The sequence below is a fragment of the Vipera ursinii genome, assembly GCF_947247035.1.
Source record: "Vipera ursinii genome assembly, chromosome: 1".
Taxonomy (NCBI): Eukaryota; Metazoa; Chordata; class Lepidosauria; order Squamata; family Viperidae; genus Vipera; species Vipera ursinii.
Genome location: NC_139512.1, coordinates 235,255,808 through 235,327,896, shown reverse-complemented (window position 1 = coordinate 235,327,896; position 72,089 = coordinate 235,255,808). Strand labels below are relative to the sequence as shown.

The following is a 72,089-nucleotide window of genomic DNA, read 5'->3' as shown; positions in this document are numbered from 1 at the left end:
ATTTTACTGGTCATCTACAAAGCATCTAGACCAGGGGTCTCCAACCTTGGCAACTTTAAGACATGTGGACTTCAACTCCCAGAATTCTTCTGCCAGCTTGGCTGGCTGAGGAATTCTGGGAGTTGAAGTCCACAAGTCTTAAAGTTGCCAAGGTTGTGGACCTCTGATCTAGAGTTTTGCTGCCCATGTCTGAATGATCATACTGGGAACCAATATCTTGTAATGGTCTGTGATAATAACCTTGAATAAAAGGAAGAAGAGGAGGAAGAGCCACATTCAAGCTAATAGATAAAAGAAATCTCATTTCAAAGCAAGAATGGAATTTGAGATGGTGTCTCAGGCTTGGCCTTCCCTACTTCTCTATAGGATAAAGGCAAAGGTTGAAAAACACATTGAGAGCTGCAAGAATCTCTTACTGTAACTCTGTAATAAACATTTTGGTATTCATGACTTTGGTATTCAAATCTGGTCTGAAGAGCTGACATAACTGCAGTATACTGTATTGTCTCTCCAGAATTAAGCGCCAATGCACAGATTAATAGCAAGAGCCTCACAAGCGCTTATATATTCCAGAAACTGCTGAATGTTTGGAATGCTTATATGTTAAGTTATAATGGCACCATAACCCTCTCACGTGCTTTCATTTTTAAAAAAAGATTAACACCTTCCACAGTTTAGTGTTTTGTAAATTTCAGCCCATTTCTTCATTTCTGCAATCATGAAAATGGATGACAGTTTTGGATGAAAATAATGATTCCATCAATTTAGAAAAATAGTTGTCAGTTTTTGTAATATTGATTTATTTATTCCCCCTCCCCCAGTTAACTGAGTTTGATGAGATTAGATAGGATTTCAGGATTGGAGTCTTATTCTTTAATAAACAGAATTAAAAGCACTAGATTTCCATGAAATTTGTCCCTTAGTTTGCTCTGCCCTCTTCAAGTCTCTCTTGTGTTTTGTTCTTACATTGTATGCAGTTGGTTATCTTAGAGCAGGGCTTTTCAACCTTTTCACCCATTGTACCACTTTTAGGATATGGCAACATCCGAGTACCACCAGTCGCCTAGCAAGGTGTCAAAAACTTGATGACCAATAAAAAAGGAAAAAAGTGATAAAGTACAGGTATTCCTCGACTTAGAACAGTTCGGCTAGTGACTGTTCAAAGTTACAATGGCACTGAAAAAAGTGCCCCCCAAGCCACAGCCAAGCAAGATGCCTGCCCGCCCGGTGGTGGTCTTCCTCCTGTCTGAGGTTTTCATTGGTATGAGCATTTCTGTTGAGGATTGGCATAATAGAGTTGGAAGGGACCTTTGAGGTCTTCTAGTCCAACCCCCTGCTCAGGCTTGTGCAGTGCTGCCATTCCCCTCCCCCGCTACCACTTTTCTAGGATGGTCGCGTGCCACCTGCCAGGTACCAATGTACCACAGGTGGTACCCATACCACTAAGGCCTGTCTTAGAGGCTGCTATATCAGAGAGGTTGCCTAGATCTTTCTGTATGATGATTGTGCATTATTCTTTCAGTGAAAAATCCAATGAATTTAAACAATTTCTGCTTTGTTTGTCTAAACCCTCATTGAAAGAAAAATCTTCATCAGGCTCCAGGCCAAGCTGGGAATAATCAAAATGGAGACTGCTTTAGAAAGAAGGTTGCAGTTTATTGAAGAGGAAAGCCACACAGAAGATGGCTCTGGGAAAGCTGTAGCTGGGAGTGGTGGGTTTTTATACCTTCTGGGGCTTTTGAGGTTGTTTCCTGTTCCTGTTTGAGGCTTTGTATTTCCTGTGTCATGTACTTTGACCTGAGTCTGAGTGTGCTCTTTTGGTGTTGGTGGGTAAATACTATTATGTCCCCAAAGGTCATGTCTTTTACAGTTTGGGTAGGGTATGTAGATTTTAGGGATCTTTGTCTTCCTAATTTCTTCAGTTTGTAGCTGGAAAGCTCAAACCTGTCTGAAAGTATTGAATTTGCATTTCTAAAAGCTGGCCTCTGCTGAGTTTTCTGTTTGGGGGAATGGGGCTGGGGCTGGGTTTCTGTCTTTTTTTTAAGATCTTCTCCATTATTCCTTTGGGGAAATATATTCTGCCATTTTAATATTCCCCAAAATATTTCTTTCTCTGGACTCTTCCCACACCTTCTGATTGAGGTGTGTTACAAAGTCCTTATCAGGGGCTAACAGTTTCTTACTCTTTGGATAAAAGAATTAAAATTGACCATCGTACAGTGCAAGGGTATCAGAAAGAGATGTCAGAAACCATTTTTAACATTTTGTATAAGGTGCTTTTTCTAAATTCATGAGGAGAAAAACACGTATCAGAATCCTGAAATTACCAAGAAGAAGCTGGATGGCTCTTTATATGGAAACTATCCCAGTGTCTTCCTCAGCATCTCTAAGTAAGCCTGGAAAACCCCTTGTTGGAGATCACGAAGAGATGAACAGGATCATAACAAAGGTACTTCAATGAACTCATGCTTGGACTTAATACAAAACAGCTTCCTTGCGGTTTTTTTCTCCCCCACTTTTCAAGTATAGTATTTATTTATTATTATAACTGCTGTCAGAAGAATATTCTTTGATTTTGATGACTTGCCTTCCAACCTTACTCAAGTGTTTTGGACACGGAAGGAAAGCCACTGCCTCGTACGGTGGTCCAACCCAGACTATAAGTTGCTGCTCTTGCTGCTGCTGTTCCCTCAGTGTTCATTTTCCTCTCCTCCACCTTCTGGTTTTTATGCTGTACTTATTGGGAAATATATTTGTAAGTAGGGATGGAGCTCTCTTTTGATCTGGGAAAAACGTAAATGCTTTGTAAATGTTTATTCTTATTTCAAAATCTTCCATTAAAAGTCAGGGAAGAGCGACCTCTTCTCCCTATTCCTACTTAGATCACTTAAAACTAAGTCTCAAAAGCCGTTTTGTGTTGCTATCAAGTTGTCAGGCCTTGGTTGATTGTTGGTTTTTTTTAGTTTTATTTAATGAATGACAATATTTATATACAATTACTGGTAAATGGTGTATGTAGCAGATGACTGTGCCAAATATACTTAAAATAAGGTCCAGGGTACCACATATCTGCTGGAGAACTAGTTGTCTTGACTTGTATGGCTGGGACTGTACAATATCCTAGGCTAAATAGCAGTGGAGGTTTCTGTGAACCTTTGTATTGTGCAAACCCAGCCAATAGCTCTGTGCAGGACAAATCTGGACAATTAGGTTAATAAATTACAGTTATATAAACTTTTAATTAATGCACTGTGGAAGAATGGAAACTACTTGATCCGGTTAGGAAGTTCTCATTGGTGGAAAGGAAGAAAGCTGTTTCTGTCTTCCCTACAACACATTAATTCACTGATTCACTAACCACAGTTTAGCCCTCTGCCTTATGTCAATTAGGGATGCGCACAGAAGCAAGCAGCCAAAATCTGCTTTAAAGGGATGAGGGGATCTTCTATAGCAGATGGATAAAGTCACAAATAAATGGGAAGGGAAAGAAAGATCAGCAAATATTCCCCTCTCTTCACCTGGTAGAACCTCTTCTGAGTAAAATGCTGCTAATGCTGGGAGCCAAGTCCAGGTGCTAACTTGTAGTTCAAGTTAAAATAGGATTTATACACTATGCTTCATATATATTAAACCACATATCATGGTAGGACCCAGACAAGCCTGCCTTCCTTCCTTCTTTCCTTTCCTATATTCTGCCATTATTTATTTTTATAAATAACTCAAGGTGGCTAACATGTCTAATACTATTCCCTCCTCCTATTGTCCTTGCAATAATAATCCCATGATTTGGGTTGGACTGAGTGTGTGACCGGTCCAAGGTCACTCACTAGCTTTCATGGATAAGGTGGGACCTCAACTCATGGTCTATTGCTCTCTAGCCTAGTGCCTTAGCCACTAGAAGAGGGGTCTTCAAACTTGGCCCTTTTATGACTTGTGGACTTCAACTCCCAGAATTCCTGGCTGAGGAATTCTGGGAGTTGAAGTCACAAATCATAAAAGGGCCAAGTTTGAAGACCCCTGCACTAGACCAAACTGAAGCCAACAAGTGTGCTGCCCTACTCTGGGATTAAATATGGTGGAATTGTTGGTTCAAAAGGATATATTTTACTTCCGGTGGCTCCGCGGCGCCGGAGACAGCCTTCCCGGGCTGCCCGCAGCTCAGCTGTGGGATTTTTCGCCCGAAACAGCGCCGATCAGCTGTTCGGGCGAATTTGAAGCCCCCTCCTCGGGAGAAGAGGAGGGGGTGAGCCCCCAGGTGGGGGTTGAGTTCTCCGGGGCCGCCTGAGCTTGGAGCTTGGGCGGCTGAAGGATTGAACTCCCCCGTAGCCTGGGCTGCTCCCAGCTGGCTAGCGTCTCTGCTCCTGACTTTATGGAGCAGAGCCAGGCGTCTGCGACCATCCCTGCTTGAAGGAGAGACTATGAAAGGAAAAGAGCAGGCAGAGCAGTACAAGAGGGAAAGATGAAGAGATGAAGAAGATTATTTTATTTTACTCTCAAGCTTGATGGACTTTGCTTAAAACTTAAAGTGAAAGTGCGTCACAATTGTAAGTAAAAGATGGCGGCTAAACCTCCCCCTAGAACTTTTCGGAGTGCTGGAAATTCTCCGGTGCAACAACAATCATTACTGCAGGCGTTGCATTCTCCTGATGTATTGACTTCGAAGGATCTTGAAAAACATACCCAGTTAATTCTGGAGTCAATGGGTGCTAAATTTGCACAGATGGAGGAGAAATTGGAGAAATTGGAGCAGAGAATGGAAGAAAGGATGGAACAGAAACTTAGAGAGATGAAGGTAGACATTTTGTCCTCAGTGCATAAAGTTGCTAAATGTGTGGAGGTGCTGGATGACCAAGTGCAAGACTTGACTCAAAAGAATGCTATATTAGAAGCAAAAGTTTTGGAAATTGAAGATTTAAAAGACAAAATGGATAGTGAACAGAGTCTGGCCCAATTTTACCAGATGCAGTTTGCTGTGAGAATTAGAGGCCTAAAAGAGAATATTAAGGAAGATTTAAAGCAGCTGGTTTCTGAGGCTTTTGAGGGGGTATTGAATCATCCAGCATCTGAAATAAAACAAGGTATGGACAAAGTGTTTCGTGTGAATTCGTGGATTGCTAAACAGAGAAAGTTGCCTAGAGATGTGGTGGTTTATTTTGTAAAAAGGGAAGTTAGAGATGAAGTTATACAAGCTGCCTATGATACCAAAGTTGTGATTGCTGGTCAAGAAGTTTTGGTTCTAAAAGAAATTCCTCCAAAGATTTTAAAGAGAAGGAAGGATTTTATTTTTCTTGTGCAAGAGCTCAAGCAAAGGGATATAAGGTTCAGATGGGAGATCCCAGCTGGGCTGAGCTTCATGTATGATGGCAAAAGGTACTGTTTGGGTAATGTGAAGCAAGCGCATGACTTTTACAATAATGTTCTAAATGTAACCCCATCAACACTTCTGGAAGCTGCAGAGGGATCTGGAGAAGGAGAACATCAAGAGGATGAAGATGGACTGATAGACGAGAAGGGTACAGGAGGAGTTCAAGCTGCAACTCTTTTGGATGATATTAGAGAACAGAGGGTGACGCGTGCTGCCTTAAAACGCTCAAAAAAGACAAAAAAATAAGACCAGCAGAAATCTATGGAACTTCCACAATATACTTATAGTCAAGTGGTAGTTGGGTTTTTAAAAGTTTTGGGATGATATGTATGGTAACAGAATCTTTAATTTGGAATTAATGGACAATTTATTACAGAGGAAGAGGAAGAAAGTTTTGTGGGTTAATGCGGGTTAATTTGTGTAAGAACTATCTATTATAGTCTATTTTGGCTAGAGAGGTTAATAGGGATAGGTGTTTGTGATGTGTAAATGAGAATATGTTTAGGTAATAGGGAAATGTGGAAGAACATAGATGGGAATGATGCTAGTTTTCTTTTATTTTAGTTTTTTATATATATTTAGTATTGTTAAGGATTGGTTTACTTTATATAAGCTAGAGAGTGATGGATTTTAGAGTTTATAATTGTTAGTATATGATTGTTTATGATTGCTTTTTAGATATATACCTTGTATTTTGCTCTGGGAAGTCGGAGGGGGGGGGAGGGGGGGAGGAGGGGAAGTAGAGGGGGGGAGGCAGGGGAGGGAGGAGGGAGAGGGGGAGGGGGGGGAGATAGGGGGGAGGTAGGGAGGGGAGGAGGGAGGGGGAAGGGGGGTTTCTTAAAGGAAAATTGTATTTTTTAAAACTTTTCAATAAAAAAAAAAAAAGGATATATTTTACCCACAACATACTTTTAGAGAATTATTAAGCTGCAGAACCCTACAAAAAATTCTCAAGGCTAGGACTTCTAAAGAGGAAACAGAAGAGACAACTTGTTATTTGTACAAATGAGAGAAGATGTATTAGCTGTTTCTGTCATTATGCATATAGGAAATTACTAAAATTATTTTATATAGCTTTAGGACAATAACTTTTCTGAAAGGCAGTTTCCTAATAACATTTATAAACTTGGCTAAATGTAGATTTCCTCCTCTCCTAATTTGAACATTTAGCATTTCTAAAATTAGAGTTTATATAGAGAATGCAATGCAAACAAAACAATTTCTGCGTTGCTTAAAATAAAGGGTCATTTGAACTGTTCTAGTTCAAAGCCAATGTTCCTGGTTAATAAAGACTTGCTATGTCAGTGCCAGCACTTTTAAATAGCCCTTTTTGGTGTAGAAAATTTGGGGGTGGACTGAGTTTGTTTTCTTTAGATCAAGTACATTTTAGGGAAGGCTATTTCCTGACAATCGATTTTAAAAACAAAACACTGAATGATTAAATCCATTCATAAAGCCTCCTTATTTAAAACTTCCTCTTTGTGGTAGCTTAAACTAATGCTGAAATACATTTGATTGCATTGAGCAAAGACTCTGTCTGCTAAGCCCTAAATAAATTGTATCTGGAAATGTTTGTGTTCAATGAAATAGGATAGTGGAGTATAGTAAAGATGGGTATTAAAAGAATGCTTTAGTATGAGTTCAACTGGTTGTCGTTTTCCAGATTAATTCAAAGCCTAAAATGAAGTTAGCCCATTGAGTCCCCTGTAATTGTAGGTCACCAACTTTCAGTCTTTCTCCTTTTCTGGTTTATGTTTTTAACACCTTGAAAAAAAGGCACTCAGTAGAAGAACTTTTTGCAGCATCCTGGGAAGAAGGGACTAGTTTTGACTTTCACGGTATCATGGAGCTGTTAAGGAACAGGAAAACATGGGTACTTTTCTCCAGCTTCGCAGCTTTCTCAAGGTTTGCTGATTTGTGAATAAAACCTCTAAAGTACAATAAAAAGCCTAATTTTCGAAACATGGTACTAACTAGATTTGATTTTCTCTGATCTAGAATGCCAGGGGGAGTTTCCATTGCAGCATCCAGAATTTCTAGCCAGGGGCGCTACTGAGTAAACTGATCAAATCTGGACTACAAAAATTTATACAACCATTAGATGGCAGCAGACAATTCTAAGATTTTGTTGACATTTAGTGGTCATCCAGGTTTTTGCAGTCCAGTTTTAGCAGCCATATTATAGAGGGAAAATGTCTATAGATTATGGATTCTAATTACCCAACTTACATGAGAAAAACATTATTTGCAGTTGCTCTTGTTCAACAGTTGGAAGTCAGAAACCCATCAGCTGATGTTGGCCTTTGAAGTAGGCCAAACCAGGAAGAGACTTTACAGGTGTGTATGGAATTCTGCTTTACAGATAAAAGCTATAGCACCCTTCTTCAGCTGGTGATTAAAACAATTTTTTTTCAACTTTGTCCAGTGCACAATGCTAGCACTCCCTGTGGCATGAATGCTTATGGTCATGACTCAGCTTCTGGTCTGCCACTTTGGTGTTGTTGTATATGTTGTAAATATGGTGGACTGTATAGGTTAGAAGCAATTGCTTGATAACTGCTACTAGTTTGGTTATGAATCTTTTTTCTAATTCATGAGTACAGTGATCAACAATGTTATAAAGTCTTCTGAATGCTCATTCATTTTCACACTTTCCTTCAAAATATGCAGTAACATTTTTATTATCTATTGCTATTCTCTCTCTCTCTCTCTCTCTCTCTCTCTCTCTCTCTCTCTCTCTCTCTCTCTCTCTCTCTGTGTGTGTGTGTGTGTGTGTGTGTGTGTGTGTGTGTGTATAAATTTACCAAAATACTTTATGGTTAATAGATTCAGATCTTACTTGGCTACTTCAAAAAGTTGTTAGAAACAATGCATTAAGTAACTTTCATCAATGCATTTATCACTATGTTTTTCTGCCCTAACAGACATGTTATAAATGCATGTTTAAAATATCTTAGTACTTTCAATGCAATGAAATAACTAATAGTCTGATTGTGTAAGCCAGATGATCAAACTGTTCAAAAGGGAAAGATATACTGATTAATTTGTGTCTAGAAATAATGTTTTCTTTTGTCTAGATATACATCTATAATTGAATGTAATTGTCTGGTCCACTGTGAACTAATAGGTGTTTCAAAGAATTGCCTTTATCAGTCTGAGAAATGCACCCCTTATTAAAAATATACAACCTATGTGAAATCAAAATATTTCTTTACCTCAGATGCACCAGAATGGCATGCACTGTAGACTGGCAATGTAGTAAGGAAATGAAATGTTTTAGTCTCAAGTTTTTTTGTTTGTTTATATGAAATCAAAGCTTGAATAATATTGGAAGTGCTTTTCATGCTAAATCCTCCATCATATAACAGCAATTGTCTTGTCAAATTTTGTCAGTCAGTCAATGTTAACAAATTTTTAGATGTTACAGTTTGAGTACTTCGTGAGTGAAGCTCTAAAACAGTCAATTATTTTTTCTGTTGGTTTCAGGTTTGCAAGATAAAAATCTGATGCAGCAATCAAAAATATTTGGAGTTGTATTCTCTGACCTGTAGCTTCTAAATGTGTTAAACCAGGGGTCTTCAAACTTGGCCCTTTTATGACGTGGACTTCAACTCCCAGAATTCCTCAGCCAAGCACACTGGTTGAGGAATTCTTGGAGTTGAAGTCCACAAGTCATAAAAGCGCCAAGTTTGAAGACCCCTGTGTTAGACTGTAATTTCCATCATTCCTTAGCCTATGTGAGCAGAGATTCGGTCCAATCTGGGAACTTGTAATTCAACACATCTTGAGATCTTAAGGCTGGAGAAGAATGAGTCATTTTAATGACTCAGGAAAAAGTAGTCTTCTGTTGATGGAAAAATATTACGTAAAAGACGTAGATAAGTTCATGATATCAAGTTTCCGACATCTAATGTTATTGCTTGACACATGAAATATCTATGTATGTTGTTGTTAGTTGCGAAGTCGTGTCCGACCCATCGTGACCCCATGGACAATGTTCCTCCAGGCCTTTCTGTCCTCTACCATCTTCTGGAGTTCATTTAAGCTCATGCCTACTGCTTCAGTGACTCCATCCAGCCACCTCATTCTCTGTCATCCCCTTCTTCTCTTGCCTTCAATCTTTCCCAGCATTAGGCTCTTCTCCAGTGAGTCCTTCCTTCTCATTAGGTGGCCAAAGTATTTGAGTTTCAACTTCAGGATCTGGCCTTCTAAAGAGCAGTCAGGGTTGATCTCCTCTAGGACTGACCGGTTTGATCGCCTTGCAGTCCAAGGGATTTGCACGAGTCTTCTCCAGCACCATAGTTCAAAGGCTTCAATTCTTTGGTGCTCAGCCTTTCTTATGGTCCAACTTTCACAGCCATACATTGCAACTGGAAAGACCATAGTCTTGACTATACACACTTTTGTTGGCATGGTGATGTCTCTGCTTTTTAGTGTGCTGTCTAGATTTGCCATTGCTTTCCTCCCCAGGAGCAAGCATCTTTTAATTTCTTGGCTACAGTCCCCATTTGCGGTGATCTTGGAGCCCAGGAAAATAAAATCTGTCACTACCTCCATTTCTTCCCCATCTATTTGCCAGGAATTGAGAGGGCCAGATGCCATGATCTTGGTTTTCTTAATGTTAAATTTCAAGCCAACTTTTGCACACTCCTTCTTCACCCGCAACGAGGCTCTTTAGTTCCTCTTCACTTTCTGCCATCTGCATATCATAGGTTGTTGATATTTCTCCTGGCAATCTTAATTCCAATTTTTGATTCATCTAGCCCTGCCTTTCTCATGATGTGCTCTGCATATGAATTAAATAGGCAGGGCGACAATATACAGCCTTGCCGGACTCCTTTCCCAATTTTGAACCAATCAGTAGTTCCGTGTCCAGTTCTCACTGTTGCTTCTTGACACGCATATAGGTTTCTCAAAAGACAAATAAGATGGTTTGGTACTCCCATCTCTTTAAGAACTTGCCACAGTTAGTTGTGACCCACATTTTGTTGTGATATTTGCTGGCAAGGGGGAGATTGAGTGTAGCACTTTTACTGCATTGTCTTGTAAGACTTTGAATAGCTCAGCTGGAATACTGTCACCTCAACTAGCTTTGTTGTTGCTCAGCTTTCCTAAGGCCCACTTCACTTCACATTCTAGGATGTCTGGCATGAGGTCAGTGACCACCTCATCGTGGTTATCAGGGACGTTAAGCTCATTCTTGTATAGTTCTTCTGTGTAATTTTTCCACCTCTTCTTAATCTCTTCTGCCTCTGTTAGGTCCCTGCCATTTTGGTCCTTTATCATGCCCATTTTTGCATGAAACGTTCCCTTCATCTCTCCAATTTTCTTGAAGAGATCTCTGGTCCTCCCTATTCTATTGTTTTCTTCTATTTCTTTGCACTGTTCATTTAAGAAGGCATTCTTATCTCTTCTAGCTATTCTATGGAATTCTGCATTCAATTGGGTGTATCTTTCTTTTTCTCCCTTGCCTTTCGCTTCCCTCCTTTCCTCAGCTATTTGCAAAGCTTCCTCAGACAGCCATTTTGCTTTCTTGCATTTCTTTTTCTTTGGGATGGTTTTAGTTGCTACCTCTTGTACAATGTTGCGAACCTCCGTCCATAGTTCTTCAGGCACTCTGCCTATCAGATCTAATTCCTTAAATCTATTTGTCACCTCTACTGTATATTCATCAGGGATATGATTTAGTTCATACCTGAGTGGCCTAGTGCTTTCCCCTACTATCTTCAGTTTAAGCCTAAATTTTGCAATGAGAAGCTCATGGTCTGAGCCACAGTCAGCTCCTGGTCTTCTTTTTTACTGACTGTATAGAGCTTCTCCATCTTTGGCTGCAGAGCACATAGTCAATCTGATTTGTGTGTTGACCATCTGGTGATGTCCATGTGTAGAGCTGTCTCTTGGGTTATTGGAAAACAGTGTTGCTATGACCATCGTATTCTCTTGACAAAATTCTATCAGCCTGTGCCCTGCTTCATTTTGTACTCCAAGGCCAAACTTGCCTGTTATTCTGGTTATCTGTTGGCTTCCTACTTTAGCATTTCAATCCCCCATGATGATAAGGACATCATTTTTTGGTGTTAGTTCTATAAGGTGCTGTAGGGCTTTATAGAACCGGTCAATTTCATCCTCTTCAGCTTTGGTGGTTGGGGCATAGACTTGTACTACTGTGATATTGAAGGGTTTGCCTTGGATTCAAACTGAGATCATTCTGTTATTTTGGGGATTGTATCCCAGTATTACAGGGACGCGGTGGCTCAGTGGGTTGGGACGCTGAGCTTGTCGATCAGAAGGTCGGCAGTTTGGCAGGTCGAATCCCGAGTGCCGCATAACAGAGTGAGCGCCTGTTACTCGTCCCAGCTTCTGCCAACCTAGCAGTTCGAAAGCACGTAAAAATGCAAGTAGAAAAATAGGGACCACTACGGTGGGAAGGTAACAGCGTTCCGTGCGCCTTTCGCATCTAGCACGCATGTGTGGGGGAACCTTTAACTTTTTATCCCAGTATTGCTTTTCCTACTTTTATTGACTATGAAGGCTACTCCATTTCTTCTGAGGGATTCTTGCCCGCAGTAGTATACCTGATGGTCATCTGAATTAAATTCACCCATTCCCGTCCATTTTAGTTCGCTGATACCTAAGATGTCAATGTTTAGTCTTGTCATCTCTTGTTTGACCACGTCCAGCTTTCCTTGATTCATGGATCTTACATTCCAGGTTCCAATGGAGAAAAAATCTTTACAGCATCGGACTTTCCTTTCACCACCAGACACATCCACAGCTGAGCGTCCTTTCGGCTTTGGCCCAGTCGCTTCATTCTTTCTGGTGCTAGGCCTCTGCTCTTCCCCAGTAGTATATTGGATGCCTTCTGACCTGAGGGGTTCAAGTTCCAGCGTCATATCTTTTTTCCTTTTGGTACTGTCCATGGGTTTTTCATGGCAAAGATACTAGAGTAGGTTGTCATTTCCTTCTCCAGTGGATCAGTTTTGTCAGAACTCTCTGCTATGACCTGTCCATCTTGAGTGGCCCTGCACAGCATAGCTTCATTGAATTATGCAAGGCCTTTCACCACGATAAGGCAGTAATCCATAAAGGGGATCTATGTATATCAAAGTGAAATAAAAAAGCAGTGTGGTGGCCTGGTGGTAAAGATGCTCACCTCCCACTTGGAAGGTTGAGAGTTCAATCCTAAGTAGCAGCAGATGTTTCTCTCCAAGAGTAGGGGGGGGGAAATCACCCATCTGCTGCTAACTCTGCATGGCATCAGGAAAGGCACTTGGCCAGTAAATGCTCAGCTCCATGCAGTTGCCCTTACTCTACCTCAAATTAAGGGATTACAGGTTCGTGACAAGGGAGTTCATCAAAGTGAAATAAAACACAGAGACACACTGGGAATTATAGATTATATAGCCAGTTTGTTCTAGGGATTAAGACACCAGGGTAGAAAGCAGAGGACTGAGAGTCCTAGTCCTGCCTTAGCCATGAAAGCCAGGTGGGTGACTTTGGGCCAGTCACTCTCTTTCAATCCAGCTGACTTCACAGGGTTGTGGGGAAAAGAGGAGGAAGAGGAAGTTTATGTCGGATATGCTTGTCACCTTAAATTATTTGTAAAAATAATAAAGATGGGATACACACACACACTCATATATACACACACACAAGCAAACTAAGAAGAAAATAAATTATTCCGGTTTTATGCAGAATTCTGAACTAATTAAATCTATTCTTTTTTTTTCATTCAGTGAAAGAAAAATGAAGGCCAGCTTCCAGAATTAAAAGTTATTTCTTAAATATTTTCTTCAACACAGAGGTCCCCATCCCCCAAGCCACTACCAGGTTGTGGCCTGTTCAGAATCGGGCTGCAGAAGCAGTGGCTGAGCACTGTCGAGCCACACAGCTCCACTTGGACACACAGTTCCATTTGTGTGAGCGGTGTGCATGTGTGCCCTTCGCTTTTGCAAATGGAACTGTGCTCATGCTCGGCTGCCGCTCATATGGAATCATCTCTCCCCCTTGCCAGTCTGCAAAACCAGAGACTGCTGCTTTAACACCATTACATCTTATGTAACATAGTGATACAAAGTATCTATTTCACTCTGAATCCTATTAGAATTCAAGAAAACTCTAGAATGTTGGCCTTTACAACAATACCTCTGATTCACAGCTGGGTTCACATTGTATCCTAAGCCAAGCTTGTGTGAAATGGGAACCAGTTTGGTCTAGTGGTTAAACATTAGGCTAGAACAGGGGTCGGCAACCTGAAAAAGCAAAAGAGCCACTGGGAACTGGTTCCATCACACATAAAAAAAAGTGGGAGCTGCGCGCGTGCATCCACGCACGCGCATGCGCATAAAAAATGTTTTGCGCATGCACAAAACATTTTGTGTTTTGCGCATGGGTGTGCGTGGATACATGCGCACGGTTCCACTTTTTTTTATGTGGATGCACCTGCACGCTAGCAGCGATGGGTCTCCGTGGTGACGGGCGCTGGGTTGCGGCACTGCCTTCAGCCCGGGTGCCTCCGGAGCCACCCCCGGGACCTCCAAACTACCGCCCGAACACCTGTTTGGAGACCTGCTGGTGCTGCACCAGCAGGTCTCCAAACGGGTGTTCGGGCGGCAGTTTGGAGGTCCCGAGGGTGGCTCCGGCAGCTTTCTAAACCGGCACCAGCAGGTCTCCAAACTGCACCTCCACTCGAACACCAGCAGGTCTCCAAACGGGTGTTCGGGCGGAGGTGTGTGCGCACCTCTGCCCGAACACCCGTTTGGAGACCTGCTGGTGCCGGTTTAGAAAGCTGCTGCGGGCCGCGGCAGCTTTCCAAACTGGCACCAGCAGGTCTCCAAACGGGTACCGCCGCTGCCCGTTCCGAGAGGTGCACGCGCAGCTCTCCAAACCTTTGGAGTGGTGCGCGCGCACCTCCTCCCATTCGGAGTGGTGCGCGTGCACCTCCGCCTGTTCCGAGAGGTGCACGCACAGCTCTCCAAACCTTTGGAGTGGTGCGCGCGCACCTCCTCCCGTTCGGAGTGGTGCATGTGCACCGGGCGACTGGGAGCCGCAGGAGACGGCTCAAAGAGCCGCATGCGGCTCCGGAGCCGCGGGTTGCCGACCCGTGGGCTAGAAGCTGGAAGACTATGAATTCTAGTGCCACCTTAAGCACAAAGCCAGCTGGGTGACTTTGGTCCAGTCACTTTCTCTCAGCATTAAGAAGCAGACAATAGCAAACCCAAAATGTCACCAAGAAAACTGCAGGGACTTGTCCGGGAAGTCATCAATAGGCAAGACTGACGTGAAGGCACATAAGATATGGGATCCTGTTCTGCTCCGTTGAGTTACAGGGATTAGAAAAGAAGAGGCAGATGTGTAAACCCTGAACCACTAAAAATTAGACCAACCAATTGGGAAAATGTGGCCATCCTAGAGCAAGTCCAAAAATGCCAGGGAATTTCTAGAAGCCTGGCATTCTGACAAATCAGCCATCAACAGACACGCAGACATTAACATCTGTAGACTCTGCAAAAGAGACTTATCACCCAGCCCAAAAAGGAACAAAAAGATCAAAGCACCTCTCCACCAGCAATCAGCAACCAGGTCAGCATAGATTAACTCCAAGGTCAACATCAGACTAACAATCAAGTAAACTGCCAAATATATATCCCAATCAAGAAACCGCCAAAGAAGCCAACAGCAAACAGACCAACTAAAGAATCTCTAAGACTACGCCCACCAACAGTGAAAGAGCAAGTCACTAGACTAAAATATAAACTGACAGCAAACTTCACTCCTTACTAGCACTGATGATGTTACCTAGCTTGGGTAATGAAACCTCTGCAAGAAAACAAGCAAGCTCAGAGAGCACCATAGAGCCCTCATGTCCTACTCTTTTGAGGAAGATCCAAAGCAAACATGATGGAGCTACCAACTAAGAGCATAATGGTAGAGATGATTGCTGTTTCCTTCAATATAAGAAGTGTTGTAAATGTCAGTTATGAGTTGTTGGGTAACATGATGCTATATACGCATTGCTCGAGACATCCTTGTAGTCATCCGATTTACTACTATAGGGAATGAAATATTGAATTTGGCAGTCATTTAATCAGACCAGCACAACTCTTCTTAAGAAGTTCAACATCAGCTGATATATATTGCATTATACCAGTAGTTAAATTTCTTTTAGTATAAACAGAGAATTAGTTTCTGGGCATATTCAATATTGTATACAAAATATCACCATATCTATAGTTAAAGACTCTATAAACTGTTCAGAACACATGCATTTTCTCTTATCTTCCTGTATAATTCTGTCTAAATAGAAATCATCTATGAATATTAATACAATTTAACATTGAGATATATTGTAAACGATACTGACAAATCTACCTCTTGGAAAGGAACACTGGAACTTGAAAACTGTTCAATGACATTTTAATAACTGAAGTATTCTAGAAAGCATAAATGTTATGGAAGACAATCCTTTTTCATTACAGGCCTCCATGCTATATTCTACAAGATACTATGATTTTAGGCTCAGAGTAGAAAATAATTGATAATTTAATAAAATAATAATATAATAATTTATGGATATATGTATATTAACATGCATATTAAATGTTTTGAAAGGAAGAAAGTGAAGCATGTATATTTGAAGATTTCTATAAACACATTTCACAAGTATCTAAAATTGGATTCTTTCCCTGTGTTAGATTTGGATTTCCCATAATTGCTGTGTGTAGACAGACTTCAGTTTCTGCAGATAGCATAGATTTGCCATGCTAATTGAAAGCTTATAGCAGGTGAAGTTCAGCCCAAATGAAGACACTACTGTGTACTAGGGAAAACTAGTTCAGTTATTTGAAACTTCGTCATCCATACCTGAATATGTATCTGTATTAGAAATATTATACACGTTTGTATTGCTGAAAATTCAAAACAAAGCAACAGGATGACATTTTGCATTGTTTCTTACAAAACAAAAATAGTCTAAAAATGGGTCATCCAAGAGAATTCCTCTACCATAAAGAACATCTCTACCAATTATCTAAGACTCTGTATAACATCATAAGCCAAAAAGTCTAGATAACAAATGGGTACTTTGGCCTGTGGCATGCATCTTAGAATTATTGTATAATCTTAGCCTGGAGTGACTATCTTTATGTTTACAGAAATCAGAATTTGAAAACAAGGCTTGCCAAAAATATCAAATTCCAATGTCCAATAAATCCCACTTTATCAAATTGACATAGCTGCCCATCTCACCAAAGGTGACTATGGATGGTGCATAATACTTTGACTAATTTGTAGTTTACTTGCTTGCTTGCTTTTTTTAGCTCCAATCCCATCCTCATAGATTTAATTTCATGAGTTCCAGCTCAACGTATTTCAAATAAGGCTTAGCAAAAGGTGGTTCAGTTCAATAAAGATTTGTGTGAGTCACCCTTTCCAACTTTCTTCCTGAAGCTAATTTTATTCTCTCACCTTTAAGTAAGTTAAGCAGTGTTCTTGCTTTCTGAGCCCTCTTTCAACTGCTAGAGGGGCTGGTAGAGGTTTCTGCATGATTCCAGCCTATGTGCAAGCAAATTGTTTCATGTGGAGTAAGTAAATACAATATAAGTTATCACTGTGCAGAAGCCATCTTCTTAGAGCAGGGGTGTCAAACTCGCAACGTCACGTGACATGTGATGTATCCTGACTTTTTTTCCATTGCCAGCAATGGGGTGGGCGTGGTTTCAGCATGACGCATCCTGCCCGCAGGCCAGCAGTTTGACACCCCTGTCTTAGAGAGTGAGAATACAATAGGAACAGGAAAATGCATCACAGGAACAATAACGATGAATCATAGAGTAGCAATGTGATACGGGAAACAAATACAATAGAGATGAATGATAGAGCTGCATATAAGGTAAACATAACACCTGCAACACAAATCAGCTCCACATCTCAATGACCCAACTGTGTGATGTCCATGATGTCTGCTTCACACATTCCTAATCATTTTTGCTGAAAAAAGGAGTCACATTAGTGCTAAAAGCACTATAGTCATTTGGGATAGTGAGATGGGCGGCATATAAATTTAATAAATAAAATATCTGGAATGCTGATGACAACTAAATGGCAGTCGCAAATTACTCAGAATTCTCCTTGCAACGAATGTAGTTTTTCCCAGGATTTTTGCAGCCTATGATGGTATAACCCTAATAAAAGGTATTAAGGTAAAGGTAAAGGTTCCCTCACACATGCGTGCTAGTCGTTTCCAACTCTAGGGGCCGGTGCTCATCTCCGTTTCAAAGCCGAAGAGCCAGTGTTTGTCCGAGGATGTCTCTGTGGTCATGTGCCTGGCATGACTAGACGCCAAAGGGGCATGGAACGCTGTTACCTTCCCACCGTAGTGGTCCCTATTTTTCTACTTGCATTTTTACATGCTTTCGAACTGCTAGGTTGGCAGAAGCTGGGATGAGTAACAGGCGCTCACTCTGCTACGGGGCACTCGGGATACGACCCGCCAAACTGCCGATCTTCTGATCGACAAGCTCAGCATCCTAACCCACTGAGCCACCACGTTCCTAATAAAAGGTATTAGAGAAGTGAAAATATAACTGGGTATGGATGGAAACATTGCTTTTCATCAACATGACTGAATCCTACACAGGAGTAAGTTACTATCTTTTCAATTGAGTTTCAATCCAACTTCTAGGCCAATTGTGGTCTGCTCATTTGGCTGAGTAAATTTTATGAATCCAGCCATCGTGGTTTGATTTATTATACTATTTAAATAAATCCAGCTGCTTATTTAATAAGACATGGTTTTTTGAGAATGTTGTGTGAATAATATATAGCACAGCTAGTGCAATTACAGTCATATTTCCATGGAACCAGTTTGATGCAGTGATTAAGCTGCTGAATTAGAAACCAGGACACTGAGTTCTAGTCCTGCCTTAAGTCTGAAAGCCAGATGGGTGACTTTGAGCCAGACTCTCTGTCTCAACCTAACCCAGCTCACAGGGTTGTTGTGGGGAAACAGGAGGGAGGAACAATTAAGTATACTTCATAGGTGAAGTGGCTCGCGGGGGCAAGGATCACGCGGAGACAGCAGGCTAGGGTTACAGGTTTATTGAGGTACACCGGGCGAAACTTCTGCCGGTTTGGGTTCTTTATATAGCCAGCTGGAATTTGTTTCCTCCAATCAGCGGCTTGGCTTCTCCCGCCGGGGCGCTGGGCCAATCAGCTGAGTCGGCTTCTTGACAGCTAGAGTCCTCGTGGTGCGCTGTCAGCTTTTGCGCTTGCGCTGTAGCCGGCGGCAATTTGACAGCTGTCAAATTGCCGCGTTTCCCTGTCAGCCGTATTTACCTCATGTAACCAACTCATTAACAATAACCAGTAACATTAACGTTAACATTAAACATTTGACATTATTATATATATCAATAGGTTGTACAAAAATAAACACGGGATGTCAATCTACTAAATAAGTATTCCTGTGTTAATTGATGCTCCAGAACTGAAATTATTGGGTGTCAGGTGGCATATTTGACAGATAAATAAACATGCTCCTTTTAACAGTGGACTAACCAGACGTTCTAAAACAAAGAGGAAAATTAAAATATAGGAAAGATAAAACACCAATGAATTATTTTGATATAACAGGACGTCTATTGCCACAACCGGTTCATCAAAAGTGTTTGACAGATCGGCTTTGAAAATCCACTGTGTTACTTGGGTTGAATTATCCTTATTTGCCTCCTTCTCTTCGTCTTCCCTGTCCCCTTCACCGTCCTCGCAACCTTCGCTCCCCAGGCTGTTTCACCAAGCCCGGGAAAAGGAAACCGCGTGCCGGCGCAAAAGGCGCCTCTCCGCGCAGCGATAGCAAGCAACCTCCATCTTTGCAACGGGCAGCTATTTAGCCTCAGCCCCGTTGAAACAAGCACTTCAGTCAGCCATTTTAGCGAGGGGCGAATGCCCACCTGGAAGGGAGCAGCGGCCATTGGAGTTGAGGGCAGCTTTGCTTCGCAGCCATTGAAAGCTCAAAAGACGGCTGTTTTCTTAAGGGCAAAGGTCGGTGAGAGGAGCTGACCGAGGCGTTTTTTTGTTGTTTCTCGCTCTCGAAAGCGATGCGCCTGTCAGAGGAGCCAGCGTTACTTCCTCGCTGCCCATTTCGCGCACACTCTTTTAAAAGCGTTGGGAGCCGCTGAAGAAGTCCAGTTACCTGTGAGTAAATCTGGCTTTTACCAAAGTAGTGAGTGAATGAACGAGAGTGGTTTCCCTCCCTTTTCGTAACTCCCGTCTAATGCTTCTTCTTTTTTTCGGGGTGTTTGTGTGTGTGTGCGTGCGCGCTTTTCGCAGGTTGTTTAAATGCGACTCTCGGAGGATGAGAAGGTTGTATTAACAGGGATTGGTTCCTGGCCGATCAGGGTTCAAAAAAAGAGACATACCCAATTCGGGGAGGTTGGGGAGAGAGAATTAAGAGGCTTCATATTTGCTTCTGGGACACTGTGTGCCTTTTTCTAGCTCCTACCTGCGGTTGCTTACTGCTTAGGGAGAAGCAGGACTCTGGATCTTGTGGCATCTTGGGAGGCCGGTGTGTGGTGTAGTTGGTTCACATAGTGTGGTGGGATGGAGGGTTTGTTGTCACTGTGTGTTGGGGGGAGAGAGCACGGGGGGGGGGGGAGGCTCAGCTAATCTCAATGTACACATGTTGTACTTTGACAATAAAGGTTTATCTATCTATCTATCTATCATCTATCTATCTATCTATCTATCTATCTATCTATCTATCTATCTATCTATCTGTAGCAGAGTTCTCAGATCAAGCGTGGTTTTGTTTCTTAGCAAGCTAATTTCTGGTAGGTGTTTACCTTCGACTGTTTCTGCAAGTTAGCTAGTCATCAAAAGGATGTACTGGTACTTGTGCTCCCTGCCTTGATGGCATATGATTTTGTAGGCAATACAGTTTTGATGAGCTGTTGGTCATTTAATTGCTCAGCAGAAGCTGGCTATCAGTGCTAAAATCAATTTTCATTGGCACAATTCAGTTGGGAGGAGATTTTCATTCCGAGATATGTGATGGTTTCTTAGTAATGTGATTTCTCTGGACATCTTACTGGTCAGCTGCTGCACAAGAAACAGAGGTAGCACACTTGATGCCTTTTTATTATGGCTGATTGCACCGTCATTCAGACGTTCAGACTGGATTTGGCATTTTTAATCCACTCATCGAATCCTTCCCAAAGACCTGGGATGGACAGAGGTTGTTGTGATGGTATGGTGGCTGGATGTAAGCTGTTCCAAGTAAAGCTGCCTTTGTCAATTAACTAATGGAGATTTTGTCAATGCTTGATGGCGTTCAAATGGTGCTCCAGATGTTTTGGGATTGCACCCAAGGCCCTATCATTGTTAATACTTTTGCAATAAGAAGTTTCAACTTCTATTTCCAGATCTTATTATTATTACTTAAACTTATATGCTGCCTCTCAATGACTTTAAGTGGCTAACAAATGTACAATAAAATCAATGAAACATAAACAATAAAGATAAAAGATAGCAAATGCAGTGAAGTTCTCATTCTCATTCTCTCTTGCCAAAGCACTGAGTAAAGAGCCAGGTTTTCACACCTCTTCTAAGAAATGATGTTCCTTACAGACAGTACTAAATAATACCAATATTGTTAAAAATGTTAGTTTGCTAGACTTCTTAATGAAATGCCAAAAAAGCAAGTTCAAAATATTAAAGAAATGTGAGGTAAATAATTGACTGGTTTAGTCAATTTGACTGAGTGCAAACAGAGTAAGACATAGTTGCTCTTTGCTTTCTCTTGAGAATTAGCTGTTCAAAATAGGAATTACCTTTAAAAAACAAATCTGTATGTCTCCCCCTATCTCAAATGAACACACTCCCAATGGTGATTCTCATCTGTATTCTTCAGGTTCTGTCCTGTGTCACAATTTGGTACAAGAAGGCTTCGATTTTTGTATCCATGATTAGCTCTCCAATAGATGTAAAGATGCTTTGTAAAGATACACACTTAGAATTTTCAATAAAAGACTGACAGATATGATCAATGGCATTGATGGAAGCCATACTGAACTGCTGAAAAGAGTTTTCTAAGCTAGAAGGTAGGGCTCATGCCCTAGAAAGTTGTGAAAATTGATTAAGGTTTTTTCACCAATTAATGCATCTCATGCTATTTGAATTGTATAAATCTAGATAAAAAGTAAGGTATTGATTAGCTTCACATATGACGCTAAGCCAGGATTTTGAAATTATAGTTCAGTATAAACCATAATATCATGGATTATTTGTACTACTAAACCATAGTAGTGGGTTTATACCGAATACTAAATTGCAGACCACAGTGTGGGCTTACTTCAGCTTGTAAACTCAACCCTAGGATTGTACACTTTTCTTGATAAATGTAAACATTTGTGAAACACTTCCTGTTTCAACCAGGAGGCCAGGCGTACAGATTATTCATAGATCGTTGACATAATAAAACACAAAAGAATGATGGAGTACACACCATGCTTTAATGCTTTTAATAGGAATAGTAATTAGGATACTGGTGAAGTAGTTTATTAGAATCATTGACTAAAGGCCTCTTAGTCTAACTGAAAAATCAACTAATGTAATTTTTTAAAAATAAAATAATAACAGGTATCTGCTAAATAGTTTTTAGGATTATATATGCCTCAAATATGTGCAGCTTGTGCATACTTCAAAATTCTCAGAAGACATACTTCAAATTTTGTATGAGAATAGCACTTCTAAGCTATTAACGAAGACCATGAGCCTGGAAAAGAGTGTTAAAAAATGTTACACTGTGATTATTAACTAAGGAAATTCATTGAAACTCAAGAGCATAAGACTGGACTTTGACACTCACTTCTTAAGAAAATATCTGGAAATAGATTTCTTGCACTCTCTGCAGAAATGTTAGAATAGTTTAACTCTGATAAGACTTGCTTACACACACACACAAACACATACATGTGTGTGTGTGTCTATGTCTGTGTGTATATATATATATACATACATACTATATATATACATATATATATACATATATATATACATATATATATATATATATATATATATATATATATATATATATATATATAATTAGATTTGTCTAATGTTTGGGGCCTAGCAAGGTAATCTAAATAGTTAACAAGCATTTAACACACACACACACACACACACATATATATGTGTGTATATATATATATATATATATATATATATAATATATATATATATATATTATATAATATATAATATATAATATAATAATAATATATAATAATATAATATAATATATATATATATATATTATATGGATCTAATATATATATATATATATATTATATATATGGATATATATATTATATATATATGGATCTTTGGTCATTCGGGTTTTTCCCCGCGTAGAGTTGAAGGTGTAGGAGCAACGTTTCGACGGAATCCCATCCGTCATCCTCAGGCTGGTGGCTTCAGCTTCCTTCTTCTGGGAGAAGCATGTGGTAGTGGCTGTTTGTTCCTCTTTTTTAAACTGCCAGAGGGGGTGTGTTCTGTGGGTGGCGGTGTGCTCTGATTGGGTGGGGGATTAAGTGTGTTCTGAATGGGTGGGAGTGTGTTTTGAATGGTGGGTGTGTTCTGATTGGGTGGGGGTGTGTTTTGAGTGGATGGGCTGATCTCAGCTGCCAGCCTTAGACCTGAGCTGGTGAGTTGTGCTGCTTTTGTTCAGCTTCGTTTTTGTGGTGGTGCTATGTTTGTGGTGGTGCTATGTGTGAGACCAGCCCATCCACTCAAAACAGTTTTTAATAAAATCAAGCTTTTGTTGGCCAAACTGCCAACGTCATCAGGATAAAAGTGCTGGAGCACTTTCATTGGTGTTTTTGTGCTCCACTCATGGAATGCATCACCGGTCTGTTCATTTCTGTCGGCCGTATTTTCTTGAGCTGCCATGCACAAGAGCAATCACCCCATGACTCACAAAGTTAGTTGTATTAGAACCCTTTTTAAGCGAGTGGATACGCACTGCAGCACGCACAAGGTGAAAAAGGATGAAATGTGCCATCTTTACCGTGCCTGCAGAAGCAATGGCGAGGGTTAAGGCGATCGCCCATGACGATTGTTTAAAGAAGCCTGGTATTCCGACCACCTCTCAATCAACCGTCATATAGACCTTCCCCTGCATACCAAGCCCTTAGGATTTGGGAAAAGGAATGGCACGGACAATGTGAACACAGACAACGTGAACACTTACAGGGCACATTGCCAAACCAGGATCAGGATTGCTTAACTACACAATGACCCCACACCACAGAACATGAGAGAGAGGAAGAGCAACCATTAAGAACCTTCGGTATGAGAACACGTGCAATGACAAGAGCAATGACTATGACTGATAGAATGGATAGTGATCCCCCTCGGACAGCAAACACTCAGAGACAATCGCAGCCTACAAAAACAAGTGCGCGGCAGCTCAAGAAAATACGGCCGACAGAAACGAACAGACCGGTGACGCGTTCCATGAGTGGAGTGCAAAAACGCCAATGATATAAATGTAGTTTCACCGCTCTGACGATGAAAGCTAAGTGTTTTGCATATTAAACCGTTTGTTTATTTTTCTATCCTGGTGGTCGATTCTTTTCTTTCTAACATGCACACACCTGGGATTCGTATTTTTAGTCTTATTAAGGATATGGATATGGATGTGTGTGTGTGTGTCTCCTTACACACACACACACACACACACACACACACACAAACACACAAAATGAATAGTAGTTCCAAGGAATAATTACATTCTTTTAACCAGAAAAACATTTAACAGCATGAAGCCAGTTATTGTTGTTCATGGTGGAGCTGGTCGCATCTTTAAAGAGCGGGAAGATGGAAGTCGTTCTGGAGTCATCAGAGCAGCACTGAAAGGCTACAGTATCCTTAAACAAGGAGGAACTGCATTAGATGCTGTTGAAGAAGCCGTGGTATTAATGGAAGATGATCCACATTTTAATGCAGGTAACTTTTTAATTTTCCAAACTGAAATTCTTACTACTCAGGTCTTTGTAGGAGACATCTTTTTTCTTTCTTTTACTCTGTTTTTGTATACCCTTAATAACAGCTTCAATTATGGGAATCAAAAAGTTGAGATTTTCTTTCACATCCCTTCATTTCCTTACCTGCTAATTTCTTGCTAGGATGAATGATGTTCAAGGATATATCCTCCAATTGGTTTTAAAGGAAATTTAAACAAAAGATATTTTCAATATCTAATTAAATGAATGCTTAAAAATCTACAAATCCTAAAACATTATTTTGTGTTAAACAAAATTGCTATTCAGGATTGTGCCAAGTATGTTTGGCATTTGGTGTTTTAAATTTCAAGCTGTAAAACATTAATGGGAGTGAAATTTTGGTCATAGATATAGTTTTATTAGTATTACTTTTACTAAGTGTAGTTTTTTATTAGTATTACTTTTATTGACATTACTGCTTATATTATTGACAAAGCATATATTCCAATTTCCTGAGGGTTTGTTTTTTAAGAAACAAGCTTTGCAGTAGATATTCTGCTATGTGATGGATGAGATATATATCATGAGCAGAAAATGTACAGAAGTTTTATATATACTGTTAGGATTAGCACTAATTACTCCTGCAAGGATTTTAATACTGCAAAAGCTGTCATTTAAAGAGTATTGAACAACAAATGAATTAAAATAGTGTAAAATTCTGTGCGCCTTTGGCGTTTCTGTGTGCCTTTGGCGTTTCTGTGCGCCTTTGGCGTCTAGTCATGCCGACCACATGACCATGGAGATGTCCTTGGACAAGCGCTGGCTCTTCGGCTTTGAAACAGAGATGAGCACCGGCCCCTAGAGTCAGAAATGACTAGCACGCATGTGCGGGTGAACCTTTACCTTTACCTAAAATTGTTTAGCTTCATGTTGGTATATTAATATCTTTTCTACTTGTTTCCTAGGTTGTGGCTCTGTGTTAAATGAGAAGGGTGAAGTAGAAATGGATGCTATTATCATGGATGGGAAAAATCTAGCCTCAGGAGCAGTATCAGCTGTGAAATGTATTTCTAACCCAATAAAGCTTGCTCGTCTTGTAATGGAAAAGGTATGCCAAGGGTGATCTTCAGCAAAATCAGTTTCCCTTTGTGGTTTGATTGAAGTACTATGGTGCTTTGTGACCTCTGGCCTTGTGTAAAGATATAATAGGAAGAGATGCTGCAATCCAGGTGATAACTACGTTTTTTAATGGTTTCATATAAACAGAAAGCTGGTATATAACTTGGCCAGTAAACGGGATTCTCTGACCTGCCAAATGTTGCTAAATGCTAGAATTGGTACTACCATCCAGCAGAGTCAAACAGTTCATGATGTTTAGTATTAAGGTTCAGACACATCTGGTAGATCACAAGCTCCCCATTCTTGGGCTAGACTCAGATGTTTCTCTTTTGTGTGTTCTGCTTGCAAAAAGCTTGTTCGCTCTTGGAATATTAAACACGATACCCCTGTATTCTGTAGTGCCATAGTCCATCCTTCCTCCTTGTTACCATGTTGTGCATAGAAGAAATTTTATAGCTTGTTGGAAGAAATTGTAATCACTCTAAGAGGCCATGAACCTAAAGGCAGGCAGACTATTTTTATTTAGGGTTGGTAATGATATGCAAGTGCTCAGTGGCTAATAAAGAGCATAATAATCTCCTATAATCTTAAATGGATTTTTCAGGGGTTTAAATGCACTTACAAGGGCTTTCCCTAATTTGAAGTGATCCAGGTGTGTTCATCTGCAGTTGCCAAAATGCCTTTTCAGAGGTTATTGCTTTTGCCTATATCATCTCATAAATTTAAGATTAGACTTTCCTTTACTAATTTTATTGGTTTATCTTCTATAAAAATGCTGACCAGCAATTAAAGTTTAGATTTTCTTATCTTCAAATAAGCAATTAAAGGGTATATCCAGACAAAAGTGAACAAAATAGGATAAATTACAGCAGCTTTAAATTATAGTCTGTCACTTCCCAGGAATATGCTCGAGCAGCTGAACTATACCAAATTCTTAGCCAATGATTTCCCAGACTATCCTGAGAACAGTGTTTTCCTGCGTGAAATTTTATGTTCAATGTAGCTGAGTTTGCCTCTGAACCTACGTAAAATATTTGGAGTTTCACTTTTCTATTCACATGTATCTTAGCCTCTGATATATTAAACATCTTTTTAACTATAACGTACAAGAAAGTGCTTGAACTCCTATGGTCTTTTTCTTAATATATTCCAGAATATTCCAGCACCTTTCTACTAGGCTTTAAGCTTTCTAGCATTTTATGCTATGCTTTGTACTAATTGTGCTAGACAATGCATATACTTTTAGCATGCTCCTTTTTCCTTAATGAATTCATTCTCCAAGGGTTAGTGTTTGTGAAGTTAAAACTGTACAATCTATGCACAAAGGAGAAGTGTTGGTCGATTTGGAGGTGCTCCAAGTTTGCAAAAAAAATAAAGATATTACAGGGAGAATATATATTTTAAAAGGGGAGTTCAAAAGCAGTCTGGTTAAAAAAACAATTGAATGCTGTGTGCTGTTGATACATTCTGTGTCCCACATATAAAACGATATTACTATCATGTGTTAATGTGGGGAGATTTATTTTATCTTAGTAAAGATTTTAAGCTTTCTAACTTGTGAAAAATTGAAGTGTGGCATTCCTTTTGAAAATGTCAAATGGTAATCATGTTATTAAAATCTTTGTTACAAAAGCTGCTTGGTTCTTTTAGAGTGTTGTTCTGCTGTACTGTATACGCTTCTAAAATGATCAAGGCTTTGTATCCTATCATGGCACCATATTAGCTCCCTCTACTGACACAAGAAAAGGGACGCGATGGCTCAATGGGTTAGGACGCTGAGCTTGTTGATCAGAAGGTCGGCAGTTTGGCGGGTCGAATCCCAAGTGCCGCGTAACAGAGTGAGCGCCTGTTACTTGTCCCAGCTTCTGCCAACCTAGCAGTTCGAAAGCACGTAAAAATGCAAGTAGAAAAATAGGGACCACTACGGTGGGAAGGTAACAGCGTTCTGTGCACCTTTGGCGTCTAGTCATGCCAGCCACATGACCATGGAGCCGTCCTCGGACAAATGCTGGCTCTTCGGCTTTGAAACGGAGATGAGCACCGGCCCCTAGAGTTGGAAACGACTAGCACACATGTGCGGGGGAACCTTTACCTTTACCTTTACTGACACAAGAATGTTACTGACAAGTAACATTCTTGAGGCTACCATGTTAAGCAATCCTTTGAGATCCCATTCATTAAGTCAGGCAGTTTCATAAGCTTTTAATTCCTCAGGATAGATCTACTGTATTAAAATGATAGCATCTAGAAATCTACCAAAATATGGAGGCGTCTTTAGAGACATTTTAATGACTTGCACTGAAAAATCTAACATGTTTGGAGCCAATTCATATTCATTTTAGGGAGGTATGTACAGAAGATATTGTACAAATGTGGATGTTACATTGCAGTCACCAATTTAACTTGCAGTTTGTTCAGTGTTAGCTCACTAAAAAAAAAGAAAGATACTTGAACATTCTGTAGATCCTCTGCTGTATGACAAAAACAAGAGCAAAACGTTGCCCATCTCTGTACTAAACAGAAGTTGCAATTGCTATGATATGAATTTGTAACTCCTGATTTATGCCTGATTAATAAACATGAATTCTGTGATGCCTCCACACCCCATGCTAAGCTTTGAGGAAAATCTGAAGAAGGTAGAATGCAATTAACTAAATTACAACATTACAACATTTTTAATATCTAGTTTTAAGTAATATTTAATAGCCAAAAAACCAAGATTCCAACAGAATGCAGGAAAACATTTTCCATATTCTTGCTAAGCTTGTAAGCCGCCCTGAGTCTTCGGAGAAGGGCGGGATATAAATGGAATTAAAATAAAATAAATAAAAACAATTCATATTCAGCTACATGCATCCTGGAACCATTTTACCCCCTGATATGCACAATTATTTAAGTGAAGTGTCAGGGACACTGTATTGGCAGATTCAATGTATCCAGTATTTTGGACTGTTATAAATGTAAAACTGAACCTTGGGTTTTTCATAATTAAAGCATATAGTTTATAACAGTTCAAGAGAGTAGCTTTTTAGATTCACAAGAAGACTTCGGCAAAAGCTAGATATGTATACAGTGGGAGTTAAATGAAATCACATGCTCATTAAGCAAGCTGAAGATGGAATATATGCAAACAATTCTTAAACTTTCATATATTTTCAATGATTTACTTTTATAATTAAAAATATAATACAGGTTTTATTGCTGTCTTTTAAGTGTGTATATGTATAAAGCTATGTATCTTTGAATTGGGAGCATGAATTCAACTAAAATTAACACATTTTACATATGGATAACAATATGCCACCCAAAGCATAGGATCTTTTTTGAAATGCTTCTAGCAATTCATTTAAAAACAATGAAGTGTCACATATGCCTTCAGTTGGCTAATAAATGTACCGCTTTATCCCAAAATTATTTTTATTTGAATGTCTAATCTTTAAGAATATTAATTATTGTATTATATATGCTGCCTGAAAATTAGGCCCATTGGACGTAAAGTAACTTTCTTTTCACATGAAAGCTGTTGAGTTTGTTTTGAAAGCAAAAGCAGAAGAGGGCAGTAATGCACAAGGCAATTTTTTTCTACAGGTGTGGAACATTCTAGACTCATAAGAATAAACTGTCTTTATAAACCTTCTGCCTTACATAAGTTGATTTATGGCTCTCAGCATGGGATTCCAGCACCTGGCAATCTCTGTTGCCTGTTGTTGGGGGTTCACAAGTTTTGTTTGTTCAAAATGATCTCCAACAAAATAAATACTTTTATATCCTTAATCCCAGGAAACTTGTCATGATAGTGCACGATAGTACAAAGGGTTTAGTACAGTAGCAAACTTTACATACTGTGCCTACACACACACACACACACACACACACACACACACAAACTGTTCCTAGTACCATTGGTGGCACTTTCCTTAACAAAAGAAACAATTGGCATATGTTGTGAACAAGTTATTAGATAGAGTGTGACATAATAAAATCAGGGGACATAACTGGAGTACTTCAAGAGAAGTGGCATAAATGGTGTATGTCCTTATGAAACTGCCTTCAGCTAGAAGGCAATGTGAAAGACAGGAGCATCTTGCAATAGAAGTTCAGCAAAGGAAAGTCCCAATTTCTGCATGGCTAAAAAAACCAGTTCTGTTTCAAACTGTTCTGCTTCACATCAACATAAAATTCTGTGGTTTCTTGCATCGAACATACATTAGAAGTGAGCATAAAGCTACAGAGGACAGAATCTTTTCCCCTGACAAGTTGTTCAGCTCTTCTCCAGAGATTTTTTCCTGGATTATTATTTAAAAAACAAAACAAAACACTATTGCAAAAACATCATCCATCTCTTTCATGCCTCCCTTTAAAGTAGATGGGTGATTCTATCCCTGGAATTGAAGAAATCAAAATTATGTTGTAAAAGGTAAAGGTTCCCCTGCACATGCGTGCTAGTCGTTTCCGACTCTAGGGGCCGATGCTCATCTCCGTTTCAAAGCTGAAGAGCCAGCGCTTGTCCGAGGACGTCTCCGTGGTCATGTGGCCAGCATGACTAGATGCCAAAGGCGCACGGAACGCTGTTACCTTCCCACCGTAGTGGTCCCTATTTTTCTACTTGCATTTTTACGTGCTTTCGAACTGCTAGGTTGGCAGAAGCTGGGACGAGTAACAGGCGCTTACTCTGTTACGCGGCACTCGGGATTCGACCCGCCAAACTGCCAACCTTCTGATCGACAAGCTCAGCGTCCTAACCCACTGAGCCACCGCGTCCCTCAAATTATATTGACACATCATCAATTTCTGGTGGCATTCTTGCCCAGGTTCAGAATTTTTCTCTTAAGTGAAGGCAGAAATGAACGAATGCATTAAAATGTGCACCTCTTTCTTTGTGCTATAGCATTTGCCGCAAGTATTTGGCAAACAACATTACATACGGGATGCTGCTGAAATGCCATTCTATTTGGTTGTGTGTACGTGGCTTGAAACTGATTTGCGCAGCAATTTGAGTGGCTGCTTCTCTCCTCTTTCCTTCAGACGGACCACATGTTGCTGACTGACCAAGGGGCCTCTGCCTTTGCTAGGGCCATGGGAATTCCTGAGGTTCCTGGAGAAAAATTAATCACTGAAAGGTCATTGGAGAGGTGGAAGAAAAACCTTGAGGCTGACTGGAACCCTCAGGAATGTCAAAAGTAACTATCAGCGTTGGTGTTCTGTCTGCTTGAATGAAGAAAATTAAAGAAGAGCAATCAACCCACATAATCTCTTCCCCAAATTCAGAGGGAGCGTTTCTTCCGAATGTTTACTACTGGAAGCTGCTACATGCAATTTCTCCTGTCTTCCTCTTAACTTTTGTGGCTGTGTGAAGCAAGAAACTGGGTTTGGAGCAAGAGCTCAAAACTGCAGCTCACACCTTGTAGCGTGAGAGTGACAGCCAGTGGTAGTGCAGTGCAGAAGTATGCCAATGCTCTCAACTTAGGCTGATGTAGAAGAGGCTCAGACCTAATGGCTTTGGTGGTGCAGGCTGAGAGATGGCTGCACCTGCCATTGTTGTAGCATCTCTTTGGTACCGGTTTAGAATGAAAACTGTGGCTCTGCACCTGGTGGGACAGACTGGATAGTAACTCCTAGCCCTGCACTGTTGCACTATCACAGCCCAACTCAGGAATGGAGCTGTGTTTTTCCCTCTAAAGCAGGGGTAGGCAACCTTGGCTCTTTTATGACTCATGGACTTCAACTCCCAGAATTCCTGAGCCAGCATGCTGGCTCAGGAATTCTGGGAGTTGAAGTCCATGAGTCATAAAAGAGCCAAGGTTGCTTACCCCTGCTCTAAAGCCTTAATCGGGAGGTGTGCGGCAGTGTGAACGAGACAGTCTTGGTTGTGAAGTGCAAGGCTAAGAGTGCAGCTACTCTACCCTACCCGGGTGTATTGTATTCTAAATTTGTAAGATGTGGCAATGAATGATAGGGGGATCAAGCTTTGGCTTCGACCCTCACTGTGATGGCCGTGTTCCTTCACCCTCCCAGGGCACTTCAGCTGAAAGAGAGGCCTTGCGTAGGAAAACAATGGTGGGATCTCAGTTCACATAAAGGTTGCTCTTCAGAAAGATAGAGGCAGCCTTGTTGCACATCTGTTAATTAAGAATCAACAGCACTGGAAAGCTACTGAGAGAATGAGAGAGGTGTAGTACAATTGTGTGCTGCAATTCTTTTTCATGCACTTCACAAGATTTTAAGACACAGTTCTGTCAATATATAAAATGACCTCAGTGTTGTAGCCTTTGGTCTAATTAACCAGCCCTGCAGCATTTGTAATGATTTGAGTTTGAGACCAGTCATTTAAATAGGTCTTTGAAGTGATCTGGAAGGATTTTGGTGTTAAAAATACTGACTTTTCATTTATTTTGATAACAGAATTGCAATTTGTGGGATTTAGTAGCTGTAGCAGCCCAAAGCAATTGCAAGAAAATGAGAATGATAGTAGTCCACAAGAAATATCCTATTTGTCCACGCTGTCAAAGGCCATTTGTGAGAAAAGAGGAAAAACTTTAAGCCAGGGTCTTCAAACTTGGCCCTTTTATGACTTGTGGACTTCAACTCCCAGAATTCCTCAGCCAGGCACGCTGGCTGAGGAATTCTGGGAGTTGAAGTCCACAAGTCATAAAAGGGCCAAGTTTGAAGACCCCTTCTTTAAACTGAATAGAAATCTGGGATTATAATAATTTTACATAAGTTAAAGTCTGTGGCAGCTTAAGTATAAACCCCATAGTGCAGTAACCTGGCTGTGTTGCTTTGCTAAGTCCTCTAAATGAACCTGCTTAGAGACTCATGGCTTCAGTCTGAAGATGGCCTATTGTCATTTCATACTTGAAAAATAGCTACCTATGCTAACAGATGCTGTGTTTGTTTGTCAAATGCTTTGAGATCTGCAGCTAATTGTCTGAAATGCTATTTTTGGCAGAGACCTTGGAACAGTTGGAGCCGTTGCTATCGACAGTGCAGGAAATGTAGCTTGTGCAACATCAACAGGAGGACTTACTAACAAACGGCTTGGCCGCGTTGGTGATACAGCATGCATAGGTAGAACAATACCATAGATGTGTCTTCTCATTCTCATAAAATGCACCATGACCAGTAATAATTTCATAATGCTCAGTGACTGCATTCCAGAAATAATAAGGGCTTGTAGGTCTTCTGGAGGCCATCCCTGCTCCATAAAGAACCAGATCCTTTAAATCTGAACAGGAAAAATGTAAAGCACTGAAGTGGAACCAGCAAGCAACTGTTCGGTTTGTAGTTCAAACAAAGCTATTTTTATTGAACGGCATGTTTTCTTAAGATGAGATGATTTCATAGCTTTTAGGAAACACCATATATCGAGATAAGTTGATGGAGTGGAAAGTGTGAAATATTTTGGGAATGTTTGTTCAAATACTAAAATATGTTCTCTGAACATGCTTTTCTCATGGAAGCAGCTTCGTAGGCATTCTTTTCTGGGGACGCATTGGGGTGTGTGTGTTCTGTTCCACCGTTTACCTTTCTCTTTATAATTTCATGAAAGCTGAGACAATTACATTCTGCTTGAGCCCCTTCATTGTTAATAAGTCCCCAAAATATAGTTGATATTATCCCTGGCCTATACCGTGTAATACATAGATACTGATTGGAGAAGTGGGTTACTAAAATGCTGTTTTTTTATCTTTCCCAGGAAGTGGTGGTTATGCAGATAATAGTGTTGGTGCCACCTCCACCACTGGCCATGGAGAGAGCATTATGAAAGTGATTCTGGCAAGACTTACTCTTTACCATATGGAGCAAGGTATATCCTGATGTTCCAGAAGTTTTACATTATATAAAGCAGGGGTCTTCAAACCTGGCCATTTTATGACTTGTGGACTTCAACTCCCAGAATTCCTTAGCCAGCATGCCTGGCTGAGGAATTCTGGGAGTTGAAGTCCACAAGTCATAAAAGGGCCAAGTTTGAGGACCCCTGATATAAAGCATGAAGGAGTAATATTTCACACAGTGAGTTGATGAACGGTGTCATTGGTTATTTCAGTTTGAGGATGCATCATGTTGGAAGCACTTTGGACATGCAACAAATAGTGATTTTGGAGCTAATACACATAAATGCAATCTGATATAAATTCAGATGCTTGTTCTAGCATCTGCTACTCTTAACGGGCCAATGTTTGGGGCCCTGATTTGCTATTCAGAGTAAAAGGCCTGTGGAGTTTTCTGCTATCAGCAGTCATCATTAGTGGCCTTCCTATTTGTCAAGTTTTAAGTATTTTTAATGCCAATTTATGGTTTTACTGCAAGAAATATTCCAGCTCTTTCAGTTTTAAAAATTTTGTTTGGGTAATGTTGAATCATTCTGTTTTTACATGGAATTTTATTTGTTATCTTGAACGTCTACTGGCTTTATCAGTATACCAAACTAACACGAGGCTCCTTACACCTTGTATTTGAGTAATTGATGGAATTGGTAAAGAGAAGAGGAAACAATTTAATATTTTAGGTCAGTCTTTTCCAATCTAGTGCTCTCCATGAAGCCATCCTGGATGGGAATTATAGTAATTGAAATATATTTGGGTGTTACCAAGCTAATGACAGCTGGCCTCAGGGATCAGCATTTTCTCTTTTCAGATATTTGTGTTGATTTCAGTCTAATCAACCTAAGGTGACATTCTACCAACATATACTGGAATAATTCTATTTAAAAAAATAGTTACATGCAGTCTTGGTGTTGGTTATAAGTAAAAAAAGCATGACTGTAAAATGTTCATGTCATATTTTCACATTTAGCTACAAATATGCTTGAAGAGTTTAGGTTACTGCTGAAGCCTTTTAAATCTGTTTTAAATACCTTTTCCCTCTGACTTCAGTTTAAATATACTACATTCATTGAAAACTAATGTTCTAATCTGGATATTGATGTGGGAGAGTGCCGATAAAAGCTGGCAACAGGATGTTCATGTGATCATAACATAATCTAAATATGGTTGACCATGGAAAACTTTACCTTTTGGGTTATCTAAACACTTGACTTCTATTGCAGTCTGTACACGTATTAATCCAATCTTTTTTCTGAATATAGTTAGTTACAGGGAAAAGTGTGATTTTGTTGCAAATTTGCGCTACTTGAGAACTTCAAACAGTTTCACAGAAAATGTTGAGTTGCAAAACAGTGTTGGTAGATATATTGTCTGCAAAGCCCTTGATCTCCTGGCTCTCTTATTAAAGGACACTTGATCTCTGTTTTATGCAACTTGACAAGAAATGTTTAGCCACATTAATTTTGAACATTGTTTCCCCTCACGTGAAAGGTTGTCTGCATTGGGATCAGATAACTATTGTGTTTTAAATAAGAGTTTGCTGCCTCAAGGGCCTCCTGTTTTAGCATTTAGTTATGGGATGTAGAGAAGGTTGCTTCTGTTTCTTTGGGAGGATTAGATTAAAACATTCCTCTCTCAGATGCTCAAGGCATAATATCTGGCACTTGTTCCTCCCACTTTATCTTCACTACGATAATAATAATAATAATAATAATAATAATAATAATAATAATAATAATAATAATAATAATAATAATAATAATAATAATAATAATAAATAATAGGAAGAAGAAGAAGAAGAAGAAGAAGAAGAAGAAGAAGAAGAAGAAGAAGAAGAAGAAGAAGAAGAAGAAGAAGAAGAAGTTGGAAGGGACATTGGAGGTCATCTAGTCCAACCCCCTGCTCAGGCAGGAAACCCTATACCATTTCAGACAAATGGCTGGCCAGTCTCTTCTTAAAAACTTCCAGTGTTGGAGCATTCACCACTTCTGGAGGCAGGTTGTTCCACTGGTTAGTTGTTCTAACTGTCAGGAAGTTTCTCCTTAGTTCTAGGTTGCTTCTCTCCTTGACTAGTTTCCATCCGTTGCTTCTTGTCCTGCTTTCAGGTGCTTTGGAGAATAGCTTGACTCCCTCTTCTTTGTGGCAGCCCCTGAGATATTGGAACACTGCTATCATATCACCCCTCACCCTTCTCTTCATTAAACTAGACATACCCAATTCCAGCAACCGTTCCCTATATGTTTTAGCCTCTAGCCCCCTAATCATCTTTGTTGCTCTTCTCTGTACCCTTTCTAGAGTCTTGACATCTTTTTTACATCGTGGTGACCAAAACTGGATGCAGTATTCCAGGTGTGGCCTTACCAAAGCATTGTAAAGTGATATTAGTACTTCACATGATCTTGATTCTATCCCTCTGTTAATGCAGCCTAGCACTGTGTTGGCTTTTTTGGCAGCTGCAGCACACTGCTGGCACTGCCGGCTCTTGTGTGACAGATTAGGCTGAGACAGGCTCAGAGTCACAAAGGAAGCCTCATGGCTGGATAGGAATTTAAAATAAATCATATACCGGTATGTTTTGTAGATGATGTTAACTAGCTAGATAACCTTGGCTGAGGCTTGATTGGAGACCACTAGGAAATTTCAGAACTGAAAGTCTGAAAGTCAAACTTTCCTTACAAACTGCTTTAATAAATAGAAAGGAATACAGAAAGAAAAATAAACACACTAAACAAACCCATACCTATAATAGCCTTTTTAAAGCATCAGCTCAGTTTTTAAATGCAGCAGTAAACCTTGACCACACAGAATAATATTGGTCAATCTTTCCATTCTGTCCATAGAGATCCTGTTTAGAAGCAGAGAATGAACACACAAACAGTCTAAGACTGGCAGTCAGTGGTGGGATTCAAATACGTGAACAACTGGTTCTCTTTGCGGATGCCATTCTGGGCCTGGGCAACAAAACATTAGCTACCGATTCTGCCAAAGTGGTGCGAACCGGCTGCTGTCTTTTCTTGTAAAAGGACAATCAATTTCACTACAGAAGTTAAACAAAAGTTAAAACATATGCCCAGTGATAAAGTTAAAAAGCATGAAAGTGTGTTGGTTTGTTTTATGACTGATTTCTATGACCGCCTACCTACAATAATCATAAAACCATCAAAAACTGCAGTTTAGATTAAAAAAATATAGGGGTATAGAGGGCATAGGGAATGGCCCTTAAAGACCAGAGGAAGAGCTTCTACCAAGACAGTGATCAAATAAGTGGAGCTTCATCCTACCTAGATCAAGAAAGCAATTGGAGAAAATGTTTCGGACAATCTTCTTTCTAGTTCACACAAAAATAAAGTAATGGGAGGGGAAGCACATTCAGACCTGCAAGATTCTGTTACTATAGCTATTTCAATAAAAGTAGATGTGATCTATACTACGTGGTTCAAGTCTACTATGTAGGCTTGATAAGGGGCTTGTCTTTCCATACTTCTTAATAATCAATCTATTTAAAATAAGTTAAGAGTACTAACATAGGAGTTAATTTTTGCAATATACACCCCATAAGTTCATAGGATTGTTCTACTTTCATATATTTCTATATCTATTTATAAAATAATGTAAAATCTTATACTAAATCTGAAAGAAAAGATAATAGAAAAGAGTAAAAAATGCAAGAAAAAAGAAAAGAGAATATACGGAAGAAAAAAAGAAATATATAGAGAAGTGACTTCCAACCTTCATCACAACAAATACAAACGTAATGATTCTTCACCCCCTTTAACTGATAGAAACAATTATCACTTTATCCCATAAATATCGTTTCTCTTATGGACAAATTCATAAAGCATCATCTTTTCAGTTGTGATGAGAAAGTCCATAAAGGGTTACCAAAAGTAATAACGTATCTTGCTTAAACTTGATCAACCAATTTTATATTCCTTCCTTTTACTTCTAATAGTCTTAATTTGTAGTACAGTCAAATATAGTTGTAGGATTTGATTTCTCTTCATTTCTTCTTTGTCCCATTGCACAGAGTTCTTCAAGGCTTTAACAAGCCTCTTTTCTAATTCAAATAGGAAAAAGCTATGCAGATTACTCTCTTAATTTTTCGGTTGTATTTCTCTTTCAAGGTTTTTTTTTTTAGATCCCACGTAATAACCTTTCTCTAAATCATTCTCTTGGCCTGTCAGTGGTAAATCCGCTTTTGATACCATCTCTATCTTGTCAGCTAAAATTTCTTCTATATCTGACGTTTTTAATAAGATATTTTGGACATAGTTGATCCATAGAAGCAGACATCATTAACAGACATCATTACTGAATTGTTGATATTGTGGCTACTATTTTCTGATTCCAGTCTTCAAAAGTCTCCTCTAGCTATGGCTGATTCCTGTCCTTTCCCAGCACTCAAACTTGGCAGAAAACCACTGTCTTACAGTGTCCCCACAAGGAATAGTTATCTGGATGCAATATATGTGGGTGATCTCCTATCTTGATCTTATCTGAAGAGATTCCAAGAGACTGGTCTACTCATTGGTTCTTTAAGCTTTACTACTGTCATAAACACTGATCAGATACAAACAATCTAATATATTTTCATCTCCAAATGAGAAAAAGTTTTCTTGAAATAATTATTTCCAAATATTTAAGATACCCAATAAAACAAATTTCCATAGATTTAACGGAGCCTAACAGAAGCGTATGAGAGTTGCTTCTGTTAACTGAATAGTCTGACAGCATGCCATATTGTTGTACCATATCAATAAATCTGAGTGCAGAACATTTACAATTACTATATGGCGTATTTTATCAGCATATAAAAGCTGTTTTTTTTTTTACGTTAGCCACTTTTATGTCTGAATGTTCTTTAAATTACCTTACAATACGGGCAAATTGTTCCAGTTTTAAGTTAAATATTAAAGAAGGAATTAAAGGACACTCAATGAGTTCCTTAAGACATCTTCACGTATGAAGAAAATAATCCCTTCTACAATAATCCTATCTTGAGGATTGGAGTACTATTCCAATTAGTAAAAAAAAAAGGAAATCCATATGAAAAACACTGCTTTCATACTAGCAGTGGTACTGAAATCCAGTGGTATCCACCCAGAACAGCATCAGCACAGCAGAGCAGATTCTTTCCTTTCAAATCAAGATCACGTGAAGTACTAATACCACTTTACAATGCCTTGGTAAGGCCACACCTGGAATACTGCATCCAGTTTTGGTCACCACAATGTAAAAAAAGATGTCGAGACTCTAGAAAGGGTACAGAGAAGAGCAACAAAGATGATTAGGGGACTGGAGGCTAAAACATATAGGGAACGGTTGCTGGAATTGGGTATGTGTAGTTTAATGAAGAGAAGGGTGAGGGGTAACATGATAGCAGTGTTCCAATATCTCAGGGGCTACCACAAAGAAGAGGGAGTCAAGCTATTCTCCAAAGCGCCCGAAGGCAGGACAAGAAGCAACGGATGGAAACTAATCAAGGAGAGAAGCAACCTAGAACTAAGGAGAAACTTCCTGACAGTTAGAACAACTAACCAGTGGAACAACCTGCCTCCAGAAGTGGTGAATGCTCCAACACTGGAAGTTTTTAAGAAGAGACTGGCCAGCCATTTGTCTGAAATGGTATAGGGTTTCCTGCCTGAGCAGGGGGTTGGACTAGATGATCTCCAATGTCCCTTCCAACTACTACTACTACTTCTTCTTCTTCTTCTTCTTCTTCTTCTTCTTCTTCTTCTTCTTCTTCTTCTTCTTCTTCTTCTTCTTCTTCTTATTATTATTATTATTATTATTATTATTATTATTATTATTATTATTATTATATCCGCTCTTAGGCATGACTCCCTAGCCCTTGAGCAGATAGGGAGCTGCAGGGATGATGAGGAAGGAAAAATCAGCAGTCTGAGTGAAAGCCCATTTACAGGAAATTGAACGTAACCCTGGAAACAGGCTGATACTGTATGTTCCTGCAACCTTACAAAAGCAGTGAAGAAACCTCTTCTGTTGCAGAACTTTCAAGACAGAGTTGTGCAATGTCAGGAAAATACAAAATCTTCCTGAGACGTGGTTGATTCCCAATGACCGGGCACAGTCACAGCAACACTTTCTTAGATACGTAGAAATGGTTGTCCCTGTTTTTGAACTTCTGAGTTCTTAGCCCTGGCTTAGAATTAGCCATGTCTGACAGTGCTTAGTTGTTGTTGTTGTTTTTGTTTTTTTTACCAACAGCACAAGTGGGCTAGATTTTTGCTGAAGCCTGACATAAATGAAGTTTATGTGAAGGAGTGGGATACATTTCCAGCAACTTTTTAAAAAAATGTTATAAAATATAAAACGTTGAAGTAATATTTGGGTAAGAAAACATTCCAGAGTCTGTTGTAAAACAGCCACGAGGTTTATAACCTGAAAGCTGGTAGCTGCTATTAATATGGCATTGATTCTCAGCATGACTCTGGCTTGCATGGATGCGTACGTGTATATACACAGGCCTGATATAATAACATAGAAAAGATAAACTGGTGCTACTGCAACAGTGAGACAGCTAAGAAGAGTTTCCAGGTTAAATCACATTTCAAGGTACTTTACCTGGCAATATTGGTTTAATATTTTTAGCCAAAGAAGAGCTTTCAATCAGTATGGATGCGTAGGCTTATGTTCATGTTTAGACTATTATAACAGAAATGTATAATATAATCAGCATTTTTCAGATAAAGTTAGGCAATTTAATATGGCCTAAGGATATGCTCAGCTGAAGGTTAAGAAGTGAATTGCTCCCTCACATAAATAGAATAGCTAAACTTTGCTCTAGTAGCTGTTGCTAGAGTGAATATTTCCTCTTTCTTGGTGTTTTAAAGGCTGGGGCTCTGCTTTATAAGCATAGGAATAGTTTCCATTCTGGGGTTTCATTTCTATTAGGAGGAAGAAGAAAATCTTTTATCTGGTGGTTATCTGTTTATGGATTTTTTTTTTATTGAAAAGTTTTAAAATACAGTTTTCCTTTAAAAAAAACCCCTTCCCCCTCCCTCCTCCCCTCCCTACCTCCCCCCTATCTCCCCCCCTCCCCCTCTCCCTCCTCCCTCCCCTGCCTCACCCCCCCTACTTCCCCTCCTCCCCCCTCCCCCCCCGACTTCCCAGAGCAAAATACAAGGTATATATCTAAAAAGCAATCATAAACAATCATATACTAACAATTATAAACTCTAAAATCCATCACTCTCTAGCTTATATAGAGTAAACCAATCCTTAATAATACTAAATATGTATAAAGAACTAAAATAAAAGAAAACTAGCGTCATTCCCATCTATGTTCTTCCACAATTCACTATTTCCTAAACAAATTCTCATTTACACATCACAAGCACCTATCCCTATTAACCTCTCTAGCCAAAATAGGCTATAATAGATAGTTCTTACACAAATTAACCCGCATTAACCCACAAAACTTTCTTCCTCTTCCTCTGTAGTAAATTGTCCATTAATTCCAAATTGAAGATTCTGTTACCATACATATCATCCCAAAACTCTTAAGAACACAACTACCACTTGACTGTAGGTATGTTGTGGAAGTTCCATAGATTTCTACTGGTCTTATTTTTTTATCTTTTTTGAGCGTTTTAAGGCAGCACGCGTCACCCTCTGTTCTCTAGGATCATCCAAAAGAGTTGCAGCTTGATCTCCTCCTGTACCATTCTCGTCTATCTGTCCATCTTCATCCTCTTGATGTTCTCCTTCTCCAGATCCCTCTGCAGCTTCCAAAAGTGTTGATGGGGTTGCTTTTAAGACATTGTTGTAAAAATCATGCGCTTGCTTCACAGTACCCAAACAGTACCTTTTGCCTTCATACATGAAGCTCAACCCAGCTGGGATCTCCCATCTGAACCTTATATCTCTTTGCTTGAGCTCTTGCACAAGAAATATAAAGTCCTTCCTTCTCTTTAAAATCTTTGGAGGAATTTCTTTTAGAACCAAAACTTCTTGACCAGCAATCACAACTTTAGTATCATAGGCAGCTTGTATAACTTCATCTCTAATTTCCCTTTTTACAAAATAAACCACCACATCTCTAGGCAACTTTCTCTGTTTAGCAATCCACGAGTTCACACGAAACACTTTGTCCATGCCTTGTTTTATTTCAGATGCTGGATGGTTCAATACCACCTCAAAAGCCTCAGAAACCAGCTGCTTTAAATCTTCCTTAATATTCTCTTTTAGGCCTCTAATTCTAACAGCAAACTGCATCTGGTAAAATTGAGCCAGACTCAGTTCGCTATCCATTTTGTCTTTTAAATCTTCAATTTCCAATACTTTTGCTTCTAATATAGCATTCTTTTGAGTCAGATCTTCCACTTTGTCATCCAGCACCTCCACACATTTAGCTACTTTATGCACTGAGGACAAAATGTCTACCTTCATCTCTCTGAATTTCTGTTCCATCCTTTCTTCCATTCTCTGCTCCAATTTCTCCAATTTCTCCTCCATCTGTACAAATTTAACACCCATTGACTCCAAAATTAACTGGGTATGTTTTTCAAGATCCTTCAATGTCAATACATCGGGAGAATGCAACACCTGCAGTAATGATTGTTGTTGCACCGGAGAATTTCCAGCACTCCGAAAAGTTCTAGGGGGAGGTTTAGCCGCCATCTTTTACTTACAATTGTGACGCACTTTCACTTTAAGTTTTAAGCAAAGTCCATCAAGCTCGAGAGTAAAATAAAATAATCCTCTTCATCTCTTCATCTTTCCCTCTTGTACTGCTCTGCCTGCTCTTTTCCTTTCATAGTCTCTCCTTCAAGCAGGGATGGTCGCAGACGCCTGGCTCTGCTCCATGAAGTCCGGAGCAGAGACGCTAGCCAGCTGGGAGCAGCCCAGGCTACGGGGGAGTTCAATCCTTCAGCCGCCCAAGCTCCAAGCTCAGGCGGCCCCGGAGAACTCGACCCCTACCTGGGGGCTCACCCCCTCCTCTTCTCCCGAGGAGGGGGCTTCAAATTCGCCCGAACAGCTGATCGGCGCTGTTTCGGGCGAAAAATCACACAGCTGAGCCGCGGGCAGCCCGGGAAGGCTGTCTCCGGCGCCGCGGAGCCACCGGAAGTCCTGTTTATGGATTATACTAGGGGTCCTCAACTTTGGCAACTTCAAGACTTGTGGACTTCAACTCCCAGAATTCCTCAGCCAGCTTTGCTAGGGAATTGAAGTCCACAAATCTTGAGAGTTGCCAAGGTTGAGGAGCCCTGGATTATACTTCATACCTGATGTCATTTGATATTTTTAAGTCAAGTGGCTTACTTCCAAATAAAGATTATAAATTGGGGGAAAAATCTTGAAAGATAGCATTGAAATTATTTTGCGCACACAATGGGTTTTTGTTTTTGGACATTGAATTAACTGCACAGTTAATTAAATGCTTTTTGCTTTCGTAGTGTTTATTGTTTTGAGCTTCCTGTACCCTTGGAACTTAATAAAACGTTCAGTTAACATGCATTATAGTAGCCATGCTTAATAGGCCCCATAGGCTACTATTAGCTTAATAATAGAAGTGTTATTTCACAGTGATAAAATGATGCTCTTTAAAGTTGTCCAGAATATTAATGACTGATCTTTATAAAACCATTCATTTGGAAGGGAGCGGAAACAAAACCAGAAAAGTAAGCTTGTATGTCTATGACACAGGTAGACCCATCCCCTCTTCTTTTCAGTAACAGAAAGTTTTTTGTCATTGAAACAGCTGGCAGAATAATTTTAGTTATTAGAAGACTTCATTTGCGGTCATTAAAGCTGCAGGGTGCATGATTGTCAGGCATTAATCAAATCTAGCAAAACATACCTTGAATTAGATTTGGGCAGGAAGCCTTCCACTGAATCAAACTAAAAAGATTTAGTAGTCGCAAACAATGGGAATGAGGAGACTGAATGGAAATTTTCATCCCAGCTTCCTTTGTGATGAACAGCCGCCAGATCGCAATCTCCTTTGAAGTGCTCTTCACTTTCAAAAGAAGTTCGTCCACCTGAATTGGAAAGCTTCCCCCCACTTCTGTTTGTTTTGAAAGCCACGAGTCTAAAGAGCCCTTATGTTCATAGAATTAATGGCAGTTTTTTGGATATGCTTCAGACATGTATTTTGTTAATCAATGTTAATTACCGCAAGAGAGCCAGCTTGGTGTAGTGGTTCAGGCACCAGTTAGAAACTGGGAGAGCATGAGTTCTATTCCCACTTTTTAACACAAAGCCAGCTGGGTAATCTTGGGCTAGTCACACCGTATCTCAACCCTTGGAAATGGGCAATGGCAAGCCACTTCTGAAAGCTTTGCCAAGAAAATTGGAAGGATTAGCCAAGGCCATCACCAGGAGTCGAACCTGACTCGAAGGCACCCCCTTCAAAAGTTACCTCAAAAGTTTGTTGGCAGAACGCAAAATGTATCTTGGTTTATCCATTTAAACTAGTTTATCCATTTAAACAGTGGTACATATAAAAAAAAGTTTACCCATTGAAAATGTACCTTTCACTTCTTTCTTTTTAAATTAAGGCATGTTTCATGTTCTGATTTTTCAGGGAAATCACCAGGAGAGGCTGCTGATGCTGCGCTAGATTGTATGCAAACCAGAGTTGGAGGCCTAGGCGGCGTCATTGTTATTAGCAGTTCAGGGGAATGGGCTGCTAAGTTCTCTACCAACCAGATGTCCTGGGCTGTTGTGAAGGATGACCAGCTACAGTCTGGCATTTATACTGGGGAGAGGAATACACAGTCCGTTGAAGAAGCTCTTGCCTCCATTGGATCCTAGAATAAGGCAAGCCCTTGGTCCTGGGTCACTGCCTTGTGAGCAGAGAGTATCCTATCCAAATTTTTTTATTCTAGATTGTGTATGTTTAGTTCCTATTTGTATTTGATTGATCAAATAATTTTGACACATTATGTCTTTTGGTTTCCATTCTTCTGAATAAAGGGTCTTCAGAAAACTTGTATTTGATGGAATTTCATCAGCTTCTTGATATTTGATATATCTTCATGGTGTCAAACAATAACTTGAAGAGATGCTTATTCAGAAAATGAATATAATTATAGAAGAGGGGACTTTATGTACTGGAATATCTGTATGTCATTATCTCATATTTATAAATACATTAAAATATAAAGGAAAAAGCAAATTTACAGGTGAAACTTGAAAAATTAGAATATCATGCAAAAGTTCATTTATTTCAGTAATGCAACTTAAAAGGGGAAACTAATATATGAGATAGACTCATTACATGCAAAGCAAGATAGTTCAAGCCGTGATTTGTCATAGTTGTGATGATTATGGCGTACAGCTCATGAAAATGCCAAATCCACAATCTCAGAAAATTAGAATATTGTGAAAAGGTGCAATATTCTAGGCTCAAAGTGTCCCACTCTAATCAGCTAATTAAGCCATAACACCTGCAAAGGGTTCCTGAGCCTTTAAATGGTCTCTCAGTCTGGTTCAGTAGGATTCACAATCATGGGGAAGACTGCTGACCTGACAGTTGTGCAGAAAACCATCACTGACACCCTCCATTATTTATTTATTTTTAATTTTAATTCCATTTATATCCTGCCCTTCTCCGAAGACTCAGGGCGGCTTACAAGCTTAGCAGTAGGAGAGAAAGCCTCAAAAGGTAATTGCAAAAGAAGTTGGATGTTCCCCAAGTGCTGTATCAAAGCACATTAATAGAAAGTTATGTGGAAGGGAAAAGTGTGGAAGAAAAAGGTGCACAAGCAGCAGGGATGACCGCAGCCTGGAGAGGATTGTCAGGAAAAGGCCATTCAAAAGTGTTGGGGACTTTCACAAGGAGTGGACTGAGGCTGGAGTCAGTGCATCAAGAGCCACCACACATAGACGGATCCTGGACATGGGCTTCAAATGTCGTATTCCTCTTGTCAAGCCGCTCCTGAACAACAAACAACGTCAGAAGCGTCTTACCTAGGCTAAAGAAAAACAGACCTGGTCTGTTGCTCAGTGGTCCAAAGTCCTCTTTTCTGATGAGAGCAACTTTTGCATCTCATTTGGAAACCAAGGACCCAGAGTCTGGAGGAAGAATGGAGAGGCACACACTGCAAGATGTTTGAAGTCCAGTGTGAAGTTTCCACAGTCTGTGTTGATTTGGGGAGCCATGTCATCTGCTGGTGTTGGTCCGCTGTGCTTCATTAAGTCCAGGGTTAACGCAGCCATCTACCAGGAGATTTTGGAGCACTTCATGCTTCCTTCCACAGACGAGCTTTATGGGGATGCTGACTTCATTTTCCAGCAGGATTTGGCACCTGCCCATACTGCCAAAAGCACCAAAACCTGGTTCAATGACCGTGGGATTACTGTGCTTGATTGGCCAGCAAACTCGCCTGACCCGAACCCCATAGATAATCTATGGGGCATTGCCAAGAGAAAGATGAGAGACATGAGACCGAACAATGCAGAAGAGCTGAAGGCTGCTATTGAAGCATCCTGGTCTTCCATAATACCTCAGCAGTGCCACAGGCTGATAGCTTCCATGCCACGCCGCATTGAGGCAGTAATTGTTGCAAAAGGGGCCCAAACCAAGTACTGAGTACATATGCATGCTTATACTTTTCAGAGGTCCGATATTGTTCTATGTACACTCCTTGTTTTATTGATTGCATATAATATTCTAATTTTCTGAGATTGTGGATTTGGGGTTTTCACAAATCACGGCTTGAACTATCTTGCTTTGCATGTAATGAGTCTATCTCATATATTAGTTTCCCCTTTTAAGTTGCATTACTGAAATAAATGAACTTTTGCACAATATTCTAATTTTTCGAGTTTCACCTGTATTTAATACTGATTAAAGACAAGCAATTGATAGATCAAGTTTTGGGCTGTGGTCTTATGTTTTATTGAACCCAGAGAGAGATGGGTGTCAAGTCTACATTGCACTATTAATTACTCTCTTTAACTAAACTTGAATAGCTTTCTGTATGAAATTACAGTAGTGTTTTATGGAAAACCCATTTTGAAACATTAAAAAATGAAAATGAACAATGTATTTTCTCTGTCTAGAGATTTTTCAAAAATGTTTTGTGATTAAGAATTGTGGGGTAGATGTCCATATTATTGATCTAAATCTATTGTTCTGTGACTATGGTTTATTAAGAAAAACTAAGCAGCAAACAAATAAATTTGTTCATACCTGTTGACTTCAGGCTGGAATTAATTGTGTCATATTCTCAGGAACACAACAATTTAAAGAAAATCATAGTCAACATTTATGATGATACATTGGGATGGAGGAGGGCAAGATTTCATTGCTCTGATAACTGAGATCAGGGATATAAATAAGAAGTAAGGGACACACAAGTCTTGTTCAATAAATTATATGTTTGGTTTTCATGTTTTCCTAGAGAAATTTAAAGTATTACTTTTCTAGACTTATGAGAGATGTCTATCTCCCCCACTTTCCATTAAAACTAGTCTTATTTCCAACAACAATTTATTATTTTGATCAGCAAGGTTTGTGATGCTATAGTCCTAACTTCATATTACTAAGGCGGAACTATTCATGTCTGCTTTTTGATCCTAGAATTCATATCATGCTAAGTTCTGATCCTGGATCCTTCCAGTGTGTTATATAAGCTAATAAATCATTCCTACTTTTCCATAAGCAGAAACTTAGATTATTGCACTGTTCTCACAATACTACTAAACACAGACACACACTCCCTGAACCTTTGCAATAGATTAAGGAGTGGATAGGAATTTTATGGCATTTGTCACAAAGATTACACCCTATTCAGACTCTTTGGATTAACTTTTCAGCTGAATTTCAGAGCATTTGTATTTACCACGATTTGATTTCACCACAAATCCTCCTTCTCCTTCTTCTGTATTTCAAAAATACCATATTTTCTTGTATTTGCTGAATATTTTTGCGATTCTAAAGCTTTGAATGTTTGATTGCCAGTGCTTTACTAAAGTTTCAATCATGTACTAATACTTTGTAGCATGTAGCTCATCAAATACTTGGCTGCATCAAGCAAAATTCGCATAAAACCATGAGGCACATAGAGCAATATAGGAAGCATCTCCTTAGCAACACTGAGCCTTACAAAATATGCCATTTTTATGTAGATCTTGGTTTCTCTAATTTACTGAAAATAAAGTCCTATAAGCTAATAATTTCCATAGTCTCAATTGTTATTTAGCTTTTATAGTTTTGTATTTGTAATGACAGTAATGGCTTGAAATCTGTTGCAAGTTTTATTACTGTTTTAATACTGTTAAAGTGTAGGAAAAGTCATATGGTCATCTTAGTGGGTCATATTAATTTGTTAATTTGTTTTTCACTTTTGTACTGGTTGTTTTAAATGCCCTGAAAACCGCCCTGAGTCCTTCGGGAAAGGGCGGTATATAAATTTAATAAATTAAATTAAATTAAATTAAATATCAATACTAAAACAATAGCACTTTATTTTATAACTAGAAAAGAGATGGCTACCAAAGGGCCATATGTTTTATTTTTTGACACTGAATTCCTTGGACTTTTGCTTGCCATTTTAATGTGTGAAACAGGATTTATGTTCATAATTGCCTAAATGTATTACATTTAAGTTTAATACATATTAAACATATTACATACCTAAATGTATTAAAAAAAGTAAGATTTTTTTTAAAAAAATGCTAAATGACGTTCAAATTAGGAAACTATTCAGCATGAGGAGCCATCTCATCAGACCCAACAGAAAGAGCATGTTGCGGACCCTGTCTAATAAGGAGTTTCACCTGGCAGGACCCAGGAGACAATTATTCTGTGAACTACAGAATTGATGTTATTAGCAATTTACAAATCAATAGCTTATAAGTGCAGATTAGCTATATGTGATTGTAACAAATTATGGCTTCCATTTGTTTTGAAATGTTTAATGTACAACTGTGAATGTTTAATGTCTGCCTGTGAATATATGCCCTGTATGATGATTTTAGGTTTTTTTTCTTTCTTTGGGTATTTTTTGTATATTGAGGTAATACAAGAATGATAATATGTAGCAAATCCCATCACCAAAATAAATTAATGAAAAAATAAATCTCAACTGGGGAGAAAGCCAAGTTGGTTTTATTTCCTGCTTCCAATTATTGGTGAAGAGACTTTGAAAGGTTCAAACTATGAGGATAATGAAAGATAACAGAATTAAGAAAAACTTAGATGTAGTAACTCATTTTCAGCATTATTAAGCAAGTGTTTCTTAAGTCCTATTTTAAACAAGTATAGACCAGGTAAATGTATTAAGCATGATAGCCTCTTTCAAAACAGTATCATACATTTTATCAAGAAGTCTTAACTCTTTAGCATTTCATATCTGATGGCAAAAAACCCCCCAAATGCTTTAGTACTATATGCCCGGGAACGTGGCATCTATGTCCATTTTCCTAAAAATAATGTATCTTTTCTCCAGAAGCCACTGCAGCTGCATAAGGTAGACTCGCAATCTTAAAGCATTGGCTTTAAGAAGCTGCATACATGTGCCATTCAAGTGCCCTTATGGATTCTGTGGATCTTCAAATACCAATTCCTGCACAGTTGTGCTACTTAGAGTAATTTTAAGTTATTTTTATTTCCTCTTTTTCTTGGTGCACAGCTTCTTCAATGGAACTTGAATGCCTACCTTTCAAAAGATGTAACTCCTTTCCTTTCCTTTCCTTTCCTTTCCTTTCCTTTCCTTTCCTTTCCTTTCCTTTCCTTTCCTTTCCTTTCCTTTCCTTTCCTTTCCTTTCCTTTCCTTTCCTTTCCTTTCCTTTCCTTTCCTTTCCTTTCCTTTCCCATAAATTTTTGGGAACAACTGCAAGCTGGACTGAATTCAATGATGGTATTAATAATCACTACTTGCACCTTGTTTGTAGGAAAACATATAATTTTATGAATTATTTATTTATATCACCTCTAGTATAAGAAAAAATATCTAATCTTCTCTATGCTGTTTTAGAAAAAAATGCTAATTTCTTACCTCTATAGAAGAGGTACCCATGACACAGAAAGTTTTCTGCTATGTTATTTAAAAGGCAGCACACTTTATTAATTTTGCTATAAGTTCTAGAGTCTTTTGCGGTGCCAAAACACTCAGATGCATCACAATCATTTGCTCTCCTTACTTTCAATCAACAGCTGGTTTGCAGAGCTGCACTAAAAGATTTATAAAGGATGCTCATGGTTCCCCTGCACATGCGTGCTAGTCGTTTCCGATTCTAGGGGCCGGTGCTCATCTCCGTTTCAAAGCCGAAGAGACAGCGTTTGTCCGAGGACGTCTCCGTGGTCATGTGGCTGGCATAACTAGACGCCAAAGGCGCACGGAACACTTACCTTCCCACCGTCGTGGTCCCTATTCTTCTACTTGCATTTTTACATGCTTTCGAACTGCTAGGTTGGTAGAAGCTGGGACAAGTAACAGGCGCTCACTCTGTTACGCGGCACTCGGGATTCGACCCGCCAAACTGCCGATCTTCTGATCGACAAGCTCAGCATCCTAACCCAGTGAGCCACCGCATAGCTTTCATCAAATTAAAGGCCTAAAACTTACATACATAGTTTGAACATGTCATTCAATATCTTTTTCTCTATTGTTCTGGCTTCTTAAGTTACTACACATCACCTTGTTGCACTTCCAGCTACTACTTTTACATGCAGACCTCCTACAGGTAGTCCTTGATTTACCTGTATAACCAAAACTGAGCTCATTGTAGCTAAGTGAGATATTTTAGTTTTGCTCTACTTTACAAGCTTTCTTGCCACAGTTATTAAATAAATCAATTAGTAACACAATTGTTTAGTGAATTTGTCTACCCCATTGACTTTGCTTGTCAGAAGGTCATAAAAAGTAATCACATGACCCCACGACATTGCAACCATTGTAAATATGAGTCAGTTGCCAAGTGTCTGAATTTATGATCACGGGAATGCTGCAAAAGGTATAAGTGTGAAAAATGGTGATAAGTCACTTTTTCCAGTGCCGCTTGTAACTTGGAACAGTCACTAAATGAACTGTTGTAAATTGAGGACTACCTGTATTGAATATATTTTTCCTACATTGCATGAAGAGCGTAGCACACTGGGACAAAAAGTTTTAAAAATTAAGAAATTAACTTTACAACATTAAAAATAGCTAACATCTTATAAGAAAACAAAATATTATAGGATTGGGCCATTTTTAGTTTTTTTTTTTTTAAATGGAAGTCTATCGAACTATTCTAGAGCAAAGTTCCCCAAACTTTTGGGCACCAGGGACCGGTTCTGTGGAGAGAGGTTTTTCCGTGGACCAGAGAGGGCGTGGTTTTGTGTTCTGCCTGCATCTCACGGATGAGGCTTTGCTTGTTTGTGCGGCCCGATTGCTGGTATGCCGCGGCCCAGTACTGGTCCATGGACCGGGGGTTGGGGACCCCTGATCTAGAGGCCTCATGAGCCCTACTTGATAACTCTTGGTCTAATATTTGTGGACAATGTTTCTCAAAGTCTGAGAATCCAAGTATATGTCTTAGCTCATGCAATGGCTATGCTGATTTGTGTTGTGGTTTGTTTTTTAACCTTGGGTGCAGATTAAGTGCATGCTGTTATTTCTTTCTTGCTTTATGTTCTTATGCTATTTTTAATTACTGCCCAAAATCATGAATTTGAGATCAGCAGCTGTATAAATTGAAATAATCAATAAATGTTTTCATTCAGACTGATGCTGTTTCTTCACAAAAACAGGATATAGCAGGTCAATTCTGGTTAAAATAACTTTTTTTGCCAAAATTATTGTTTTTAAAAATACATTGCACAAAATTTATGCTTGTTAGATTTCCAGAATCATATACTTGATTAGAACAAAATAAAATTAATACCGCTTCCCAAAAGGGAACTTTTCCAATTCATCTTCAGCACTGAAAACAGAGCGAGAGGGCTGTGCCAAGTCACCTTACATAAGACATTTTAAGCGCAGGGATTTATACATACATCCTCAGTTATAAAAACATACTGATTAGTGTTTTACAGCATTTGTCTCCAAAATACACACTAGTAACTGGAAAATTATTCTTTCAGCCCACATTTAATTTAAAAACGGAAAACATGACTCACATTCACATTTCATTTTAAAAAAATCGTACATGGATTTTGAATGTTGATATCTACATTATGAAATATCTTGCTAGCTTGATCTTGCCCTCCATTAAGTTAGTTACATATATGTCAGATGTCTGTAGCCTGATTTTTTTTAAAAAAAGTAATTAGATTTATGGGTGATCCTCAGATTACGACCACTCGATCAGTGACCATTCAAATTTACAATGACACTGAAGGAGTTGTAGTTATGATTGGTCCCCACAGTTCCAATCATCACAGTATCCCTGAAATCACGTGATCATGATTCCCAATTTTCCCTGCCAGCTTCCCACAAGCAAAATCATTGGGGAAGCCAGCAGGAAATTGAAAGTCATAGTTAAATGAGTGCTTGCTTAATGACACATTCTCATTTAACGATGGCAACTGGGATTGCCAGAAGTGCCAGCACTAAACATATGGCTTCATGTTTTACAACTGCATCACTTAGCAATTCCAATCCCAGTAGCCATTTTATCCCAAGGACTACCTATAGGTAAATGCATATTCACTTAATATAGACTACTAACTACTGTGGGATTGAACATAGTCAGAGGTGAATAAAAACTAGCAGAAATTATGGGGGCTTTTATTCACAATTAATTAAATCATATCCACTATGTTAGGATAGCACACAATAAATTTCTTATAAACTGAGCATAATAAAAAGAAGAAACAGGATCAAAAATCTTGCTGTAAAATAAATTTGAGCACAGCACTCTTAATAAGACAAAAATGCTGACTGCTGATCTGAAGCCAAATATAGAAGACAATCTCACCTATCTCTGAGACAAAGTCAATACTCTAGTCAGAAGCAGCTAACGATCAGGTCCTTACTCAGGTTCCTGCTGACAACTGTAGCCACTCTCTATAGTAAGTCGCAGGACCTATAATAACTGTGGTCCCAGTTCAGCATTTTGAATTTTGCATGGAAATGAGAAGTGTAGTTATATGAGGGTTGTAAATCTTTATTCCTGAAAAAAATCTGGCTTGCAAAGTATCTTATTAACCAAAGCTTCCAAGCAGCTTTCAAGAGTGATCACTGTTAGCTTATTTATCTAACACACCTATCCATGGTTTATTTTTCTGGGTTCATGTGACACATTGACAAACTGACTTATATTGGCTGTATTCTCGTGATACATTAAATACATATTTAGGCTAATGTGTAATGTGAACCCAATGGCTGAACTGTAATCTCATGAATGGTTTTGTATACAATGTGCTAGGCTAAAATGCAGCTGGTTTCATTATGGAGTATTTTATCCTCCTAAGCTAAGAGACAGTATGAAAATAAACACTGTGACCAGATCTTCAGCAACTACAGGCAGATTTCAATATTTTCCCTTAGATGGATGGCAGGGTCAATCCATGAAATACTACTGGCTCTTCTTCACATCTTAAAAACAAGTACTAGCATTTCAAATGAAAAAAAATCATGAAACTATTTGTTTTGTTTTGTTTTTCAAAAAGTTTAATAAAAAATATGGATATTGACAAGGGTCACCCAATGCATATTTAGCATTTTTTTCAAGCTGCTGCACTCTAGCTATGTTAAAACTACAACTCCTCAAACAGCAAATTATGGAAGTGATTGTTCTGCACATCTGGAAGGTGGGATTGGGAGAGGCTGACTTGGAGATAAGTTCAGATCCTCAAAGGTCTTGCATGTGACTCACTTGTGTTACATTAGTATTTTTATAAAAGAAATGCACCCATTTTTTCCCCTCAAACTGGCATTGCTCATTATTTTAAAAAGCAAACAATATAAGAGAGCAAAAAGGAATGCAGACAACAACTATATTGGGTCATGGGAAAAAAATCCATACTGTAACAAAGGTATAATAATTGGTTGAAATAAGATACTCATCAAGTTTTCACAACTGTTTCAAATATTAAAGATAGTCTTCACTACCCAAATCCTTATCAGAAAAAGCTGTATTGTATTGTATGATATTGTGTTCAATTTTTCCCCCATCACCTATTTCTCATGAAGCAATCCGTTCCTAACCTAAAAGGTCAGAAATGAATCCTTTGCCAATTTTCATTCATTCATTCATCTACTACCTGTATTTTACATTTCTTTGATAAGCCAAATCCATTAATACATTTTGCCTAAGTTAGACACTAACAGCCGGTTGCGAAAAGATGTGTGCATTAGAACAACAGTCAAGCTGGACAACAGCATGCATACTAGTAAAATCATGAACATCACACAAAGAGAACGTCAAAGATCAGTCAAAAAGCTTTTTTTTTCCTGGGTTGTGCGGGTGATGCTTGCGATGCTCAACACCTGACTTACAATTTTTACTCCACATTTTGCCAGCCTTCATTATCTTAACCTTATCTCCTTCTGCTACGCAGTAAGATCAAAGGCTGCCATCATCTGAATGTTAAATAAGATGATACAGGCTCAACAGGGCGCTGAGCAGATGTTCTTGCCGATCTTGGTGTTCCAATCGGAGAATCCTTATTGACGTTTACCCACCTTTCCCCCCCCCAAAGCGTTTCCTTTTTTTATTGAAAAGTTTTACAATACATTTTTTTTAAAAAAGACAAAACCCCTCCCAACCCTCCCCAACACCTCCCTCCCTTCCCCCTCCCCCCTCCCCAACTTCCCAGAGCTCAATACAGGGTGTAAAAATACAAGCAATCACAGTCTACCTTATGCAAACAACAATAAAATATTAAATCTATCGCACTTTAACTCTTATAAAATAACTACAAGCAATATAAATATCACATCAGTACTTATTCAAATGCTAGATGAAACTTTTTAGTCCCGTATTTATTCTGGATATAATCAATCCATCTTCTCCACTCCACAATGTATCTCTGTTCTTGACTGGTCTTTCAAGTACGCTGAGATCTTTGCCATTTCCGCCAGGTTGGAAACTTTTAAAGTCCATTCTTCTACAGTCGGCAGTTCTTCCTTCTTCCAATATCGCCCTACTAAAAGTCTCGCTGCCGACGAAGAAAGCGTTTCCTGATGCTACCAACAGTAGTAGCGGCGAGGGCTGCGGTTTGCTTCCCTCGCCGACCCTTTCCAGCTGTTCGACCGTATTAGACCCACAGCGCGCCTGCCAGAAGAATCCCGACCGGCTTGAAGAAGCCGCGAGGAGAATGAGAAAGGAGGAGGGAGTCGAGGAAAGATTCCATTCTCCTCCTGGATTGGCTCACGCTGACGGGACACTCCGGACTGCCGTCCGTTCATTGGCTGAAGTCTCTCTGGCCGTCCCCTGGCGCTAATTGGAGGAGCCGGAGCGTGGAGAAGATGGAATCCCGGAGGAGGGGTTTCAAAGCAGAAGCAGCCCCGGGGTGGAGAATTCATTCCCCGCTTTCCACCTGCGAGCGGGGAGCTCAGCCGCGGGCGCGCGCGCGCGCGCACGCTCTTTGGCGCGGGCGGGGCAGGGAAGGCCGGGAGGGGAGCGATGGGGGGGTGGGAGTGGGGTGGGGAAAGTCTTTACTTTTCTCTCTTTCGGCCGCGCTGGGCTGTCCCTAAAGTGTGTGTGTGTGTGTGTGTTTGTGTGTGTGTTTTGGGGGGGAATAAGTGCGGCTGAATCGGAAGGAACCGCAGCTGTCAAGGGAAAGCAACGGGGGCGGAGGAGGGAGAAGCCGGAGAAACAAAGAACGAGGCAAGACATTGCAGAAGAGAAGAGAAGAGGTGGAGTCTGAAAGGGACGGCTCCCCTCACGCCCCCTTTGGGAGAGCCCAGGAAGGAAGGAAGGAAGGAAGGAAGGGCACGGGGCAGTTGAGGAGGCGGGCGGACCATGCCAAGCTGGCCGCGCTCCCGAAGGAGGGAAAGCGGCGAGCGGGAGGATGGCGGACGGAGTTTCCTCGGGCCGCTTAGTTGCGCTCTCGGGGAGAGGGGGGAGGGGGGAGAGGCAAACTCCACGTGACGCAAAGCGCGTCACGTCACGGTTAAGTTGAGCGGCTGCTTCTCCTGGGCCGGAGGAGGGGCGTCCTAGGGTAGCCTCGCTCCCTTTCCCGCTTGGCGCCGGGGGTCTCCGTTGAGACGGAGCCGAAAGGCGGCGGCGGCGGCAGCACCGCTGCTCTTCCCGGGCGGAGGCGGTGGGTGGAAATTACGTGCGAGCGGGCGGAGGCGGGAGAGAACTTGGCGGACCGCCTGACTTAGGTGGGCTCTGGCTGTGGCGCCGCTCCAAGTCCGGGGAGGCGTCGGGAGAAGGGCGCCCGCCAAGAACTTCGCCACAGGTGGAAGGCAGGCTTTTGCCGCCGCGTCCGCCTTCCACCTTTGCTGCTTCCTCGGCTGTGCTTCAGAAGCAGGAGAGTCGCCGCTCCGGAGATTTGGGCTTTTCTCCTTGCAGCTGCCCTATAATCTTGCTGGGCAAAAAAAAAAAAAACGGACGAAAAAAAAGGGATCTGCCTCGCTTTGCGACACGCGCTTCTTTTTTTTATTAATCCACGTCCCGCCACCGGAGTTAGCAACGTTGTGGAGCCGCTGAAAATGTTTACAAAGCTCGTGTGGGACGGCGAGGTGTGGCGGGAATTAGTCCTCGGCTTCCTTCCCCCTTTAAAAGCATAACTACATGGGTTTGGCTTGGAGTAAGCTCCTCTTTCCTTCCTTCCTTCCTTCCTTCCTTCCTTCCTTCCTTCCTTCCTTCCTTCCTTCCTTCCTTCCTTCCTTCCTTCCTTCCTTCCTTCCTTCCTTCCTTCCTTGAATCGCTTTGCCTTGTGTTAAAAAAAAAGCTTGTCGAGGGCACGGAAGAGTGGCTGTTATTCCCATGTCTGTCTGTCTGTCTCTCTCTCTCTCCAGAGAGACAGACAGACAGACATGGGAATAACAATAACAGCAACAACTACTAATAATGAAAAGGGACGCCTGGTTCCAGAGTGACGACAAATCCAAGCGGAAAAAAGTCGAGCCGGCTGGTTTGATTTTGTTTAGTTTTGTTGCAGGGGGAAAGTTACAGTCCATTACAAGCTCTGGCCTTGGTGACATAATGGGAGCCAGTTCTGCAGGTGCAGCAACAGGTATCTCTCATGGCTGAGTGGACTGAGCTACAGATCAAGTTGCTCCAGTTGTGCTGGGAATGTAGCTGCGCTCCGCTCGGGTGTTGGTTTATTGTTGAGGGAAGCCCCAGTTTACTTCCAAGTACTGCGGGTGTACTTCGGATTGAAACTGAAGGATAACTTGGGAACTCTGATCTTGTGGTTGATGAGCTTATGAGCGTGAAGAATTGAAAAAAGTGGCCGAAAGTGCAGATGAAGCTGAATTAATTGTACACTTAATATTAAATATCGCATTTTAGCAGATTAAAAGTGCATTTCTCTGGTCTAAATGTGCTTGAAATCTTTTTGAGTTCACGTGGTCTGCTAAGTTGTACTATATTTTGCCTTCTCTGCCTTACTATGTCAATATGCTTCCATCTTCAACAGGCCATTGCTTAGTATGATTCCAACCTTAATCTACTTCAGGTAGATACTGTATTATACTGTATTTGAAGATTTAAATTGTTGATGGATCTAATGGAGATATCTTTCTTATACTTGTAAAAATGATAGGTTTCCCAATTTTAAAATGTAACTTATGTTTCTTGGCTCTTTCTCCCAAACTCCCAGAGATCAATGTTATCTATTAATCTTTTTAACACTCAATGTTAGTAAGACCATTAATATCACTTTATGTATTAGCTGACCTTGTAAGTCATTTCTAATGGGCTTCAGAACAGAGGCCATACAGATTCATTATTCATAGTGAAGGTTTATCATCTGTCCTTGGGAAAAGTATAAAAACATTCTTCTGAATCATTTATCCATCTTGACAAGATATGTTGTAAGAACTGCAGACTGTTTAAAAGATTTCTCCTAACATTTTTTTTCTGATGTGCTACTATAATTCAACTTGCAGTTCTTCCTGCAGTTCTTGTAGATTTTTTTTTCAGCTTTTGCAAGTGTGTGCATGTGTGAGAGATTTTGTATTTCATTTCTTACAGCATATTGTAAATATTATTTCTACTGTTTGGGGGTATTGGAAATATTGGGCTATAATAATACCTCTGAAATAAGTTTAAAACTTTGCAAAATTGTTTGACTAAGACCAAAATGTTTTTGCAGAAACTGTTTTCATTTTTCAAATGAAGTTGAAAGTTCCACAATATTTTCTGTGCCTCTCCCCCCCATCAATTATGCTCCAGGATTCTTAAGAAATTTATCATCACAACTTCATCCCACAATATTCTGTTAAAAACCTTGGAAAGAAATATTTCATCCCATTGAAGCTGTTCTAAACTAGGGGAAAATACCTTGCTTTACTTCAGGGGTCTTCAAACTTGGCCCTTTTATGACTTGTAGACTTCAACTCCCAGAATTCCTCAGCCAGGCATGCTGGCTGAGGATTTCTGGGAGTTGAAGTCCAGAAGTCATAAAAGGGCCAAGTTTGAAGACCCCTGCTTTACTTGATTAAACATAACTAATAGCACTAACACCATTCTGCCCACTTGTATAAATATTCATTCTTTTTCAGGAAACAGATATCCATTATGTGTGTACATACAGATATTGGGGTTCACACAACTCCTATGAAATACTAGAATTAAGATGTTTGCCTGTACCACAGTACTTACACACTGACCAAATTTCAGAAGACTTTCCCCCTCAAAGTGGTGACATTTAATTGACCTTTGAAGGCTCATTCTGTTAATCATACTCAGTGCACTAAAGCTATGGTCCACTGATCTGGTGTTCTTCCCTTTGACCGTGTTCAGCATATAAATCCTGCAGCCTAATTGCTACTTACTGAGCAAAAGTTTCTTTTCTTTTCTGAAAATAGGAGAGACTAGCTTTGCCTGAGGCAAGGCACTTGTAGAGTTCTAATTCAAAATGTTTTTCTGTCATTAGTTGGAGGGTGTGGCTTCTAGTTAGGAAAAGGGTGGAAATTCTTTTCTGATTAAACAGCTTTTTATGTTTCCTGAAGCGGTTTCCAATAGTTAGATGGATAACCTTGAATGTACTGTCTTGTACAGCGAAGAACATTCTTAAAACATTTCCTGATCTTTAATTCTTTGCATTTATTTTCTTTATATATTTTGAAACAGGTTAAAATAGTACAGAAACATAGGAAAACAATTGTGCTAAATGCTGCCATTTATTTCAAATATTAGTACAGAGCTGAAAATATTACAAGAATATTCATCTACCGTACTTTCTTCAGTTCCAAAACATTCACATCAAGGATGCTTTTTATATACACTGGCTTTCCAAAAATAATGTATATGAACATACACAAACTATCCTATTGGGAAGGACAGTTTACTGGAGCGATTAACTTGGTAGTAGTTAATTGGCAGAACTTTTTGTCTCAGCTGTGTGCATCTGGAACTTGCCTCTTTCTCACTCTAGGACATAATTGTTTTTGAATAACTATATTTTGTATCCTTTTTGTTTGTAATAGAATGCCAGTGGTTAAATTATTAAGGTGCTTATTGCTTGTGCTTCTCATTCATGTTAATTTTCCAGTGTAGTTGAAAATAAGAAATTTTGGGTAAGAGATACTGGGTTTCTACAGTTATTTAGCCAGTGTTAATAAACTATAAAGATTTTGGAGATTTTCTCCCAAAATCCTAGTTATCTTTGGCATGACTAGAGCTTTATCCTTGCCTTAAGGTAATAGTAATTTAATGTGAATATGGTAAACATAGACACTTAAGACACCAACACTAGAGATACATAGTTAAAATCTCATCCCACAATACAATGCTCATATAAATCCATAAGTAAGAGCATTGGTTGACATCAGTGAGAGTAGGGGCTTATGTCCTAGTTGTGAAGTATTTCATTCATTGGTCCCTCAAAATGTGTATGTTACTTCTTGGCTGCTGTGATCAGTAAAATTGAAGGATAGATTGTAATATTTACTTCAATGCTTTGACTTTAAGACATGGGAACTTTTGTTGTGTTTTGCTTGAAAAGCAACCTGATTCAAGCTAAATCTTGGTATAAATAAAATCCCCTAGAACACAATGGGACTTTCCAGTAGACTTTTGGAGGTTAGCATTATGAGTTCATAGTTTCATATGGTTGTAGAATAGATTGTTTCTCTGACTAATGAACCAACTTACTTTCAAAATTCCATGCATACATTATTTTTAGTCATTTTTGAAACAAAGTAAGGAGTTATGAGAACTTACAAGTTTCAGCTAACTTGTACTATGTTGACCATTTTAATTGTTTTTCGAGTTTTGAGACAAGGATATTATAAATAATTTTACGAGTGCCGCCTTGTTGACTATATGCTAAGCCATACATCATAGTTTAAAATTACAGCAGCTAGATTTTGCAAAAGTGAATCAAAACTAAGCAAATAATATAGCTTGGCAAGGTATGTGAATTCAGCAGAGATGTAAGTAAATGAACTAAGCCAAAATCTTTTAAAACCTGACAGCTTAAAGTAGGTTTTTTGCCTTTGGAGGGAGAATCTGGATACATTTTATATTCTACCCTCCAGAGAAAAGTACCAATCAAGAAAGCTGACTAATCTAAACACAGCCCATTCTATCCTTTTCATTTTCCTCTGTTAAAAATAAACACTTAAATGACATTTTATAATCTTGGTTGAAGACTATGAAATGGATAATTTGGAAGTGTTTGCTTGCTTTTAAGGTGAATGCTTATGCTCCAGTACAGTTCTCAGCTACAAAACGTGGCATGTGGGAGCAGCAATCAGAATTCTGTAGATACTACAGCATCCTGGTGTAATTACATAGTAAATCTTATGCAGATTTTAAAGCTGCAAATTGTACCACAATGTGCATTTCAGTTATTGTGTAATGGGACCTAAAAAAAATTCCTGTGTTACTTTTCCTGTCATGCAAGATTTTGTATATGAATGCTTTAAGTTTGTTTAAAACATTTCCCACATGCTAATAATGTAGCTTCTAGTAAGAGTTAACTTGCAGGTGCACCAGAATAAAGGTGTAATATATTAACAACATTTGAAATACTGTACGTGACCTTGCAAATATATTGTCAGTGTTTCAAAATGGGGGTTTAGTTAATGAACTATTAAAATGTCTAGGCTGTTAGCTACAAGCTCATGTTCCTCCTGAAGCTTTTCTCTAGTGTGCAAAATTGCAACTAAGAGGAGTCCTTTCTGTTAAAGGGGTTTACAATAAATACTCCACCTTAGAATATTCTTCAGTGAGGAGTATTTTTTCCTATCCAGTATGTCTTCCTGCATAAGTTACAAAATACTCAAAAAAATAAACACTCCATTTAAAAAAACAAAAACAAAACCCTGATAATGACTGCAATGATAAATATTGACTTGGTTTACTAAGACAATAGGTACTATGGCTTGTCACATAGTCAGCCAGATATTTAGACTGGATTTGGCATTTTTAGCCACCTATCAAGTCCTTCCCAAAGCCCTGGGATAGGCCACTGTTTGATGGTGTTAAAAGTGCCAGTTATAATGGTTTGTCACACAGCCAGATGTTTAGACTGGATTTGGCATTTTTAGCCACTTATTGAATCCTTCCCAAAGACCTGGGATAGGCAGATATTTAGATATATAGGCAATTAGAAGAAAGTTCTGACCCATAGTGGAAACAGAGTTTTCTAATAAGTAGTCTTTTATAATATGACTATATTGAATTTTTATTTTGAAGACTATTAAGATCCAGCATATTAAATAATTTCTATTCTGTTCTCCAGAATTTGAACAATGACTTCATATCTCTGCTCAGTGCAAATTTATTAAGAAGTAAATCCTGTTTAGTTCAATGATGTTTACTTCCAAATAAGTGTCTCCGATTCTGCTGTGGTTTATAAAACAACTCATATTCACTACAATATTTCTGTATTGGTGTGTGGAAAATGGATTTGATATCATGACATTAAATTGCATGTAATCAAGTTTGTACAGGTACTCCTTGATTTACAGCCGTTCATTTAATGACTGAAGTTAGAGCGACACTGGAAAAAATGACTTGTAACTGGTTTACAAACTTAATTATTGCAGGATCCCCATGATCACATGATCAAAATTCAGACACTTGGCAACTGGCATGTACTTATTACAGTTGCATCCTGGGGTCATGTTATTATCATTTGCAACCTCCCCAGCTGTCTAAAGTCAAGCCAGATTTACTTGACTACGATTCACTTAACAAGTACAGTGATTGACTTAACAAATGTGGCAAAAAGGTTATAACATGGGACAAAATTAACTTAATTGCCTTGCTTAGCATCAGAAAATTTGGGCTCAATTGTGTTTGTATATCAAGGGCTACCTATATAAGGCCTAGGTTCATATAACACAGCATGCTAAACCATGATTTATTTTACATATGGTTTAGTTGTAATCCACAGTGAGTTAATATAATATCCTAAATTTAAGATTGAAATTTAAATTTTAGCCCTCATGTAGCCCATTATTACAACTTAGCCTGAATAAAAAATCATGCAAACTTATTTCATGATTTAACTCAATGTCTAAATATAGCTTTTTGACTTATTTTGTAATTTCTAAATTATATAAAACACTGAACTAAGGCTAGCTAGTTAAGATTGTTTAGAAGAAGTAATGTTTATTTTCACTACATTTAGCAAACATTGTTCTCTTGTCAATTACTATTTCCTTTGCTTTCTTAGGAAAACTTAATTCAACAATACTGCAAGATTCTGAATCTCATGAAAGCATAGCGTAATGAATATTTCACTGTTCTTAATTTGATTTTTAGGAGGTTGGCTGACAAGAACAGTGATCCTAAAAATGTATGAGGTGTCTTAGGTGTTCAAATGAGAAGATTGGATTTTTGTAAGTAAAAATTCCATTTCTTTAACAACTAGATAATTCAGCCAGGTAAACTAATATATTTTGCTCATTTAGATTATTGTGTGGTTTAATTAATGTTCTAGCACTCAACAAAACTGGTGTCGCTCCATGTTTCCCATGTCCCACACACTGTGTTCTATTTTGGAATATCTACCTGTGAACATTATGGAATTAATTTCAGAAAATAAGAGTTGAAAAGTGCAGATGCATAGTTAAATTAAGTTACTGTATGGCATATATTGACCAGGGGCAGTAATATTCCCATTTCCAGAAATCTTTCAGTGGAAAATACTGAATAGTTTGAGGAATATTAAAACAAAACTCAGAATTAGTCTCCCAGTGATGAACTTGCCAGTATTAAAATATTTTTAACTGGGGAGCGTTTATATGAAAGGAATGAAATATTTTCTATGAAAGGACACTCATAATCCAGTTGATTGTAATAATCCATATGACTGTTTTGGGAAAGTTGTTTTTCCCCAACAGTAATATTTATCAAAATCAGAGAAGTGTAAAAATTCTGGGTTTTACCTAGGTGGTGCTTGATTCCCAATAATTAAGTGGACACGACATACAATTTTCTAAAGTTACATTATATAAGTTATTTGTTACTTCCTTATGTTGGAGTATCTTCTGACTTGACCAGTTTAGCATAGAGTTGTGGAATTCTGTGGTGGTGTCCTGTCCAGCTTCAAAATAGTCTGACCTTTTTTAGTTTCCTAGCCCAGACAAAGTCAGCTCAGTGCAACCATCTGTTGAGACAGAAAAAAAAGTGATCTACTAGAAAGTAAACTGACAGCTTTTGGGAAATTCATTCTCTCTCCTTTAGGTTTAAAAAACTTCTCCAAAATATTTGAATTGTAACCGGAGTTCTCCTACCATTCTGTATCTCTACAGGCTTATCAGCCCTGATGTATTTCGCTGACTCCCTTGCTCTAATTTCCTCTTCTCTCCTCCCCTCCCCTATAATTTTGGAAGGTCCGGGGTACAACCACTGTGGGAGAGTGGTTAAGTTTTTATATCTGCTGCCTCCCAGAGGTGAGAGCTCTGGGGGGGTATTGCTCCCCCGGTTTGTATGTACCAGGTTGCCCCCCGGCTTTGACCGCCGTGAGAGGGCGGGATTCGATCTGTTCCGGGATTTCCCAGCTCTAGTGGCAGTGGAGCTGGGCTGGCTCTCTGGTCATTTGCCTTCGATTTACTTATTTTGAGATCCTCCCATGTTGATCTGGTCTGCCTTGCTGTTTTTTGTCGGACTTGTTAAGATCATGCGTCTGACTTATTCTAGCACGACCTTATATGCTCTCAGGGCCCCCCCCATCCTGGGAGCGACCCGCCTTACTTTTTACACCTCCTCTTGATGAAGGACCCGAGTGTTGGGACCCTGAGAGATGGCTGGGCATGGGTAGGGGCCTCCGATATAAGCCAAATAGGAGGCCCCTGGTTAGTTTTTTGGTTAATTTTTTTAGGAGGTTAGGGAGGGGGTTGGGAACTTCTTTTGGTTGTTCGGATATGGGGGGCAGTCCAGCAACCACTGTTCAGGCCAGGGCCGGGATTGATCGCGGAGGGGAGGAGCGGGGGTTGGTCGCCCCCGGGGCTCCAGGGCAAGTCGTGGGAATGCCTATTCCCACGACGTTAGGGAATGGCAGCAGGTGTAGGAACAGAGGGCCGTATCGATCTCAGGGAAGGCCTCTCCGCTACTTGCAAGCGGTGAGGCGTTCCGACCCTCTTGTTCTACCCCGAGGTCCCGGGAGTGAGGATGTGCAGCCACCTGAGCTCCGCCTGGTGTACCTGAATGCCAGGTCTGTCGTTAATAAAGCTCCTCTCGTCCGTGACTTGGTCGAGGGTGAGCAGGCGGACCTGGCTTGCATCACGGAGACTTGGTTGGGCCCAGAGGGCGGTATTCCTCTGGCTGATCTTTGCCCACCAGGTTTCCGGGTGCTACACCGGCGTCGGGCTCAGGGCAGGGGTGGGGGAGTGGCTGTTGTTATGAGGGAGACCTTAGCTCCGCGGGAGGCCACCGTTCCGCAGATAGTCGGGTGTGAGTCTCTCTTTTTGAGATGCGGCCCTGGTGCGCAGTTGGGCTTGCTGCTGGTGTACCTTTCGCCTAGTCACGCAGCAGCAGCCCTGCCTGAGCTTCTCGATGTCCTCTCTGGGTTGGTGGTTGAGTTCCCGAAACTTATAGTTTTGGGGGACTTCAATCTACCGTCTCTGGGAGGATCATCTGAGTTGGCTCGGGAGTTCATGGCTTCCATGATGGCCATGGACCTGACGCAAGTAATTTCAGGACCGACTCATGAGGGAGGCCACACCCTTGACCTAGTTTTCTTATCTGGTCGGTGGTTAGATGATCTTGGTGGGGGCTCTCCAATTATTATGCCCCTGTCATGGACCGATCATCATCTCCTGCGGCTGGTCTTCCGTTTTGCCACCCCCCGCCGTGGGTGTGTGGAACCAGTTAGATGGTACCGCCCCAGACGCTTAATGGATTCCGCGAGATTCCAGGCAGCGCTGGGGTCCCCACCTGCCTCCCCCACTCACAGCTCGGCAGATGCCTTAGTGGAAGCTTGGGAAAGGGCAGCCACTGAGGCTCTTGACCGAGTTGTACCCTTGCGGCCCCTGACCCGATGCAGATCCCGTCGAGCTCCATGGTTCTCCGCGGAGCTCCGGGAGATGAAGCGCCGGAGACGGGGCCTAGAGAGCGGTTGGAGGTCCAGCCGATCCGAATCCGACCGATTGCGACTAAGAACCCATATTAGGTCTTATCTCGCTGCGATAAGGGTGGCGAGGTCTAATCACTTCGCTACCCTTATCGCGTCCGCAGATAATCGCCCGGCCGCTCTGTTTAGGGTGACTCGCTCCCTCCTTAATCAGGAGGTGAGGGAGGAACCCTTGCAGGGTCGTGCCGAGGAGTTTAACAATTATCTGTCGGACAAAATCACTCGGATTCGGACCGGTCTGGACTCTGACTGGGCAGAGTCTGGCGATCAGGACGCGGGTGGTCTTGTCGATATCACTTGGGAGGAGTTTGATTCTGTAACTCCGGAGGAAGTGGACAGGATTATGGGGAGACTGAGCTCCACCACATGTTTATTGGACCCGTGCCCTTCCTGGCTGGTTTATGCAGCCCGGGAGAGGACACGCAGCTGGTTCCAGGCAGTTATATCAGCTTCCTTGAGTGAGGGTAGCTTCCCTGCCGTCTTGAAAGAGGCGGTGGTGAGGCCCCTCCTCAAGAAGCCTGCCTTGGACCCAGCTGTATTGAACAACTTCCGTCCAGTCTCCAACCTTCGCTTTCTTGCGAAGGTTGTTGAGAGTGTGGTGGCGCATCAGCTCCCTTTGGTCCTGGATGAAGCGGATTATCTAGACCCGTACCAATCGGGTTTCAGGCCCGGGCACAGCACGGAGACGGCATTGGTCGCGCTGGTGAATGATCTCTGGAGGGCTCGGGACAGGGGTCATTCCTCTGTTCTAGTCCTATTAGACCTCTCAGCGGCTTTCGATACTATCGACCATGGTATCCTGCTGCGGCGTCTCAGGGGATTGGGAGTGGGAGGCACGGTTTTACAGTGGTTCTCCTCCTATCTCCAGGGACGCTCGCAGTCGGTGTTGACAGGAGGGCAGAGGTCGACCGCGAGGTCTCTCGTTTGTGGAGTTCCTCAGGGGTCGGTCCTCTCGCCTCTCCTGTTCAACATCTATATGAAACTGCTGGGTGAGATCATTCGTGGCTTTGGAGTTGGGTATCAGTACGCTGATGCTACCCAGCTTTTTATTTCTACCCCAAACCACCCCAGTGATGCCCTCAACGTGATGTCCCGTTGCCTGGAGGCGGTTCGGGTCTGGATGGGGAGGAACAGACTTCAACTCAACCCCGACAAGACCGAGTGGCTTTGCATACCTTCATCCCGGGTCTATTCGGATATTCCATCTCTCTCTATGGGGGGTGAATTATTACCCCCGTAGATAGGGCTCGCAACTTGGGAGTCCTCCTAGATTCGCGGCTTACCTTGGAAGATCACATGGTGGCTGTGACTAGGGGGGCTTTCGCCCAGGTTCGCCTGGTGCGCCAGTTGCGGCCCTATCTGAGCCGGGATGATTTATGCACGGTCACTCACGCGCTCGTGACCTCTCGTCTAGACTACTGCAACGCTCTCTACATGGGGCTTCCCTTGAGGACCACCCGGAGGCTCCAACTGGTACAGAATGCAGCCGCGAGAGTTGTGTTGGGAGTCTCCCGATACTCCCATGTGACACCTCTGCTCCGTGAGCTGCATTGGTTGCCAGTTGTCTTCCGGGTGAGATTCAAGGTGCTAGTAATGGTGTTCAAAGCCCTCCATGGCATGGGGCCGGAGTACCTCAGGGAACATCTGCTGCCGGCATCAAGCTCCCTGCGCCCTGTGCGTTCCCACAGAGAGGGCCTCCTCAGGGTGCCACCGGTCAGAGAATGCCGTCTGGTGGCCCCCAGGGGGAGATCCTTCTCTGTGGGTGCCCCGGAGCTTTGGAACCAGTTACCGGTTGAGCTCCGGACGGCGCCCGATCTGCGCTCCTTTCGCCGCGATCTGAAAACATACTTGTTCGATCAAGCCGGCCTGGCCTGAGGGGGGATTGGTGGGGTTTTTATCATTTTTATTGGGGTTTTTACTATGTATCAATTGTATTTTAATCGGGCATGTATTTAATTATCTTTTAGTTTTTGTAAATTTCTGTGTTTTATTCTTGCCCTGTACACCGCCCTGAGTCCTCCGGGAGAAGGGCGGTATAGAAATATTAATAAATTAAATTAAATTAAATTTAGAGCAAGGACATGATACACTTTAATGCCTCTGGTATTTGGCAAGGTCTCAGCAAATGGCATAATTGTTGAATGGCCCAGTTTGGACTGGGAAACTAAGCAGGGCTGGCCCTAGTTAGTACCTTGATCTACAGAGATACCAGGCATAACAGAGATATTGTAGGTTAGATTGGGGCATTGAAAAGACACGCTGGGGGGAAAAAGCAGTTGTAAATGTCTTCTAAACTGTTGCCCAAGTAACTACTTGGATGTGTCTGTGAAGTCCCTAAGAGTTAATGAAATTAAACTCAACTCATAGGGGACTTTATTAAAGCTTTGAAAGTGTTACCCCTTCATTGCATTTTTTTAAAAAAAACCAGTCTCTTAATTCTGCTTTGGTCATATTTATCAGGATTAGAAATGTTCTTGTATGTTAAAAAGGAAGTCGTTGAAGCTTGCCTGTGTTTCAAAACCAGCTGTCTACATGATACAAGGGTCTGAGTGAAAATTAGTCCAAACATCAGTTTGGTTTATTTAGTCTGGATTCTGGCCATGGATTAGCCTTTGTAGATTAATTTAAATGAAAGTTTGCAAAAAAAAAAGATGTGTTTTGATCAGGAGTGTTCGATTGTGGTAGCAATGGAATTCATCTGTATGAAAGCAGTTTGTATTGCATTCCATTGACCCTACGCTATAATTTGTTATCAGAATTGCCCTCCCATTCATTTGACAAATAATTTATTTGCTTTCTTTTCTGAGATAGGAATAGTTGCAAAGCCATTAATTTTTTATGTATGAATTGCTTGCTATATAAGTCATAGCTGAGGGTAGAGATCTTTGACAGCCATCTCCAAAATGAATACTTTTTGTTTGTCTAAAATGCTGAAATGCTGAGACAGCATTTACAAACTTTTAACAAAAACAACAAACTTCATTGATTAAAGTCAACAATGCAGGAAAACATTGCATATTATTACATTGTTGTTTTGCAATTGTATGCTGAAAACCAAAACACTTTAGACATAATCTTCTACTGACTTTGGTACAGATATACGGTAATCTGTTTTACGTCAGAGAGGAACCATATATGTAGAAAATAAAATGGGGCATTGTTGACATGGTGATCTTCAGCTAAGGAGTTCTAATGGGTTCCCCCCCCCCCCAGCAAATTAGAAATGATATACTTGTAGGAACAAAGGCTAATCTTTGTGAGAAAGTATAAAGTAGAAAAACCTGCTAATATGGTAGCATTTTATTTATTTATTTCATCTCCTTTAATGGTTTTAAAACTTCTAGGTGTTTTTCAGGCTTATCACACAGAATGAGATGTGTCCTCCATATTCTGTATAGATTGTTGCACCAAATTGGATACTATAACTAGAATCCCAAAACTAGTTTGAAATCTGTTCTAAGATAGAAAGTTGATCCTTTTCTGAAATGGTATCAGGATGCCAAGAACTAAGAATGCCTGGAATGCATAGCACTGGAGGTTTGCTTTGTTTCCCTTAGCAACTTCATTCATTGAGAAAATGTGGTTTCCTTGGGAGGCTTTAATAGCTTGTGACTTTAGTGGTGAATAAAAGGAATCAATTTCTAGTACAATTTAGCTTGTTTTCATCTGCTCTTGAAGGACAAGTTTTCTTAACCTTGGTGCAGAGAAATCTATCCTTGTCTTTTCCAAGAGGTGATTTATGGGGATCCTTTACATTTATCAGTTGAAGCAAATAACCCTGTAAGTCTGTGCATTTCAAATAACTAAAACATTTTTGTGTATCAGCTTTCACTGTGAATATTTTACTGATGGAGGAGGAGAATGGCTCAGTATCTTTCAAATGCCTTTATTTTAACACTCTTGTTCACTGTAATTGTTACAACAATAAATAGTTACAAAACAGTCTTTAAGCAGTGCTTACCTTGACTTCAAAAGGAGAATTAGGATTGTTTACAATAATCCAGGTTTATTATTCTGAATATACATTAGGGTTACGATAAAGCTTCTGTGAGTATAAAATATATTTAAAAATTAATGGAGATGTTACAGTATCTGATAGCTCATTAGATATTTTTGGAACTATTGGTCCAGGTTGGGTAAACTGAATACTGTTTTTCTTGAAGCAGGCTAATCTTAAGGAGCAGCTAAATATATTACTCATCGCATCTTTTAACTCCATAGGAATCCTATACTTGGGATACTTGCCTGTTACATCGTATTGATTACGTAGATTTCTGTAGATGGAAATTTTGGAAACCGCTCCAATGGTATGGCAACCTGAAGCGGAGGTGATAATGAGGATTCTCTTAAGTCATCCTGCCTGGATCTAATTGTAGGTTAATGAGAAAACAACAACCAAGGAATGAATATTGCTGTTGACAGTGAGCGATTGTAAACACCCTCGACTGGAAGCTGTGAAGCAGCAGACGGGGGCTTTCAGTCGGATGTTTGCAGCTGCCAACTGCCATGGGCACCAAACCTTCAGAAATCTTTTAGCACGTTCCTAAAAAAGGAAGTAAAGTGGTCTTTTATAAAATGCAAAATTGTCTAGTTTTGGCAGGCCTAAAATGCTTATGTGTAGAAAAAACACTTTGGGAGAGCAGGGTGAACTCGGGATTACAGAACAAAAGTAAGAAATGCAGGGGCTTGCTGCCCCCCCCCCCAGTTGACCCTCATTTAGCTTTAGAACTCTACAGTATCTTAACCCTGTTTTGTACCAAAGCTGTTTCTCCTTTCTGAGGGAAAATCTTAGATTGCTTTTTCCCCCTTGAATGTTTTTATGCTGTCCTAAGCAGATTTTGGCTTTATTTATTAAATATAGAGATGGTATGAAATTTGTGAATATTAAAAAGCACAGATTTTTCAACCCAGGGTGAGTTGAAAAATCTGTGCTTTTTGATATTCACGTATTTCATTTTGCTGGTAAGAGCTTGCAGCTAGGTCTGTGACATTAGCAACAAGTTTGTATTCCTTCATTTTGTGCTGCAGTTGCTTTTTTTTAAAAAAAACTGGAGGAGAGATTCCTTTCCCCATCTTCCTCCCTTTCCTAGAATACATCATTTTGTGACTTCTTTCATTCATTTATTCAACTTACACATTTTATTTCTGGAGTCTGAGTGGCCTATGGTATTAATATTGGGTGATTAAAAGCAAAAATCAATTAATATAAGCAATCATTTTAATAAGTAGAATAAGGGACGCGGTGGCTCAGTGGGTTAGGCCGCTGAGCTTGTCGATCAAATGGTCGGCAGTTTGGCGGGTCGAATCCCGAGTGCCGCGTAACAGAGTGAGCGCCTGTTACTTGTCCCAGCTTCTGCCAACCTAGCAGTTTGAAAGCACGTAAAAAATGCAAGTAGAAAAATAGGGACCACTACAGTGGGAAGGTAACAGCGTTCCGTGCGCCTTTCGCGTCTAGTCATGCCGCCCACATGACCACGGAGACGTCCTCGGACAAGCGCTGGCTCTTTAGCTTTGAAACGGAGATGAGCACCGGCCCCTAGAGTTGGAAACGACTAGCACGCATGTACAGGGGAATCTTTACCTTTACCTTAATAGGAGAATAATCTTACTCATGTCCAGGTAAAAAGTCTGTTTTAATATCTCTCAGGGAAAAAAGTAGTGAGGAGGGTGTGGCCCAGATATCCAGGAATAAACAGTTCCGGTGGGGGGTGGGGAGCATCAGTGAGAAGGCTGAGCTTGGAGTGCACGTGGATTCAACATAGGCAGATTCAACCTGGAGAATGATATCTTCTAGGCTGTGAATGCATCCAGCATCTTAAACTACACTTACGAGTAAAGTGGCAGCCAGTGCAGCTCCTGCACAAGATGTAATTATCCAGAGGCTCTTAGGACAATAGCCTCCACCTTCTGTTCTAGAGAAGGACCCCATAATTGTGGGCTAACTCCATATGGGGAAGCATTGCCCCATTCGGACTAAAGAATTGACGGTCTCTGAACTGTCAAACTTTGAATTCATAGCCACTCTGTAAAATTCTAATCCTGTTTCTCCTCGTAGAGACTTTTAATAGCCTCCAGGTCAAGACAGCTACTGAATCTCTTGTGCATGCCAGTGGGAGATATATAACTATGCTGACATAACATCAGCATAGTCATGCCTGGCTGAAGAATTCTGGGAGTTGAAGTCTACAAGTCATAAAAGGGCCAAGTTTGAAGACCCCTGATCTAGAAGTTAAGCAGTAAGGTATGGCTGAAACCTATGGTATCTGGCAACAAAATGACTGAGAGGTTGCTCTTTTTGTATCCACTAGGGTTGGCTACTGTGTGAGCCATGGAGGAGGTGACTACATCAATAGTATCTCTAGGTTTGCATAGGTAGTTGTACTCAAGATTTCCTACTTCTAAATTATTGTGAGATACAGCTGCCTGTATTTAACGGAACTTGATCTTCAAGCTGGGGAGAGCCATGGATGTTCGCCCTGGGATTAAAGATTTGTTTTTCTAGAGAAAGGTAAGTTCTAATGTCCCTGCCTTGTCTTTTTTGTTGTTGAAAATTAGTTGCCTGCCAATGATTTAAAACACAAGGGGACACCCTATAGCTTGTGTGCAAGGCACCTGAGATCAATTGGTCTTTTGCACAATTGCCAGCAGAATGCAGTTTACCAATGAAATCTGGCAAATATCATATAAATGTCTATTCACCTGTTTGAATTCCAGCTATATATTTTGTGATTTTAAAGAAGAAAGGAGAGCTTAGTTTTATGCTCCCCCCTGTCTTTGCCTGGCTTTTATGAACCTACTGAGACAATTTTAGATATTACTAAAGTTAAGAGGTATTGTGCAATTGTGCTACTCTGGATTAAGATTGCATTCCAACATGCTGCCACTTGAATTAAACATGTTACAAATATGGTTGAAAATTAATATTTGGCTGGGATTTCTCTTTTTACTTTTCCCTCTCTGGGGCCTTGCCTTCTTTTCTTTGCTCCCATAAACTTTTAAAATGCAACTGTTGGAATGCCATTCAAAATTGTATGTTACAATCTGATTTGATAGGAAGAAATTGTTTTGAATGAAGGCCAGAAATTTTTAAGATAGCCATGCAAACACTTAAGCCTGAAATAGTGGATTAAAGGATGAAACTTACTTATTTATAGTCATATACTAAA

General features: G+C 40.2%; 1 protein-coding gene across 1 annotated transcript; it reads left to right on the top strand.

The window, feature by feature from the left end:
* The first annotated feature begins 19,391 nt into the window (after positions 1 to 19,391).
* ASRGL1 (asparaginase and isoaspartyl peptidase 1) lies at positions 19,392 to 44,402 on the top strand. The gene is made up of 7 exons (XM_083376426.1): positions 19,392 to 19,558; positions 24,171 to 24,373; positions 25,335 to 25,477; positions 30,514 to 30,668; positions 32,438 to 32,556; positions 33,185 to 33,295; positions 43,864 to 44,402. The coding sequence occupies exons 2-7, from the start codon at positions 24,187 to 24,189 to the stop codon at positions 44,091 to 44,093; spliced, it is 945 nt and encodes a 314-aa protein (XP_083232552.1). The 5' UTR covers positions 19,392 to 19,558; positions 24,171 to 24,186; the 3' UTR covers positions 44,094 to 44,402.
* The last annotated feature ends 27,687 nt before the right edge of the window (positions 44,403 to 72,089 follow it).

Excerpts from the sequence above, each read along its gene's own strand:
- ASRGL1 (XM_083376426.1), top strand. The coding sequence starts at position 24,187 with ATGAAGCCAGTTATTGTTGTTCATGGTGGAGCTGGTCGCATCTTTAAA. Across the intron at positions 25,478-30,513 it reads CTCGTCTTGTAATGGAAAAG|ACGGACCACATGTTGCTGAC; the intron begins GTATGCCAAGGG and ends TCTTTCCTTCAG. Across the intron at positions 32,557-33,184 it reads TGGTGATACAGCATGCATAG|GAAGTGGTGGTTATGCAGAT; the intron begins GTAGAACAATAC and ends TATCTTTCCCAG.